Below are 72,089 nucleotides of genomic sequence, written 5' to 3' on the forward strand. Positions count from 1 at the left end.
ACATCCATAAGGCGCATCTCTAAATTTTTAGAGACTGCTAAGCTGATTAAATATCTAAACGTAATAGCATCCATGACAGGAGAATACGTTTCTTCATAGTCAATTCCTGGCCTATGGGAAAAACCTTGAGCTACAAGTCTTGCTTTATATCTTGTAACTTCATTTTTCTCATTTCGTTTTCTCACAAAAACCCATTTATATCCTACAGGTTTCATTGACTTTGGTGTAATGACAATAGGTCCAAAAACCTTTCGATTGTTTAGTGAGTTTAATTCAGCTTGCATAGCATCTTTCCATTTGTTCCAATCTTGTCGATTTTTACAATCATCTACAGATTTTGGTTCAGGGTCATCATTTTCTTCCATGATATCGCTTGCCACAGAATAAGAAAATATATCATCAATATTTTCCATTTCATCTCAATCCCACATTATATGTGATTTACCATAGTTTATTGACAATTCTTTATTGGAATCATTTATTTCTTCCTGAGGAAATGTTATATCATTTATTCTTTCCTGAGGGAAGGTTTTGTCAATCATTCCTTCCTTAGGGTCAGTATCCTTCTCAGAACCCTTTCTTTTTCGAGGATTTTTTATCCTTTGAACCGATTGGCCTTCCATGTTTTAAACGTTTTTGAGATTCATGAGGTGCATTATTATGGTTTTGCTTGCTTGGAATCTCAACTCGAGCTGGAGCATTAGCAGCTGGTATATGAGATTTAGTGACCCTGTCTATATCAGTAAATGCATCAGGTAACTGATTTGCAATTTCTTGTAGATGTATTATTTTTTGAACCTCTGTCTCACTTTGTTTTGATCTTGGGTCTAGGTGTAACAATGATGGCACACACCATGATATATCTCTTTCTTGCCTTTTCATTTCTCCCCCTAATGTCGGGAACATTGTCTCGTTAAAATGACAATCAGCAAAACGTGCTGTAAATACATCACCTGTTAAAGGTTCAAGGTATCTTATGATGGAAGATGTTTCATATCCAACATATATTCCCAACCTTCTTTGGGGACCCATTTTTGTGCGTTGTGGTGGTGCAATAGGAACATACACAGCACAACCAAAAATTCTAAAATGAGAGATATTTGGCTCATTTCCAGAAACAAGTTGTGTGGGAGAGTATTTATGATTTGCACTTGGTCTCACGCGGATTAATGATCCAGCATGCATAATTGCATGACCCCAAATAGAAACAGAGAGTTTTGTCCTCATTATTAATGGTCTAGCTATTAGCTGTAGGCGTTTGATCAACGACTCGGCTAAGCCATTTTGTGTGTGTACATGAGCAACAGGGTGTTCTACAACAATCCCCACAGACATGCAATAATCATCAAAAGCATGTGATGTAAATTCTCCCGCATTATCAAGCCTTACTCTTTTAATTGTATAATCCGGAAAATGTGCACGTAATTTGATAATTTGAGCAAGAAATTTTGCAAAAGCAACATTACGAGTCGATAATAAAGAGATATTAGACCATCTGCTGGATGCGTCTATTAAGACCATGAAGTATCTAAATGGTCCACAAGGTGGATGAATTGGTCCACATATGTCACCTTGAATTCTTTCAAGAAACATTGGTGTTTCTTTATCAACTTTTAATGGCGAAGGCCTTGTAATTAATTTTCCAATAGAACAAGATGTACATTGAGGCATTTTATCTATTTTGTGGATCTTTTGACCTTTCAGTGGATGCCCATGTGTATTTTCAATGATCCTTTTCATCATTGTGGATCCTGGATGGCCTAATCTGTCATGCCATAAGTTTATGATACCAGAATCGCAACAATTTTCTTTGACTGCCATATGTGCTTGAGGCACATTTATATATGTATAATGCAAACCAGAATGGAGCATTGGCAATTTTTCCAATATTTGATCTTTGCTTATGATATGCAAATATTTTTCATTACTAACAGTCCTTGACTGAGTATCATATCCATTATGATATATGTTTCTGAAACTCAATAAATTTCTTGTTGATTTTGGGGAAAATAAAGCATTTTCTATTTTGAGCTTTGTACCATTTGGTAATGCTAAATTAGCTTTTCCCACTCCTTCTATCAAGTTTGTAGGACCTGATATTGTATTGATGATCCCTTTTGTTGGTTTCAGTTTATAAAAATATTTTTTAGATCTAAGTATAGTATGCGTGGCTCCACTATCCGCTATACATATATCTTCTTCATTTGTTTGATCTTGTGCTCCGGTGATTTTCATTTTAAATCTTGAAAAATATTAAGAAAAAAATAAGTGTATAACGAAGACATATGATATTTTAATAAGAACTTTATTTAATTGAAACACAAGTAGTACATGAAAGAGAAACTACATAATTAAAGATAATGAGAACACACTTAATAATTGCATCTAATTATAGTAGTCAAGCAACTTTGTTTCAAAGTTCCACCCCAAAGTCTTCAACGCTCAGCTCAGCATTGATATTATTAAAGTTATCAACATGGTTCACTTCTTTCTCTTTTCCTTTTAGAGAGGCTTGGTACAGTTCACACAGATGTGGAGCTGTGCGACAAGCCTTTGCCCAGTGGTTTGTACTTCCACATCTAAAACAAGAAGTGCCATTGTTTTCGGACATACCAGCTTCATTCCATTTATTTTGGTGGTTGGAATTGGTATTGTGTGGGACATGATAGTTATTGGCTATCTGGTTACGACCACGACCACGGCCACGACCACGACCGTAAGAGTTATTGTTCCATTTGAATGGATGCTTACGATCATTAAAATGCCTTTTGTCAAAATGATCACGTCCACGTCCACGGCCTCTTCCTCGACTTTGTTCCCATTTATGATCAGAATTTTTATGAGAACTTTTGTGAGCAACATGTGCTTCTGGTATTGCTAATGAACCCGTGGGACGAGATTGATGATTTTTCATCAATAATTCATTATTTTTCTCTGCTACAAGGAGTAATGCATTTAGATCAGAGTATCTCCTAAAATTCTGCAAACGATAATGTGTTTGCAAGTTTATATTTGATGCATGAAACGTGGAGAAAGTTTTCTCTAACTTTTCTTCCTCTGTTACGGGATACCCACAAAATTCTAGCTTTGAACAAATTCGGTATAAAGCAGAGGTGTAATCATTTACCCTCTTAAAATCTTGGAACCTAAGACTGTTCCATTCATCTCTAGAAGTAGGAAGTAAAACTTCATTTAGATGACCGAATCTGCTTTTCAAATCTTCCCATATCATATATGGGTTATCATAATTAAAATACTCATGCTGTAGTAATTCATCAATATGTTTATGGATGAAAACATCAGCTCTTGCTTTATCCTGGTCAGAGCAATCATTGTGTTCTTGGATTGTGTCTAACACATCCATAGATTTTAAATGTCTTTTGACATTTGCTGTCCAAGACATATAATTTTCTCCAGAAATGTTGAGTGCAGGGAATTCGAGTTTTGCTATATTTGACATTTTGTTGCTAAACATAATAGAGCAAATAATAAGATAAATATTAGAATCCATATATATCAATCAACAATGAGATACAATACATTGGTAGAGCTATAAACATATAAAAGAAAAAGAAAATGCCGAAATCTTCAGATGGGAGATTAAAAATTAGAATGAGAAGTAGTATAAGCATTATAATGACCAACATTAAAACCGGGTGAATCATTTTGAGAATTTTATCTTGGATAAATTTAATAAGAAGAATGTTTGTTGTAAATGAAATGGGGTTAATGATTGGTTATTTATAGTGAAAATTTATAACCTTTTACAACGGTTATATTACCGTTTATAACGGTAACATTACCGTTTGTGTGTGTGTATATATATAATATATAATATTAATTATTTTAAAGTAAGATAATAAATAAGATATTAAATACAGTTTATTTTATAAAATATATAATTAGTATGCACAATAATAAGAATAGAATTGTTAGTGTAAATAAATCTAACTTCTAAAATAGTTATCAAATTTTAATAACAATGTTTATACACATTATTGCTATTACTCAGTATATTAGTTAGTATATGTATATGCATAGATATATATCTAATGTACATAATTAAAGAAGTGTTTATGATGCTTATGTAGATACCTTTGTGTCTATTACCTTTCTTGGTTAGGATATAAGCGGCTCGTGCTGATAACGTGTTATAATATTAGCCTTAATTACAACAATATTATTGAAGTAATATTTGAACAAAGAAACAAGAGGATAAAAGGAAAAGATGAGAATGTGTACTGGGGATGATATTTCATTTACATTGTAGTATTATTTATACTACGTAAATGTGAAATTGCCGACAAACTCAAATTATTATATCTTTACTTGGAGTGTTCATGTGACCATAATTTAGACAATTGCGAAAAAGGTGTCATACAACTTGCACAATTCGTCGGTGGATTCATAACAATAATAAAACTTTTGGAAAAAAAATAATTCTGTAGATTACTTTTTATGCTACTTTACTTGTTGTAAAATATATCAAAGGTTTAAAAATGTATTTAACCCCCTTTTTTTTACATTTTATTGGGTTTTTTTACCAGACTGAAAATAAAGAAACCAAATGCATACTTTAAGTGATTTATAAAAGAAATGAAATAACTAAATGACATTTTTATACAATATCCTTTCATTTTTAATCGGACCTTTTTTTAAGACCAATGAATAAAGCATGGCTATTCGAGTTAACTCAATGACAAAAAGCAACCTCATACATATGTGATCGTTGACAACGCTTGGTAGCCCAAACCTATTATCTCCTGTACCGAGAAAAACCAACCGCCTGAAGGCCCGTTGCGATAAAACTCAGTTGAGAACGGATTCAAACTTGAAACCTTGTAGTCTCCAGCCTAAATATCTACTTCCTCTCCTATACCAGTTGAGCTAAACTCATTGGCTTAAATAAACTTGTTTGATGGCTTGTAAAAAATCATTTTGGAATTTTGTTATAAACTAATAAAAAATAAATAAAAAGTGATAATATTCTATAACATTCTGGCCATTTAGAAAATATACAACTAAAAAAACAAGTCAAGACTCGATTCAATCAACATTAGTTGTTTTATGTGGCTTTTGTGTTTATCGTTCGTAATTATCTCTTTTGTATTTTTGTGTGGTTCAGCATATTATTGTTATTTGCTATTGATTATGTTTTAAGGAAACAAAATTAAATTTAAATTAAAGTGTCACATTTTTAGTTATAATCACGTATACAAGTCTTTTTTCCTTGTTAAATATAAAATATTTTACGTTTCAGTTAACTCAGTTAAAATAGTGTAATAACTTGATAACGTATGCATGCTTAAGAATTTTATGTAAATAACTATGTTTCAATTACCTTTTATAATGCCGTTCCAAAAAAAGAAAGTTATTTTTTTCTACCAAGTCATGTAGAAGTCAATGCTGAAGCAACATTATCCCACAATTGGAGTTTGTTATGGATTGGATCATTGGAATAAATGGGGTTTCCTAAAAATCAACCTCTTTAAATGGAAGACGGAAAGAGGTCGAATTGCTACTTCGGACGCATTATTTAAAATAAAGGTTGTAAATGAAATTAATTGGTGCCCACTTTGTCAAGAAGAAAAGGAATCAGTGGAACATATCCTACTATCTTAAATCGGTGAAACATATCCTACTATCTTGTTATGTTGCATCGCTGATATGACAATCTGTTAGTAGTTGGTGTGGTATCCCCTGGTGTTCGCATTCAAGATTCGAGATCTTTTCAAAATACACCTCAATGGCGGTTATGACAAGGTTAAACGTAAAGTTATGACAAGGTTAAACGTACCGTTTGATGGTCCCAATGTACCCAGAAGACGAAACATGTCCAATCTGTCGTAAGGCCTGCCTGGATAAATTCGGAGAGCATGCGGTTCATTGCAAGGAGATGCATGGGTTCAAATACCGACATGATTGGGTGCGGGACGTTCTTTGGGACATCTTAAGGCGAGCTGGGATATCAACTAAAAAGGAAGCCCCCGTAAACTTCCTTACAGACCCCACGGAAGGGAGATCCACTCTACGACCGGCAGATTTGCTCGTCTTTGGTTGGGCCGGGGGAAAACACGCTTGTGTTGACCTCACAGGGGTATCTCCCTTAGCTGGTTTGAGGGATAATGGGTTTGTAGCTGGGCAAGCAATGAAAAGGGCTGAAACGAAGAAGGTGGAGAAACATGCTAAAGCCTGCGAAGAGAACCAACATGTTTTTGTCCCTCTGGCTTTTGATACATTTGGCTCCTTGGCACCGGAAGCTATCCGTTTTCTAACCAGGGTCCAACAGGTTGTGCATAGCAATGTGTCGACTCCAAAGGGGCAGGGGTATGTCTTTAGCAGGTTAGGGTTTGCAATTCAGAAAGGGGGTGGCGGCGCAACTTGTTGCCCGCCTACCTGCTATATTGATGTAATATCTATGTTTCTACATATTGGAACCCAATTTTTGTAAAAAAAAAACTACTTGTAATAAACTAAAACAATATACAGTTAAAAAAAAAAAAAATCGGTGATTAGTACAACATGTTGGTGTCTTGGGGAAGTCAAGAAACGAATCATTGTTTGACAACAACCGAGTATCCATCAATAGAATTTAGGAAGACATGAAGATGTTCAATTTTCTTAGGGTGAAGAATAAAGGGATGTTAGTAGAGGTGGTTTGGGATATATGGTGTTCTTTTTTAATTAGTTAATGATTGTATTTTAAGTTGTGCTTGTAATCAGGTGTTATAATTGTCTATGGTCTAGCTCCTTACTAGTATAGACTTATTATTATTTTTAATAAAATTAGCCGTTCAACAAAATGAAAATGCATATTAGTAATTATACTATTATTATTATTATTATTATTATTATTATTAAATGGAGGTATAAATTGAGGGGATGTTGGTTTTATTCATAAAACAAAACCAATTATTGGTGAGACGCGTGGTCCGGATTTGGTGGTTTCAGATTTAAATTTCAGTCGGTCACATGATTAAATACCAAATTTAATTTAAACCAAATAATACACATGAGTAAATCACGCAAGACGTTTTATTTCTTATTTATAATTTCAAATTAGTTTTTTTTAAGTTGCATGATTTTAGGGGTTTGAAGGATTAGATAGTTCCGAGTTAATGGACTGGCCGGAAATAAGAATTAGACCATGTGGCAATGTTATCATGGAAGGTCGTGTCTATGCGTGTGACGCCGTCGCGGTGTTCCTTAGACATAGCCTACGGCAGTGAACGGTTGGTGTTAGCAACTTCACGAATCACCCCCCCCCCCCCCTTTTTTCTAAAACCACCATAATGTTAGACACATAATAATCTTTGCGCAAATCTGGTGGAACATTTTGCCACACTTCAACCCAACAATGAAGCATTTTTTCATAATAATTTGTCGGTGCACTTTTAATTAGCATGGGTTTTATAATTAGGATTACGTAATGTTATTATTTATTAATGAAAATCATGTATTTATGTTGCATTTATTTATTTTTTTAATTGCCAATTGTAAGAACATAAGAATATAGTTATGCTTTTGAAATATAAAAATGATCTGCAATGTAACTTCATATGAAGACATCCGAAAACCATTTCCCCATCAAGTAATGAGAAGTGAAAAATGATTTGACGCTGATGTGCATGCGAAAACATGTGATATTTGAGAAACATGCTTGATAGCTTTAATGCACATGAACATCACTTATATGTCAGCCTTTTCTAACGGCAACTAACACATTCTCTACTCTACTATTAAATTAACATTTTATTAGACGATATATAGGACTTGAACCTCATCCTTTGGAAAGATAAAACTGTATCTAACTTCTTAGTACTGCTAAGCCATAAGAATAATAAACTTTAACGTACATATGCACTTTGAACCATGTCGTGTTTCAAGACATGTCAGTAATTAGTAATTGTAACTCTAAATCTATAAGGAATAACGAGTTTTCACGAAATATAGTTAGAGCATTCACATCCCATCTCTTAAATTTATGTGATGAGAGTATGTAAATTATAGGGTGAGGTTTTGAGCGGTTGTGAGTGTAGATTATAGGGTGGAGAGAAAAATGTAGTGATTTTTTTGTAAATTTGAGGAAACATTTGGGGAACATTGTTTGTCCCTATTTATTTTTTAATATTTGTTGGATTGGTTGTGAGTAGAGGAGAGAGAGAACTGTACTGATAAATGTATAAAAAATATTATTTAATTGAACAGGAGAGAGAAATGTAATGTTTTTTAGTGTAATTATAGAGATACTGATTTTTTGTTAAACTTGTGAGTCCAAACGTTAATACTGATTTTTTGTCGTCCAAAACCAAACTCAACCATTGAAAGTTGAAACCGAATCGTTACTAACGGCCTGGTTTCAGTTTGGTTTCATAGTTTAAACTTTAATAATAAATTTAGTTTAAAATAATTAATAATTTAAATGTACCATCAATTTTAACTAAAAACCAACATAATATGATACTTGAGATGATCATAAATGAAAAATGATAATTTTAGCCACATAAATGGTAAATATTAATGGAAGATCTACGACATGAAATAATAACAACAAAGATTACAAAATGAATCATATTGCAATTAGGTTAATTTACAGTCTTTTCTGGTTTCATATGGCCGGTTGCCGATATAAACCGCGAACCAACCGTTCACTACGTTTTGAATATTTTGAAACTGACCAACAAACCGAAAGTAAAAAAGAAAAAGAAAAAATAAGTCAAACCAATGACCGATTTAAACGATTTCAAGGTTTTAACCGAACCATAAACACTTATATTTGTACGTGATTAACGGGTTCAAACACTCGCTGCATCGCGCGGGCTCCCGTCTAGTAATGTAAAATGTAGAACTTATTAATAGGTGTGTTGGTCGCTGCTGGTCCTAACTAATAAATTGCATGATAATGATCCCACATTTTATCATTTGTGTTCCCAACGGTTTGTGACTAACATAATTCTAACGTCATTAGTTGCAGGTCGCTGGAAAAATGTTTTTGGTCGGAGAACTCAACATTATGGTCTTAAAAATCTTTGTAACTTTGGATCGGACATTTAGGAACATTTTTCTAGTTAAAGCCTCAATTATTGAGGTAACCGGAACCCTAGAACCATCGCCAGAATCAGTTGGTGGTGCTCAAGTGGTGAACTGATGGTGGATAGTTGGTGGTGAGTCAGTCTGTGGTAGTGTCGGTGTACAGGTAGAGTTTTCTGGGCAAAAAATTTGAATTTTCCGATTAAAAGTGTTTTTTCGATGACTCGGAGGTAACGGCGTTAGACAATTGTTATTCACAGATCGTTGGGACTTGGGATCAAATACATTAATAAGTGGGACCGTCAGCTGCCAATTCATTAATTATGACCAACAACGATCAAATGATGATAGTTCAGATTTATAAAAACCTATATACCTATACTATATGATCATTTTATTGTCTATTCTATTATTTTTATGTTAACTATTAATTTAGTTATTTTAAACACTATTATATAACGGTTGTCTGATAAGTTAATTATTTTAGTATTTTTCTTAATTATTAAATATTGTTAATTTTTTCACCAATTATTCATTTAGTGCATAGGTCTCAAAACAACGTGGTTTTGATTTAAATGCATCTAAATGTCTTATTTTGATATTTTATATATGCATTTCCACTATATTCTTCCAAATTCCTTTTCGCATGTTTGCTGGTGCACCCTAAAATCAGGTCCGGCTTTGAGAAAGCAAAAAAACTTTTGGGCTGAAGGTAAAATAATTTTTGGACCTTAATTAAAAATGAGTATTTTGTTGGTTTAAACAATTAAATTTTTATATAGGTTTACTTGGTTATAATTTGGGTTGTGTAAAATTTTTTTGTATAAAAATAAGATTAAACATGTCTCAAATAAGACTTGAACCCATAACTTTTTGGTAGAGAGTAATACCCATTGCCACTAGACCAAACTAGTGGTCATATAGTTAAGCTTAAACATTAAATATACATATAGTTTTTATAAAAATTAATATAATTTAAAAAAAATTCGGGCCTAACGGAGTGTCGGGTCTGTGGCCGTCGACCACCCTGCCACCCCTATGGGCCGGCCCTGCCTAAAATAGATCTCTAGTCGAGGCCAAAATTAATGGAGATGAAATAGGTAAGTAGGAAATTTAATTGATTTTAATCTAAATCAAAACTACGCCATTTTAACGAGTTTCACATTTACTTTACACACACATATATATATACATATATATTCATATAATTTAAATAACAAACACTTATACTCACAGTTTTTCTATCCTTATGAGATTAAATATAAGAGATAATTTATCTTATGTAAACGAGTTTAAACCTATGGTATAAGTGTTTATGTAGTTAGGGTCGATAAATAAACCCGAACATAAACCTAACGGATAAAATAGAAAGCTAAAACAGTCGATACTCGTAATGAAACGAGTATTTATGTATGAGAGCGGGTTTAAGATTGGTTAAAGTTTTTGAGTATGGATCACTATGGTATTAGGTGGATACAACCCACTTACTCAAAACATACAATACTTGTTTGATTGAATCATACTTATACACATTTTATTTTTCTTTCTGATTTTTAGACAATAACATAGCTTTGCTATTGGTGGGATATACTGAGTACGATGATGATGATGATTTTTAGACAATAACGTAATTACTAATCCACACACTTTCTAGTATATATCTAAAAGATGTGAAGCCTGTCGCCTGCGAATCACGTGTGACGAATCATGTGTGAGATCAAGCAATAGGCCACCGCAGATGCAGTTGAATCAATTCCAGTAACCGCGCCAGGTTCACGCGGATAAAATCCGACTACCACGTGGTCATGGGTTCGAGTTCCATGGATGGCGTTAATAAAGAAACATGGAATGAATCCGGGTTGGATCCAAGTCCAAGTTCTCTGATCTTCGAGATGAACGAACCACCGCCTTGATCTTCTTCTCCGGTTGCTCGAGATCTGCCATAGAAAAGTGGGGGAGTAGGGGTGACTGATAAGAGTTTCCTCTTGTTTACAGACATAAAAATATGTTAGGAGTCAAGGGTTCAAGAGAAGGTCCTTCAAATGAATAATGAAGGCTCCTTATATAGGAACTCCATGACTACCATCATTAAACCATAACCTTTATTGGGTCAAGCCCGGTTAGGGGTTACCTCCACAAACCCCCAGCCCAATGGGCCCAGTTAGTAGACAACAATAATCTATACAATATAATAAATAAAGGTTCTTAATGCCACATGACATCATATAAGATAGTTTCTTACAAAATTTTTTCATCTCTCTCTTATTAAATGTGTTTCCCTTTTTATTAATATTTTTATATTTAACTCTTTTTTTCCTTCTTAATCAATTATTTTATCTTTTTAATAATTATTTTTAATTCAAAAATTTAATACAAACATATATATATATATATATATATATATATATATATATATATATATATATATATATATATTTAGTTTTATATAAATATGTTGTATTAGTTATTAATATTAAGCTTTTATAAGTAACAAATTTTCACGTTGATTTAGATAAAATAATTAATTTCAAATAAAGAAATTTTAGCTTTATGTTTGTTTTCGAATGAAGATTAATAAAAGCTAAAGTCAATCGCTATAGATAGTTTGATTTGTTTTTGAGACAACATGTTTTAACGCATGGTAAGTGATGTGTTTAATTATCTAAATTTGAAATAAAAAACAAAACGAGACTACTAATTTTGATATGTAGGTTAAAATTACAAATATTGTATACAAAAAAATATTTAGAGATTTATTAATTTTCAACAACTTTTTATTTCCGTATTGTGTAATATGTAATTTATTCTACCAGATGTTATATTTTTATATCATTTGACATACTACATTGTGTTATTATCTAAACAAATTTATTTATTCTAACTCATGCTCTACACGGGGCTTAATTCCATATGTCTTACACATGAGTGATCCTTACAAAATTTTCTCATTTCTCTCATGTTAAATATATATTTCTTTTTCTTATTAATAGTTTTATATTTTATCTTTTTTTATTTCAATCTATTATTATTGAGTGAACTGCGGTTTTCGTCCCTATGATTTGTCAAAATCAGCGGTTTTAGTCCAATAGTTTTCCCTCATGTCTCTCACATTAACTACATTTCTCTTTTTAATATTTCATTTTCAATTTTTAATAATTCCATCATGATTTAAAAGAGTTAATACCATCATAAATATGTTAATTTGTTTAATATAAAATGAATTGCATTAGTTATTAATATTAGATTTTTATAAGTAACCAATACGAAACGAACCGATTAAAGTATCAAACATTGTTAATGTCAAAACAGTTTAAGATTAAAATGAGTTTTGGTCTATGAGTTGGTTTAAAAAAGTTGTCATTTACAACTAAGTTTTGATATAGAAAATAACAAAAGAATAATTTATGATTTATGAATTTTCTAACAATTTTTTATTTCCAAATTGCGTAATGCGTAGTTTTTACTGTATAATATATAAATATGTGATACATTTTTTTTTGTATTTCACATTATGTTATTATTTAAAAAATTTATTTATTCTAACCCGTGTGCTACACGGGTAAATAACCTAGTGTAATAAATAAAAGGTTGTACCGAGTTTGACGTACCCTACCTCAACATAAATGGTACCAAATGTAAATCTTACTGAACACCCATTAACCAACCCGTGATAACTAATGGACACCATACGCCTTCAACTTTTATGTTATCAATATCCGTCCTAAAAATAATTATATTGCTATCCTTACACTGTCTTTGTTTTATTTTATGTTATATAACTCACTTATTGATCACTTAACATGCATTTTTCAGTATTTAAACACTCGACCTCTAAAATACCGAGCAAACACCTTAACACCAATACGTATAAACTTCCTATATAAACTATATAACTCAAAAGGTGAGTCATTTCTTGTATTACATTTCTTCTAAGAAGCGTACCATGGTTATGGCGTGGTCAACGATAACGGCAGCGGTGCCCCATGTTATTGTTGTGGCCACATCATATGACTATGGCTTACCCATGTGACCTGTTTTCCCCATTTTAATTATTGTGTCATGAATTTATCATATTTTTTAACAGTATTTAAGTTTACCAAATATTATATTATTTACAAATAATAACAAAAATTGTCCAAAAAAGATGACTACAGAAACGTTATAAAAAGGATGAAAGTTTTTATTTTTATTATTCAATAGAGTGAGGAGTGAAAGTTTAGTTTTTTTATAAAAAAAATTAAAAGTGAAAGCATACTTTTTAATAAATAATATTTTAGATTACTTTTGTATACTTCTTAAAACTAGACGTTTACAGATTACAGAGTGGTCCAAAACTTTCCTTCATCGAGAGAGAATAAATTTGCAAACAACATATGTTTTATATCTTTTTTCTTTTTCAAATAATGATCGTTTAAAGTTGCAATTAATTTTAGAAGTCAAATTGGGGGATGGTTTTTAAGAATATATGGTAAAAACTAAATGAGCAGGTAAGCAGTGGCGTAGGCAGAAAATTTTTCCTACGGGTTCGGAAAATTTTGTAGGACGGACGACTGATTATTTATCACTTAGATTTGAGTTTTCTACGGGTTCGATGTTGAAATTTCTACGGGTTTGATGTCAAACTACACTAATGTATAACACTAAAACAAAATTTTGTACAGGCTCGGCTGAACCCGTTCCCTTAAAGCTGCCTACGCCCCTGCATGTAAGTATTGTATTGGGATCCCTCGACTCTCATGGATGTTGGTATAAAGAAGAGAGGGAGACTACAAGGTCATGAACATAGATCGTTCGTAGCATGCACCGACCATTACTGTAAGGCGGAGAGAAGAGACAGAAAGTGTGGTTCGTGAAAGAAGATAGAGAGAGAGTGAAGTTCATGAAGTAGTTTCCGGAAGTAATGACATGGTGGTGTGCTGTTTCGTCTTTTTAAGTTTTTCTGATGGAAAGTGAATGAAAGAGTATTTAGTCGTCTAATGTCTTAGTAACTAAATTGTTTTTGCTTTTATAATATCTTAAACCTTGAAACACTTATGTTGAGTTAAAAAGATTTTGTTTATTTTAATTTGGAATCATATTAAGCTCAATATCAACTGATTTGATAAGAACAGAGTGATTTAGCAACGAAAATAATAATACAATCAATAGAACAACAAAACCACATATGAACAAATGAAAGCATAAGTCAACAAAGTATTGCATTCAACTTAACTGGTCAATTACACGTATGAAACCCCCCCTAAACATAATCGCTCAATTCTTTCTCTTTTAAGTCACACCAATAACATACATTGTTTATACACACTTCGATTGATACCGAATGAGAGAATGTCGCCGCACACTAAAATCAAGTTACAAAGGGTTAGATCCTCTTTTGACATAATGACTGTTGATTCACATGATAATCCATTTCATAGACAGAATTAATATAATAGGTTATAGAAGAGTGGAATTTGATATGAGCCGTACGATAAGATCCAAGATTGAATATTAGCCGTTCGATAAGGATGGATTAAAAAGCGGTTATTTTTCCTCACATGTAACTACCCTACTACACCTTTTTTCCTCACATGTAACTACCCCACTACACCTTTTCATCACATATAACTAACCCACTACACCTATTTACATGGGTAACCACCCACTACTAGATATATTTATATAAACTTCGAAGCATTCTTTATGCATACATCAACCATTGCACAAAAGATAAAACAAAACCAAAGTGATAAACATGTCCAAGTAAGGTGCAGTACATATGTAAGTTGCTTTTGTCTTACCTTCATCATTTAATCATATTATTTGAAAGATGATTATGTTGTATTTTTAGTTGCAATGATAATGTATACTTTATATATTTTCTTTTGTTGCTTTGTGGTCATGCTTAATTTTAGACATGATGTGAGAGTGTTGAAGTTGTATCATCCGGACCCTACAATTCGTATAAATCACAACTTTCTCGTGAGTTCAACGACGAGGTAGTTTGCATGAAGTTTTTCAATTCGACTTTTAATGTATTTATGTCTTATTGAGTTTATGAACTTCCAACAAACAAGTTATTTATGTTTTGTAGATTCGTCGTTTAGAGAAGAAAAGAAAAAGAACCGGAGCCTTGCTAGAATGGAAATGGAATGATGTTGGCGAAATCAGCAGTTCTTAGGAATCCATTGAGTTTGTTGATATGATTGTCTATGCTATCGTCCCGTTTGATTATGATTCAGCACACTCCGAAGATACAACTGCCGACACGGCTAATTCGCTAGAGAGTTTCTACAAAGGACTGGGCATTCCAAAAGTTTTCATTAACCGCCACTATCGTGTTGTCAAGCTTTAAGATGCTGCTTTGTAGTTTTTTTTTTGTATGTTGTTTTGTGTCTTTTTGTTGGTTCTTAAGTTTTCTTATGTTTATGTTACAAGATTTACTTTATTAGTTAATATTTTGCCATCCCTACCCAATATCATCTTAATTAAGCTGTCAAGGTTGAAAATTTGTAAATTTAATACACATGTCAAATTTGTCATGTTTAGTAAATGGGCTAAAAACAATCATGTTTAGTAAACGGGTCAAAATTATAATTTTAATAAATTGGTCAAACTAATTGTTTTTAGTAATTGGTTCAAACATATCACTTTTAGTAAACGAGTCAAATGGTGTGATTATTAGTAAATTAGTCAAAATTATAAGTTTACTAAACACGCCAAAGTTGTTATTTTAATAAAGGGGTAAAAAATACAAGGTACGTCTGAGTTGCAATGCATATACTACTTCAAGACTTCCAATTACAAACAGTTTACTGTATTATAGTTAGATAAAATTGAATGCTATTGTTTGGAAAGAGTGGTTTCAAAATCCACTACATGTTTTATAGTTCCGTTGTTAAAAATGGTGTTGCTACACTTTTTGTATGGATGTATTCGGCCATGGCGCCTACTAATTCTAAGTTTTATTTCATTACTACAGTCGTTCAAACACAAAGTGTAGATATAAATCTAACATCAGATGTGTTTGATTTTTATATATCGGTGTCCCTAGCTAAAAATAATCAACAAGAACATATTTTTTGGTTGAAAAACTTGACTAAATGTGAAGCAATCATTTACCACTTAATTTCGAAAATATGAATCTACTCTCTTTCCCAAATTAAAGATACAAACTGAACGTTATTATATAGATGTGGTTTATAATTTGGAATGAATATTCTACATAATATCAGTGCACTAGTGTGTTATTATTGTTAAATGTTAATTTCTAGTCACACATAATGTCAGGTTTGCTAATTTTGACTCATTTAACAAGTTTTTTGGTTTTATTTGGGTCATCTTAAATTTAGTCAACGGGTCATAATTTATGAGAAAAATGAGTTTTGGTCAAAAAACGGGTCATTTAATAAAAAAAAAACGTATCGGTTTTGTTGATGTCAACCTTTTATTTATTTTTTTGACCCAAACCAAACTAATACTTCTTTTTAAATTGCTGATGTTAATGTGAACCCGTTTACCCTGGCAAGAGGCAAATGAGACATTATATTGACTTTGAAATATTGCACAGGTTTAAATTTATGTTTTGTAACATTGAAGAGACGTTTATGGAGCACTATTACATCAACAAATATGTCATCTGTGATCTTTTATTTCTTCATATGTTTACAACCATTTTTTTCCTGATTTGTTTTTTTTTTTCTTGCTCTGTAAACTTATTGATTTATATGTTTGCTATGTTACTTTGGTTACACAATTATTTTTGTTTTATAATGTAATTAAGAAAAATAATTATACAAATGGTTCTCATATCTTGAATTCTTGATTTTAAACTTTTATAAATTGAAAACTTTATTACAATTAATGTAGTCATTACATTCCTGTGTTGATGTTCCCGTCCACCGGACGGGAAAAGTACTAGTTGACCTTTAGTGGAATCACATGCACAAAGCATCGGTGGATTCCTTAGAGAAAGGTTATATGTGGAAATACAAGATTCCACTGATAAGAGGATCCTTTAACATTAACTGATTATTGTAACATGATCCATTTATCTTCATCGATTGATCTTCTTGAGAGTATTCGTCTCCTCAACTAGTTAATTTATAGCTCTTTAGTTGGTCATCTATGTGGATCATACTTTGATTGTTTCTAACCGAGGATTTTTTATTTGTACTTGACCTTGTGAACCAACAAATGTTGGGTTTTTGGCCACGGGTTTGAATTATTTTGTGTTAGAGAGAGGATAAAGCGATCGTATTGTGCACCAAGTGTTTTTAAAATGACAAAATATGATGGAGACAAATTAATGCTCGCATTAATGACACGTTTTTAGTGAAAACAAAAGTTAAAAGCCAATGGAATTGTAAATAGTATTATTATATAATTTTCCTTAATGAATAAAGGATTGTTTAATTATTTGTGTATTTTTAAAATGAAATCTATACATTTTTATTTCTTTTTGTGTTTTAAATATATAATTTACCAGTAATTTTTAATAAAAAAAATAAAATTCTTTTGGGTGATTGAAAAGAGTGGCGTAACCCCCAAGAGGAATCCAGAGTAAAAATAAGATGAAAATTACGAATTAGTCGGGTTTGAGAGTAATTTGAAAACCTTAAATTTAAGGTGTGATAATCAATTTATAATTCAAGATCTCTCTTTTCCATAGTTGTCACGATGGTGATGAATAGTCACTTCAATCACCAACAAACACTTTAGGATAGAAACAAATCACATGTAACTGTTCCACAGTACATTTAATTAACATTAGCATGGAATCCCCGTTGTACAAGAATGATGATGCCATGATGGTAGCGGCTCACATGCTAACAAATAACAATATATATTTTCGTAAATTCGTATTCAAAATATGTCTACGCATTCACATAGTGTAATATCATCTAGTTCATACAATTATACCACCTTTTAAATGAACTAAAATTTGGATAATTATATATTGAATGATTCTCTATTTCATACAACAGCACTACTTTTATATGAATGTGATACACATAAAACATGTCCCAAAGATTTTGCATATAAATCCATATTTTTTATTTGAATACCCGTATAACACATTATTTAAAAAGTATTTTCAAAGAAAACAACGGTCAAGACACGATATCATAATGTTCTAAGACCATGTGTTGTGGTTGCAAAGGGAGGTGCCAACCCTTGACCACGTAACCACTTATGGCGCCAAAATCATGACATATTGCGGAAACTATTTAAAAATATCACTCTTTAAGTCAAAATTCCAACAATTTAATTATTTAAAATAACTTAAAGAGGCCACAATTTATAGTTTACAATTTTTCATGGGTCATTTGTATCTTTCATAAGATTTTAATGGTATTTGATAAGCTTTAAAAAGATCAGTTTGGTATTTGTACCCATCACTAGCCCCATACCCGATCATTTGAAAGGCATACTCAATTACAAGAGCACATACTAGGTGTAAGGAGTTTGGCACGTTAGGGGTCATTGCTAAGGAGGGCTAAAGCTTAAGTGTGGATAAATTTCCATATGTTGATTGCAAGTGACTCACCTAGCCGTTCTCACTGGTAGCGATGGAATGTTCACCCACGCCCATTAGAAAGTAAAAAGTTCAATAGCAATAATTTATATAAAAGTTACAACTGATAATACTAACACTAAGATTAAATTTATATAGACTGGATATGAAATTAAGTAAAAATGTAAAATGTACATTGTTTGATCTCTTATTCGATATGAGATTAAGAAAGGATCTTATATTATCCAGCTTTGTATGGTACTTGTTGTCGCTCTTTTTTCTATTTGTGTTGCTATAATGTACTAATCTAATCAAATTCTAACTTTCTGAAAACTCGTAATTTTTACTTTGTGGTACATATCAACATGATAACTATTCGTTACTGATTTTAAGAACCGGTTTTAGTCTTTGAAATGTGAACACAATAGAAATCACCTCAAAAGTCGATTTATTGTTAGCACTTCCAGATAAATGAATAAAAATGGTTGCTTACACATAAATGAATCGATTTTTAAGGTGACTTCTAGTGTGTTCACGCTATATTTTCATGGAGATCATTCAAAATATGTTTATGGCCTCACATAATATAACATCTGTTATACTATGAACTTCATATCAACTCTGAAATCTATAGGTTACAAAATTTGAATGCCTATTCATAAATTTCATAAATGTCATGGCGTAAATATAAACTCCAAAAGTCTAGGGACTGTTTTGTAATATGTTAAACCCCAATAAGTTTTGAATTAATTATTTATATGGTATTTTTTAAAGAGATCAGTTTATATTCCAACCCATGACTAACTCCATACTCTATAATTTGGAAGGTAAGCAGACCCTATATGTTTTTAAAGAGATCTATCATTCCGTAACTTTTCATAGGTAGGAGCATTCTCATTTAACCCCTTATTTTATGTGAGGGGGTGTTTTTATAATTTGGAGAGTGATTCAAGTGTTGTGAATGAAGAGTTTTTATATTTTAGAAAAATAGTGACTTTTCTGTATATATGAAAAGTTACTGTTCATCCTTTATAATTTTTTAATATATTTTGAAAGTAGTTGTGAGTGAATGAAAGAGAAAAGGTAATGATAAAATGTATAAAAACTATTATTTAATTGAAATAGGGAGAGAAATGTAGTGAGTTTTAGTGTAATTTTTGGTTTAAAGATAAGGGATGGGATGAGAATGCTCTAATACCCCTTTCTTGCATAACTCACCCTAAAAACAAATTATTTTTTGTTTTTCTTGCATAACTCAGTTAACAACATTTTGCACATAAAAACCAATATATTTTATGTTTATGTTTTTTTACGTAAAACCTTAAGGTTTGAGCTATTATACATTTATATAGTTGTAAATGAGCTGCACCCGAGCTCGACTAAGGTTTGAGCTAGGTTCATTTCGAGTTTTTTTTCTTTTTGAAAGATCGAACTCGGTTCTTGAGTTATACTTTTAAATTCAATCTCGACTCCTTAAAAAGTTTTGATATTTATCGTTACTATAATGTAATTTGTAAAATAGTGCTTTCATTATTTCATCCAATGATAACTAAGAGCATTCACAATAGAACATCCATCTCCATCCATACATAAATTTTGGAAATTTGAAACCGATTGATCTCCTAGAAATTACTCGTCATCTGAGAACCCCAAGTGTCAAAGAATAAGGCCTTTTTTTAGTAGTTTATTACCATGGAAAAATCAAGTGAGCTCACCATCCTCATGACCGTGTTTAATGCTTCCCTCATAATTATAAACAGAATGGAGAGAATGGATCGCCTTGTCTAACTACTCTGGTAATTTGATAATGCACCATTAACGAAAACCGATATTCTAACCGAATAAACACGCGCCTAATACAAATCCCCTATAATTTTGAGGCGCCAATGAAGAAACACCAGTCGAACCCCGACAGATTACGAGTAACCTGAGGGTTAGATAGACGTTTCCCACGAGGGGTTAATTCCGGCAAGATGGTTCTTCCGATAACCTGCAAAACAGACACCGTGAGCTCGTCACTAAGAAAGGGGGGGTTCCTCCTTGTGACCACCCTCCGGCGTGAGAATCAGTCTATATTACTCTTTGAATATAAAAGTATATTATTAATACTAGAGCAGTTATCAGGTAAATTATACAAGATATTAGATGATGAAATGATATTACCATTTGATGTCTTTTATAGCCGAATGTGGGTTTCCAAGGAGGTTTAGCCGGCCTACTACTCTGCCAACTGTGGCCTACGCACGTGCTCTGCTGGTAATTGGTGGATAGGCAGCGGCTGACAGTGACCAGGCGTGCTGTTCACTTTTCCTTTTCCACCAACTACAGGCTAGGCACGTGGTATGGCAGGAGTTGGTGAGCAGGCGGCGGCTATTGGTCACAGTGCTGTGGCGTGTTGTCTGCCATGCTGCTGTCAGTGAGCTGTCGTATCGTTGCTCAGATCTTTTGTCCATACCTCGTCAGGTATCACACAAAAGATCCTCCATTATTATACGGACTGGCTCATTTAGGCGGGAGTTTTCCCCCTCCCGCCTTTATGCGGGAATGTTCCCGGCTTTGCTCATTCCTTCTTCAGGTGACTACTGAATTATTACGAGTCTGAGCCTTATGCGTGTAGCCATGCTGCGCGGGTGGCCAGTCCCTAATGGCGGGTATCCGCACCTGCGGGAACAGGGGATACTTGGAAACCATAGGGAGGCATTTCCTGCGGGACCAGCTTGCGTACCGCATGTGAGGTCGTCACAACTCTGAGCGTGGTGGGACCAGCTTGCGTACCGCATGTGAGGAATGTTCCCGGCTTTGCTCATTCCTACCTCTTCACCCATATACCTATATGCTTCATTTGATCTAATTAAGTACATGGTATACAAACCTTTGATTAAGAAAATATGACAAAGAAAGTCAAGATACAACATTAAGTAGAACGTGTCATTATAGAACATAAGTAGCATCAAGCGTGTGGACCAAAACCCAATCCCAGGAAGCCACGTGACCATTAATTAGGGTATGCCTAATGAGCCCGTCTAAGGCTGAGGGGTGTGGAGTGCTAGAGGGGGCGCGTGAGCCCATCCGCTCGCGCCCCGGGGCGAGAGCACCACACCACCGAGGCGCGAGAGGGGCGCGAGCGCGGAAAAAGAGGCAGGCGCAAGGCCAGTAGCGGCTGAGAATGGGCGTAAAGTGGGCTTCGGAATGCGTGCATGACCGTTGGGGCTTTATAAATTGAGCCGTTGGCTCTTTAAGTTTATTAAAAAAAATTTTTTTTTTCTCTATATAAACCAATATCAACCCAATATCACATACCACACCCAAAATCACATAAAATACTTACCACAACCTCAAAAAAACCCAAAATCACCCCATCTTCCAAACCTTTTATTAAAAACATGGCTGGAAATTGGTACCCAAACCTAGATTCAGATTACAGTTACGACGATTTATGGTCGGCACCGGACCAACCGATGTTTTATTCGGGGTCGCACTTCCGCCGGGTCGGATTGCCGGGTTGGATTCGACCTAAACGTTGCGGGGGGAGGAAACGTCTTCACCGCCGAGGAGGCGGCCATTGGGAAGGGACGCCAGGGGGAAAAAACCGGCTGAGGGGGAAGCCGTAAACATCAACGATCTTGTTGAATCCCTCAATAAATTCAACAAAACCATGGAGGTGGTCTCTAAAGACAAAAAGGGAAAAAAAAAAGAATGAGAGATTTGGACTTCCTTACAAGAGACTTCAGTAACCTAAATCCGGTCGACCAAATGCTGAAGGAAAAACAAAAGGAACGTATCCGGAAGAGGTTGATCGAAGAAGACCAAGCCGAAGAATAAGAATAATGTTTTTTTTTAGTACTTTAATTTTTTTTTATATATTAATGTGTTTTTTTAATTAATGTGTGTTTTTTTAAATAATTTATGAGTTTTTTTAATAATACGTTTTTTTAATACATTTATAAAAAAATAAAAAAAAAACCGCTCGCGCCCCTCTCGCGCCCCTCCACACCATGTCCCGGGGCGCGAGCACCACAACCAACACCCATCTTATCAAGTTTCTCTCTCTGCCACACGTCACAATATTATTGGCTGGCGCCCCCACTCGCGTCCCCTCTCGCGCCCCCCACACCCCTCAGCCTAAATATAACCTACCCTACACGTACACCTATACTCACGTTTCTATTAATAACTTATATCGTACAACATTTAATTTTGATATTGATACATGATATATCAAGTAATATGCCTACAATTAGTTCATTGCCGTCAATCTATTTAAATGAAAACGACCAACTTTTTATTACTCATAGCAAATTTGGAATTTGTATGATGATTTTATCTTAAAATAATGTAAAAGTATAAAAAAAGTACTTTGATTTTCATATTAAACTTCCAAACAATTTTAGTTTGACAACAAAATCAAGTTAGTATATTTTAAAAGTGAAGTTACAACCATGTGAGCTACTTGGATGACTGCTTAGAGAGGCACTTCATGTTCATCAAGCTAGACCAAGAGGAGGCAAGGGTTGTTATATTTGAGTAAATTACTATTTATCTAAAAAAATGTAGAAATGTTTTTGTTTTTGATTCGTGTCCAACTAGCTATAAAAGATTAGGCAAAATAATAACAACAATAACAATACGCAAAATTTAGGGCCTCTTTTTTTTTTTAACATCAAAGGCCATGGTATCCAGGATCACCCTGACAAATAGATCACTCTTCCGTCCGAAGAACAAAACGTGATGACCAAACTTACCAAAGAGGAAATTTATATCTGGGAAAATCTCCTGACTCAACTCAAACAAATTGTTTTAGAAAAAAACTCATGGCCATATGGAAAGTTCCGGGGCTTTATCGGTTTAAAACCAAAAAATATTATTGCTTTTCAGCCACTTTCTTTATATTTATGTTTGGGCATGCTGCTTGGCGTCCATGTAAAAACATCCTGGTTAGTCCGAGATGTGCTTCATCAATCCCATCCTGAACACATACACTAAAACATGTCAGATTGCACTAGTGATTTCGTAATACAAAACTTTAGAACAGAATTTTAAAAGTAAACAGTTCAATATTTATTAACTTCTGAAAACATCCACAGAAGTATATATGAGTCCCAACCATTTGCCTTTACCACTTACCAATCCCAACTAACATGCACAAAAGTTATCAACCAAAACAGATCAAATACAATAACCACCTAACAAAGTTACTACCATTCAATCCTAGCTCGTTGCTTGGCTCATTGACAAATCGAACCGAGCCGATCGGTTCAAAATCAAACCGATCAAAAATCGAGCCGAGCCAAAATCGAGTGAAGATTTTCCAAGAGGTATCGAGCGAATTTCTGAGCATTATTTTTTTCTTTTTTCCGTCATAATATTTTTTATAAGAAACAAATTTGAAGCTGAATATAATGTACATAAAATAAATTAGTATAGTTTTTAAAGAATTAGTAATAGGTTATAGATTTTTATAAAACTGATGTTTGAAGTTGAATATAAAATATATGAAACAATTAATAGTTTAAAAATTAATTATGTATATAATTATATATGCACAAACATATAATTTGGTTTTATAATTTGTTTACTTGTTATATTAATTGTTTAAAGTATTAGAAGATATTTAATAATTAAAAAGGAATAATATTTAATATCCAATATTTCAATACTCAAGGCAATTATAAAAGCAAATTATGTATTTGAGGACATATCATTATATATAATAATTACAAACTTTGGTGTCTTTAAGTATTGATTAGGTCACTTGGCGGTACCGTATTGGTCCTTGAATTTTAGTTCCAATACCGTGACAAAGATAACGGAAATCGAACAAAGTAGCATAAGACTCACTGCATATTGTTTTAATTCAGTGTCCTAACCAATGTGACAGAAATTAGCCAAATTTGTATAGACTCACCACCTCAACTTTCAGGATCAGCAATGTCGGATCTTCCCAACGCCCGAGTGTTACCGACTTACGCCACTCAATTGGTCAACCTCATATTTTATATGTTTTTGTTTTATTTTTGTTCTTAGGACCGGTATCATAACACACTTAACCGAAACCGATCGAATTTGCGTTGACTTACCGCTTCAACGCCCGGGATCGACAACGTTTGGGGTTATCATCTCCCGGGTTTTAACAACCTGTCCGGCGCAACGCGCCATGTATAACACTAGTTATAGATAGAACAAATTATAAATATTCGAGTCGAACCGAATTAAGCGGACCTTTACTCGTTTACAATCTAGCGAAAAAATGAGCGAGTAGTTTTCGAGCGAACGGTGAGAAAGTTCAAGCAACAAGCGGTTTGGAAACCCTAATTTCGTAGTGTTCTCCACATTCTTATACAAAAATATTTTGAAGGAAACCTTTCCAAGTAACACCATTCACTTTATGTCCGTTCGTTTGGTCAATTCACGCGAGTGTTAACGGGAGTAACGGTAATGATACTAAAATCGTATGGAAGTGAAAAAGAAAAAGAAAACAAAACCAGTTATTTCGCACAAATAACATCATTTTAACAAACTAAAGAACGTTTTAACCAAACACACAAACAAACAAAAAAATTACTATTTTAACTTCATGCCCAAAATAAAATAAACGTTATTTCCTAATATAAAACAATATCTTTCTTTCAAATTTAAAAAAAAAGAAAGGAAGCAACATATTTGCGAGGGTATTTCCTTTACGATTAGATTGCATGAATCGAGGACAAATTATTTGTAATTATTTTTTTTGTAATGAATACTTTGAAATAAAAATACCAAAAATAACCCTTCTCACCCAACACCCCTCGTGCCCATCTTCATATCATTCACTTTTTTCTTACACAATCCCCTGTTTCCTCTTCCCAATCTAAATATACCCCCAATTTCCTCATCCTTTTCTCACTTCCATCCTTTCTCTCTCTCTCTCTCAAACAATGGCAAGTTTTCCACACTTTCTCCTTGCATTCTCACTCATCTCCTCTTGCGTTCTTGCTGCTCCCACTCACACTCCAACTTCAACTCCATTGGAAGGTATATGTTTCAGATCTACACAAGGTTTTAGTGTTTGCAACTTCCAAAAATCTCATTAAGCCTTCATTCAGGCTTAATGAAATTTTGGGATAGAAAAACAACTACTCTATCCCAAAATAATAAATTGAGGTCTCCGTGTCAGCGTGACCTCAATGAATCTTGGGATAGAGTAGCTGCTCCTCTATTTCAAAATATTGAGCCTTTCAGTATAAGGCTCACTAATTTAAAATAGAGCGAGCAAACTCTTTGTCCCGGAACACAAGTTTTTATTTGTGTTCCGGGATAAAAGGAAATGATGTGTTGCTGCCAACATTTTATTTGTTTAGTCTAAAAATTGCTGGCGTCACTGTTACTTGAACTTAACAGGACTGTTGCCAAATGGAAACTTTGAAGAACCACCAAAACCAACAGCACTAAAGAAAACCGTGTTGGTAGGCAAAAACGCCTTACCAAAATGGGAGATCAGTGGCCTGGTGGAGTACATTAACGGCGGGCCTCAGCCCGGCGGGATGTACTTCCTAGTGGCGCACGGCGTGCACGCAGTGCGCCTGGGAAACGAGGCCACTATCTCCCAAACTATCGCGGTGAAAGCCGGGTCCTTGTACGCGGTTACTTTTGGTGCTTCGAGGACTTGTGCACAGGAAGAGGTGTTGAGAGTGTCGGTGCCGCCGCAGTCGGGTGACCTGCCGCTGCAGACGCTGTATAGTAGCGATGGTGGTGATGTGTATGCGTATGGGTTTCGGGCGAATTCAACTAGTGTGAGGTTAACGTTTCATAACCCTGGGGTTCAGGAAGATCCCCAGTGTGGACCGTTGATTGATGCTGTGGCTATTAAGGAGCTCTTACCTCCTAGACCTACTCGCTGTAAGCGCAATATCTCCAGGTTTAGGGGTGTTATTGAGCCGAACCCGAGCTCGGCTTGTTTTCACTTGCAAGAGCTCGGAGTTGCCTTCGTCTTGAGTTTTTTTAATAAAAGCTTGAGATTTGCTCGCGGGTTGTTTTTAAACTCGAGATTGACTCGATTATTATTTAGAAAATAATAAACGAGCCGAACCTGAGCTCGACTGGCTTGTTTTGACTTGAAAGAGCTCGAGTTCAGGCTTTTTCTCTAGAGCTCGAGATCTGCTCGCAAGTTGGTTTTAAAACTCAAGATTGATTCGATGATTATTTATTAATTAATTTATATATATTTTAGTTAATTTTATAGAATAAAACCTTCAAGTTAAGGGGTGTAAACAAGCCGAACCCGAGCTCGACTAGGCTCGTTTTGACTTGCAAGAGCTTGGGTTTGGCTTGTCTTAGTTTTTTTTTATAAAAAACGATCCGAATCCGAGCTTGAGTATGCTCATTTTGACTTAAAAGAGCTCGAGCTCCACTCGCCTTGAGCTTTTTCTCTATAGCTTGAGATCTGGTCACGAATTGGCTTTTAAACTCAAGATAGGTTTGATTATTATTTATCAATTAATTTATATATATTTTAGTTATTTTTATATATTTTTAGAATAATTATAACGAGTGTAAGCTCGGATCGAGCTTGTGTGCAGTATCTTAAACGAGCTAAAGCTCAACTTGTGCTTGACATCACATTGTGAAATTAGTGTTTAAAAGAGTTAAAAACTCGAAATTACAATAGGCTCGTTAAGGCTTGACGAACCTAAGAAACACAATAGGCTTGTTAAAGCTCGACGAGCCTGAAAAACAGAATACGCTCATTAAAGGCTTGACGAGCCTAAAAATACAACCGGCTCTTTGAGCTTTTGTAGAGGCTTGAGCTCGACAAGGCTCGGCTGGTTTCAAGCCTTTTAATGATTCGATCTTGAGTAAGTCACGAGCAGCTCGGCTCGTTTGGGCCACTTGTCTAGATTAAACGAAACAACTCTCAAGTTTTCAAATCTGAGCAAAGTTATTCAGATCTGAATTCATAAAAACTTATAAATTAAGTTTGTTGCAGATAATTTGGTGAAGAATGGCGGATTCGAGGAAGGTCCTCATCGATTATTCAACTCGTCCAATGGCGTCCTCCTTCCGCCCCGACAAGAAGACATCACATCCCCTCTTCCCGGGTGGATAATCGAGTCGCTAAAAGCGGTCAAATTCATCGACAACAAACACTTCAACGTCCCATCCGGCGTTGCAGCCATCGAGCTAGTAGCAGGACGAGAAAGTGCGGTCGCTCAAATCCTCCGAACGGTCGTAAACAAGCTCTACACGCTCTCGTTCTCCATTGGAGACGCGAAGAACGGGTGCCATGGAGACATGATGGTTGAGGCATTTGCGGCAAAAGAGACGCTAAAAGCTCCGTTTAAATCGGAAGGAAAGGGGAAATGGAAGACGGTGAGCATGAAGTTTAAGGCGGTAGCGAACCGATCCCGAATCACGTTTTACAGCTCGTATTATCATACTCGGGTTGATGATTTCGGGTCTCTGTGTGGTCCTGTGATTGATGAGGTTAGGGTGTTTTCTGTGAGAGCTTAATCATGATTATGAATTTATGAAGATGATGTTGTTAGTGTGTTAGTTTGATCGTTTGTAAATTAAACCCTTTGGTGATTTATTGGGTGACAAATGATATTTCAGTTTATGAATATTGTGTTAGAGAATGCATCCATCACTCATCTGGTTTCTGGTTATGTTTAAAATACAAAATAATGCTTATTTTCTTTTAACACAAATATCTTATCAAGGCATCAAGCATATTAAGTTAAGTGACTCTTTGATGGATAGTCTAGTGCTAAATTATTACAGTAAAAGATGAGTATATGATATAACCGATTAAGAGGTAATCTATGAATGTGGTTCCCCTAAATATTTTGTTACTTGGGATTTAATGTCGGATTTCAGCTAAATCTTGTTAAATTATACTATTGTAATATTATCATGTCAAGCTGAAATCGAAGTATAAACCTATAAGTCTAAAAAATAAAAAAATAAGTCAGAGTTCGATAATAAAAAATATTTAAAAATGCCCTAAATTTTTATCGCTTTAGACACTTGATATGGTTGAGCCCCAAATTTTTATCGCTTTAGACATTTGTGATGGTTGAGTCGTACTTACATGAACTCAACTAAGTGTGTTCATGAGATCAACCCATATTTAAAACGTAGTTCAAACCTGATAATTTCATGACAGAGTGATGGATTTGGATATTCGATTAATGTTTCATCTCTTATTATAAATTTACAAGAAACCAAACATGCAAACACTTTAATCTTAGTCATTCCTAATCTTGTACAATGGATCCAAACGCACAGAAAGAAATCAAGTAGGTGGAGATTTTAATCATCAAAAAATATTAAGATTGTGATTGTATTTAAGATAAAGGATAATCCGGTTAATCTTGTGGTCGGGAGCATATGTTAAGAATAATTATAAATGATTATTCCTTAATGCGATATTAATGATTAATTAAGAAAAATATTCTACTACATCAACCCTTGATTTAGTTGAGGAGAGATTCTCATTAAAAATTAATTAACTTTTTCTTTAAAAATTAAAATCAAAGGTGGATGCAATAAAACAAAATGTAAAAAATAATGATATTTAATTATTAGTAATATTAAAGAGATTGTTTTAGGTCGTTAAAAGAAATTTTTCGGACAACTAATGAATAAAGTCCAGCCACCCATGGTAACAATAAAAAGGCGACGCTATAAGCCCACAAACGCAAATAACGCTGGACAGTCCAAGCCCACCATATTTTGTTTCAGGGAAAACCTGTCACCCAAAGGTCTAGAGCACAAATCGGGTTTTCTAAATACCCGGGTTCGGGTATAGAACCGGGTTCGGGTATGACCGGGTACGGGTATGACCGGGTATTGGTAATAATCGGGTAGGGTTCGGGTCGGGTATTGTCTCTAAAAAATCAGACCCTATGCATCGGGTTCGGGTCGGGTATAGAACCGGGTATTCTAAAACCGAGTATTTGAATACCCTATTATCGGGTATTGGTATTGAAAAAACTCTATTTACAGGTTTTTTTCGGGTTTTTTTCCGGTATTTTTTTTTATATAGATTGAATTTTTTAAAAGTTTACACTTTTTAGGGGTATTATTCTGGTATTTTTCGGGTATACATCGGGTATTTGAAATACCCGGTTTCGGGTATTGGAAAACCTCGGTTCCGGGTTCGGGTATTACCGGGTACAAATCGGGTTTTCGGGTATTACCGGATATAAATAGGGTCCGGTTCGGGTTTTAGTGCCAAAATGCATACCCTATCCGTACCCTACGGGTAGGGTTGGGTTCGGGTTCGGGTATTAAAAACCCGGGTATTAGAAAAAGCGGTGCCGGGTATTTATTTCGGGTCCGGTTCCGGGTTCGGGTTTTTTGTGCACCTCTACAAAGGCCTACTGTAGTAAAATGCGTTTGAGATTAAATTCGAGCATCATACCTTGTGACCTCCAACCCAAATCTTCAATTATGCTCCAACGCTAGTTGAGCTAAAGCTTATTCACGTCATTAAAGAAAATACATGGAAATTAAATGTTACTATTTTCACACGAGGTTTTCTTTTAACTAAAAGGTTACGATCCAGAATATCCCACTTAATATTAAAAATCGCTGTCCAAGTTAGTACGTCTCACATTCACTATTTTTGACATAAGTTAAAAATACAATTTTTTTAACAAAGTAACATGACAAGACGAGAAGCGTGTAACAATTTCAATTTCAATAAGATTTTTTGTGGGTCAATGTGTGTTGGCGGTTAAAGACACATCATAACTGTTTGTAAGTTTTTTATTCGAACTTAGTGACATTGTCACACATGTCTTGTTTTCTTTATATTACTTATGAAAATGAAAATACACCAAAATGTGAAATTTTAGGATGAACATTAACGACCGTTAGAAAAAGGTAAAACAGAGTTCGTTGGGTTAGTGGGCTGGTCATGAATCACTTACCATATTTACTAGTAGAAAGGATGTATGATTTATAACTAACTAAATAGTTATGTGTTCAAGGCTAGGAGGTGAAATAGGTAGAAAAAAGAATTAGCTACTAAGAAAAACTATTAATTTGTTTAAAAGTTTAAATTTTGTCTTATTTCTTCTATTATTATTTGTTTCTTTATCTTAGTCTATTCATGCCGTTCAAAATCCCAAATGGATCGCCAGAATGGGTGTTGGTGCAAGTGTTTCTAATGAATGAGTGCGGTGGTGGTGGTGGTGGTGGGTGATTGTAGTATTAGTGATGGGATGATAATAACCAGGGAGAGAGGATGATGAGGAAAGCTACGGGGATGACGATGTTGCTGGAAACTCCATTGTTGACGGTGAAGAACATCTTAACATAAACACTCAATTGTGGTGTTTGTAATTTAGAGAAGAAAGTAAACTCTAACGGGATTTTGAGGAAGATGAAATTATGAAAGAGATAATATATATTTCATAATCCATAACGATAACAAATAGCAGCTCAGTTCACTTGGTAGACTTTGTATGCTGATAAACTAGATCTGGGTTTCTAATATCAGCCTCCACATTACTTTTGGATAATTATTTTTAAACTAAAATTAAAAGCTTAGTGTCCTAAGTAATTCTGTCCATATTACACTGGAGCAAATCATAATTATCTAAAAAATACAATAATAAAAAAAATCATAATTCTTTATTATTAAAATCTACTATTGTTATCTTATTCCACTAGAAAATATCAACTTTTCTTTACTTAATTTCTTTATCTTATTCTATTTTTTTATTTCTTTGTCTTATTCGATCTAGTTCTTAAATTTATATTGAGTTAATGGCCATTTTCGTTCCTGGGGTTTGCTACTTTCACCACTTCAGTGCAAAATTTGTAATTTTGTCAATTTAATCCTCATAGTTTTAAATATTAGCCAATTACGTCCCATCCGTCTAACGGCATCCAGCTATGCCGTTATTTTAAGGGTATTTTTGTCATTTTTCTTTTAATTTTGAGTTAATGATCATCTTAGTCCCTGTGGTTTGATATTTTTGCCAATTCAGTCCAAAGTTTGAAAATTTGTCAATTTAATGTACAGTTTAATTCAGTTTTTTTTTGTTTATAACCCTGAAGAGCATAATTCAAGCCTAAAACAATCGAGCAACCTCAAATACTGTAACATCTTAAAATATTCTAATATTAAATAAAGACAGTTGCGTTAAGTTGTCGTGTGTTAAATAATTAATTAGTGTTAATAAAGAAGAATGATGGACTTGGATAATTAAAAAGGATTAAAGGGTAATGGGCCTTAGGTCCATGGGCTTTAAGAGATAAATACCCCTTAAACCATCCTAAAACCCTAAATTCTCATTCTTACCATCTTATTCTTTTCACACTCAAAAACACACACACCTACACCACCATATACGGCCGAGATAGGAGAGTAAGATCCGAGCCAAACAAACGTTGAATCCTCATTACACAAGATAGATACAAGACCAAAAGCTCATAACCAAGCTAAACCGTAACCTTAAAACACGTAAAGGTATGTCGTTTATCTTTAAAGTTTACGTTTTTATAAACGGTTAGCTTTGAAACTTGAATCTAGTATAGATCGAGTATAAACAAGTATTAAAGTAGCAAACTTGGTGATAAAACAAATCTATTGAACCCGCGAACATAAATGGCTCGATTAAATGAACCCGTAAACCTAGTATTGAACGTTTTTAAGCTAAAGGTCCAAACTTTATGCTTTTTCGGGCCGAGTCTTATCCGAAATTGGCCATGGGAACGTTTACGGGAATGGTTAAGATCATATCCGAGGTTTATACGTTGAAATATAAGCGATTAGTGGGTTAAGACAAAACCCGTAGCTGCTGTTTCTGGGCAACTTCGCTCGTATCTAAGTTCGCTACTGTTAAAGTTCGCCTGGATAAGTTCGCAGCATGCTAAGTTCGCCTGGTTAAGTTCGCAGCATGCTAAGTTCGCCTGGTTAGGTTCGCAGCATGCTAAGTTCGCCTGGTTAGGTTCGCAGCATGCTAAGTTCGCCTGGTTAGGTTCGCACCATGCTAAGTTCGCCTGGTTAGGTTCGCACCATGCTAAGTTCGCCTGGTTACGTTCGCAGCATGTTAAGTTCGTTTTTGAATATGTTCGCTTGTAGTTAACTTCGCTTAATGCTAAGTTCGCTTGTATATAACTTCGCTTGTATACAAGTTCGCTTACAATTAAGTTCGCGTAAGTTAAGTTCGGTAACGAATCGGATAGCGAATCAGACTTAATTCGTTATGAGAATCGACCCCAGCCAGGGGCTCTGCCCCTTGGACCTTGCTAAGGGCTGCCGCCCCTAGACCCCGCTGCCAGGGGCGCTGCCCCCGGACCCCCGTTCGTTGTGGGTAATAGCTAAGACTAGAAAGATGATATGAGTAGTGAGTTAATTGATACGTGTAATTATTATACAGTCAGCCGTGCACAATTGAAGAAAGGGATTACCATCAACGGTGAACGTAACCGACTGCAGGTGAGTTTCTAGCCCCATTTCTGTGTTATGTTTTCAGGGCTGTGTACATACTCGATGTGGATGTTAATACACTTACCTTAAATGGTAAGTGTATGTCTTGATATATATGTATGTATGCCTGACAGTACGTGAACGACCTTCGGCTATTGCATGTACTGTTAAGGCAAGTATAGTGTAGTATGTATGATATGTGTATATGAATACGGATGTATGTACAATTATGTTGTGTATAGTATTAAACGTATGGATATGATAATGAAAGGTAAGGTAAGGTTAAAGGGTTGCATACCCTAATAATATATGCGAAGGTTAAATGGTTGCGTACCCTAATAATATATGCGAAGGATAAAGGGTTGCATACCCTAATAATATATGCGAAGGTTATAGGGCATAATGCTCTTTAAAACGTAAGGTAGGTATATGAAAGAAAGAAAGTGTGAAGGTAAGTAAGTATATTATAAACAAAAGTATGAAAGTATGTAGTTATGTATGTATTGTATTATGTTTGATTAACTAGAACTCACTCAGCGTAGCTGACTTTTAGTATGCTCGCGTAAAGTTTTAATTAACTCTAATATTTAGAACGTTGTTTATAAGTAAATCCAACGTCCAAAGTAGGGCACCGGTAACGGGGCCTTACAAATACTGGTATGCATTTACTCAGTTAACAACAGGTATCATATCCCCCCTATATTTAGTTTCTAGACATTTCCTAAAATCTAGCTTATTCATGGTGGAATTAAATGGTAAAGTGGTCAAGGTAATTCCCTGAAACCGAATTGTACAGAAAAAACTAAAAATCGTTTCGTTGATTAATGTATAATAGTTGATTACGACTCAGATTTTCGTTATGATATGTTAATCTCTAAACCCTAACTATTATGCATTCATCAAAGAAACGATTTTTAGTTTTTTCCGTACAATTCGGTTTTACGGAATTGCTTTGACCACTTTACCATTGAATTTCACCATGGGGGAGAGTTTAGAAACCGTCTAGAAACTAAATATGAGAGGAGGAGGTATGATTACTGTTGCCGACAGAGTAAATGCAGACCTGTTTTGGGCTTGGATAATGCTATCTAGGGTTATAGACAAAAAAAGCTGAATTAAATTGACAAAATTACAAACTTTGGAATGAAGTGACATAAATATCAAACCACATGGACGAAAATGACCATTAACTCAAAATAAAAAGGAGAAAGACAAAAATACCCTTAGACTAACGGCATAACTGGATGGGGTTAGACGGATGGGACGTAATTGGCTAATATTTAAAACTATGAGAACTAAATTGACAAAATTACAAATTTTGGACTGAAGTGGCGAAAGTAGCAAACCACAGGGACGAAAATGACCATTAACTCATTTAATAATTTTAAATTATTTTGCTTATTATTTATCTTATCATTCAATTTTAGTTTCTTATCTAATGGGAGATCTCTAAAGCATATTATGTTCTATTTGGAGGAGAGAGAGAATCTAAATGAAGGAGAGATGTGCCAAGTGAAAGAGAGATTGAGGGATGCGTATTGGATTTTCTTAGAAGAAAAATAAAGAAGGGAGAGAGAATGATGGTTTGAATGGTGTTAGTGGGTAAGTAGGAGAAAGATAAATGGTTTATGTTTCAAATATCTCCATACCATTGAAGATGCCCTTAAACCCTTAACTTTCATCGATTTCTTTAAGTTATTTATTCTTCTTCTTTTTGTTTATTATTTACCGATTTACATTTGTTATACATTTATTACTATCACAATGAATTATTTAATAATAAAAAATAAATACATACATATATGTAATTAACAATATGATCATAATTAATCAATCCTACATAGAAAAAACAACAAAAACAGAGTACCTACAAGTACCGCTACACAATTTAAAATACGATAACTAATAATAAAGCATCAGACTTTTTACAATCATTCATAATGTTCAACCAAATACATACAAAGTTTATGAATCAATGAATACACAAGAACTTACTCGCCACTACAACTAGAAACAAATTACTTATATTGGTTATGACGTAGCGTGGTGATAAAATTGGAAGTCAAACACGTTGATTCTAAGAATACCCGTGAAGAACTTCCCAAAACTCTCAAAAAAGACGTAGATCGTAAATAAGATAAATAATTGAACCTGTTGATTCACACGAACCCCAGGATCAATTCTTTCAACTATCGTTGATTCACAAAAAATACCGATAATTAGGTCTTTCACACACTAACACACACTATGATAGAGAGGAAATGATTTTTTTTATATATTCCAAACCTTATTTGTTTTACATTACAAATCTCAAGTATTTAAAAAAACAGAAAACCATTGGGCTTCTAATGATTAAACCAAAAGACATAAAATAATAATTTAAACTCTTGTAATTCCATAACTCATTTCGTCATTATTTGGTAAACTTTTGATCTCCCCACATCATTATACTTGAGATTTTGTAATGTAAGAAAATAAGGTTTGGAATATATAAAAAAAATCATTTCCTCTCTATCACAATGTGTGCTAGTGTGTGAAGGACATAATTATCGGTATTCTTTGTGAATCAACGATAGTTGAAAAAATTGATCCTGGTATTTGTGTGAATCAACATGTTCAATTATTTATCTTAGTTACGATCTACGTCTTTTATGGGAATTTTGGGAAGTTCTTCACGGGTATTCTTAGAATCAACGTGTTTGACATCCAATTTTATCACCACGCTACGTCAGGTTACCTATATGGTTCCGCAAAAATCATGAAACAAACTATCTTAATTAAAAAATAAAATTATTGTTACTTAAAAGTTTAAACGTTTTCACATTACATAAATGTGTCGAGAGGTTCCTTACAACTTATTTTAAGCAAAAACACTACGTCTCATAAATAAATTAAAACCGATAAACAAACTCGTCATTCTCTGTATATTCTTTCATGCATCTCGCCCAAACTGAGAAGCTCCAAAATATCTTAATTTTAGAGTTTATATTAGAACTAAGCTTTATCCTTTTTCCGAGTAACCTTTGAATGTCAGAGTGCCGTCATTTTATTTATTCAATAAACTAAAACCAAATTTAAATAAACATTATTGTCACTATTTTCCATCTTAAAAATATTATTATCAAATAATAAAAACATACATGTGAAACACCTACACATATCGTCATACAACTACACAGAGATTACATTTCACAAAATACACTTATACATGTACTTAATTAAAATCAAATGCTTAAAAACTTTGGTCCTGCTACTAAATTCATTCATTTTTTTCATCTCTTGGTTGCTACTCATCACCGTTGCTTCTACCATTGTAGTCGTCTCTCCTCCACCTCCTGTTGCTATTTCTACCAAGCTCATTTTATTCAGAATCTTTTTTGCTTTAGCTAAACCAAATTACGTACCTATTTCAAAACAACTCGTTTTAATCCAATTTAAGCTTATACTTTTTTTTAAATGTTCCATTTTGACCCAAATTATTTTCATTCGAATCCTGAACTAGTTTCGAGTTTCGACCTTGCGTCCCGTTGGACCAAAGCCGCGCTCTACCATGCTTATGTAAATATTTGGCTTTGTGTTTATAAAATGTTTGATATTATGTGTAACAATTAACATCATTAATTATAAATGCCCGGGTTTCCATAAATGAGTATAGTACTATGTATGCTTGCATATGTAACGTATATAGATCATGTTTGGGAAAAGAAGATGTGTATTTAATACTATAAATAATATAAATCGATGATACAACTGAAAGATATAAATAAAACAAGTTAAAACCTCTACTTAATATCGGATAGACAAAACCCTAACTTGATCAATCACAGGGCCACAAAGAGACACCGTATCATCAACCCGAGTATGATAAAACGAGCTGTAGAAGCTCAATCTTGTTCGATCCGATACCGCTTTAAACTCCATTCTAACCATCTTCCATTTCCCCTTTCCTTCTGACTTAAACCCTGCTTTCAATGTCTCTTTTGCAGCGAATACTTCAACCATCATGTCTCCTTTGCAAAAGTTCTTCGCGTCTCCAATTGCAAACGTTAGCTTGTAACGTTTGTTTGGGACGGTTCGGATGATTTGTGCAATGGCCCCTTCTCTTCCGGACATTAACTCAATGGCTGAGTGTCCGGCTGGGACGTTGAAATGGTTGGAATCGATGAGTTTTACGGCTTTGATGGACTCGATGATCCAGCCGGGGAGTGGTGATGTGATGTCTTCTTGTCGTGGAGGGAGGAGGATGCCGTTGGAGGAGTTGGATAATCCTTGTGGACCTTCTTCGAATCCGCCGTTTTTAACTAGATTAACTGAAATTCAAAACAACCCATGAGTTTAATTCATGAATATGAACTTGAATAAGTATTGGAGATCTTGTGTGAACGTTCATGGACATATTGATAAAGAATAAAAAATTACGGTGAGAAATTAAAATTATAAAAACCTACATGGCTTAATTTGTTGTCTATTAATATTTTTAAAATTTTTCCTTTTCATACATAAATCATTGTGTTATTACAAAAAAATATAACTAATTTGTTTATGTGTGTGCTTTTTTTTTAAATACACACTAAATTGTTATTATAAAAAATCACTAAGTAATTTGTATACATGTCTCCTATTTTAAACGTTTATCAAAAGATGCGTAGGTTATGTGTAATATATATTAGATACACATGACTTGCATATATCTGTAACATATATAAATAAATCAGTTTTGTTTACAGTGGCGAAACTTGGACAAAGACACCGGGGGACGGATTCAAAATGTATACAAAATTTAAAAAACGATGATGGTCGGGCTCAAATTTTCGGCCAAAAGGACTAATTTTACACTACGTATAACAAATTTCAGCTGAAAACGGCTTAAATTTTACATTACGTATTAGAAATTTCGGCCGAAAACGGCTAAATTTTACACCACGTATAAGAAATTTTGGTCGAAAACGGCTAAATTTTACACTACTTATAAAAATTTGGGTCGAAAACGGCTAAATTTACAGTATGTATAAAAAATTCCAAACGAAAACGACTAAATTTACAACACTGCGTAAAAAAACAAAGGGGCCGGGGCCACCCGGGGCCCTAAGCAATCTTCGCCACTGTTTGTTTATAGTGTGTTTTTATATTTATTTTCTAAATAAAAAAATGTGTGCTATTTGTAGAAACCTCCATTTTATTTATATAAATCTTTTAACAATGTTTAAAAAAGATTAAAAAAAAGTATTTTTAAAAAACAAGCTAGCTAATGTTTCTTACTTCCTGTAGGTTTTGGAGGGAGAAGCTCCTTAATAGCAACTGCATCAACAATCGGACCACATTCAGGATCTTCATCAACCCCAGGGTTCTTAAACGTCAGCTTCACACTCGTCGAATTCGCCTTAAACCCGTAAGCATACACATCAGCACCATCACTACAATACAATGTTTGTAGTGGCAGGTCACCGGTTTGTGGTGGCACCGAGACTCTTAGCATCTGTTTTTGTGCACAAGTTCTTGAAGCACCGAATGTTACTGCATACAACGAGCCGGTTTTAACCTCGATGGTTTGGGATAGTGTGGCTTCATTGCCGAGTTTAACTGCGTGGATGCCGTTGGCGACTGGGAAGTACATGCCGTTTGGTTGAGGGCCGCCGTGGATGTACTCCACGTGGCCGGTGATTTCCCATTTGGGTAATGAGGTTTTGTGAAGGAGGAGGGTGTTTTTAATGTCGGATGGTTTTGGTGGTTGTTCGAAGTTTCCATTTGGTAAGAGACCTGCGTTAAACACGAATGATATTATAAGTTTGGAAATTACAAGTTACATTGTTTGGTTATAATATTTGATTTTTTCTAACAGTTTATTGTATTTTAGTTTTTATAAATTAAAAGTTACCTAGTTTTGTTTATAGTTTTGTTTAGTTTATATTTCGATTTAATTTGATTGAAACCGAGTTATGATGAAAATAACATATTTTTATATTTACATAACCGGAAAATAATGTGTCAAGAATAAAACTCAAGTTTGAATAAATTTACATTGTAATTTAGACAGAAATAAATAAATAGAACTAAGTATTTAAATACTACAAATTGTAGAAAAAATTAAACTGTACGTTAGATAAATTATATTATCAAATAACAATAAAGAAGTAATGATGAATTTGTGAAATTACGATTTTTTAATTTTTTTTGCTACCTAAGATTAATTACCTGCATTTACAATATCATACGACTTAAGATCAAATACAAATAAAATTTTAATTTGAACGGTATGAAGGAAAAAGGCATAAGATACAACTTTGTAAATAGAGTATTTACTCTATAGTATTGTTTTGCAAAATATTATTATTAATTTTTAAAGTTGTGAAATAACTATCACGGTGCCTCAATTTTGTTGTGGTATTAACTTACATACAACAAAGTTCTCTCGAGTAATAATCATTTCGCAACTTAGAAATTGTAGCGTAATAATTGTAAACACCGAACCATTTTTCTAGATCGCCTATAAAAAAAATCAATGAAGCATACCTTCAATTGGAGCAGCAAGAACACAAGTGGAAACAAACGTTAATGCAAGCAAAACAGATACAAATTCCACCATTTTTAAGGTTTAATTTTACACAATGAAATGAAGAAGTAGGATTAATTTGGATGGTGGAAATATGGGTTGTCATGGTTTGAATTTATACTAAGAAAAAGGAAACTGGTCTGCAATTTCCTTAAACTGAGGATTCAAAGGATGATTCGATGGCCACGAGGGGTGTTGGAGGTGGCGGTGTTGAAATTCAAGGCTTATAATATTATGATATTGTTTCTGCACGATCTTTCAACTAATGTGTTTTTATATTTATAAAATGCAAGATCGTATTTTGGAATGAGACATTAGATCAACACATACACATGTTCATCTGCAAAATCTTCATTGTCATAATAGTTTATGTTATGTTTGATTGTTTGGATTCTCATGGATGAAATGTGAAAAGTTAAATAACAAGTACTTAGTATAACATGTTTCTTACATACTAACAAGTATTTGTATCTATGCGTTGCGAACTTGGTTCGATTCGTTACGATACAAGTATTTGTCTTGTTTAGCATTTCGAGAATACAATAACTAACTTTTTGCATTTTAACAAGATGGTAATTTTACCTGTGTGTAGAAAATAAACGAAAGGTTACGAAAGTATTTTTATAAAAAGTAAAAAAATTTGTGACAAAAGCTAGAAGTTTAAAAGTCTTGGGACCAAAGTTAAAAAGAGAAAAGTATTTACGTGAAAAGTTGACAGTGAAAAAGTGTTAAGTATAAAAGTGTAATATTCAGAAAAAGTGTTAAGTATAAAAGTGTAATATTCACTAATTTTTAAACCCGAAAACCCGACCCGTATAAAATTTTTGGATATACAATTTTTATAATATTATTATTTAATCTCAAGTTTCGTTTCATGTATTTTATGTGATATCCGTCAATTTTGAACTTACTCGTAATTCACCTTTCAATCATGTGATCATTTTTATGCAATTATACTTTTCACCACTCTTGTATTATTGCATGCATATTTAAAACATTCATAATCAAGATAATTTATTCATGAACTTTTCACATGCAAATCACTAGAAAAAATCTTGAATTATTATTATTATTATTATTATTATTATCATCATCATCATCTTCTTCGTATGTTGTGTTTTAACTAATAAAAATAAACTAATGAATGTTTTAATTAAATAAAATTTATTAAAAGAGTTAAACACTTTGAAACCTTTTAAACCATTTTAACTTTTGTTTTAATTATATTAAATATGATTGATTTCATAAATTCTATAAGGCATAACACTATAATTGCATTATAAAATGAGAACTAATCCTTCATTATTTTCACACCACAATACGATCTTAAGTTTGAGAACACTAACAAGTAACTTTTATGATTCAATGCATTTTATAGCTTTTGTTTGATTTTACCTTGAATGTGCTTCGTATGTTATTCTTCATGATCATGATACTTTTATCATAAAAATCTTATATTTGGGTTTGAAGAATTATAATGATCATGGATATCCAAGATAAACACTTTGATTTTCTAAATATTATATCAAACCTAGTTATTTTGCAAGAACAAATATAACTATTATCTAAATGTTATGATAAGTTGATCATCATAAACTTATAAAATGTTTCTTTTAAATATGATGAGATATACAAAATGGTTTTATTTAAAGATTTCTTATAATAAAAACTAATATACTTGATTTCTCTAAATAATTAATTGAGTAAATTAATATTGTTTATTGTATTTTATTTTATTTCAACATAAACTAATATAAATAATTTCTTTATAATAATTCATGCAAAACATTTAAGTTTATTAATTAGTTAATTAATTAATTATGTTACTAGAATAAAAAAACATTTTATCATATATTGTAATTAATCTTGTTATTTAAGCTTATATTAATAATAAGTTATAATTATTCATCTACAAATCATTCTTCAACTAATAAACATCAAATAATTTATATAAACTTTAATTCATTTTTTTAAAACTCATTTTAAATAAAAAAATCTCCAAGCCCCCATTTATCGTAAGTTTCTTTTTCGTTTAGACTCGTTGTTAAAATCTAGCATACATATTTACATGTTTAGGATAATCCACCGTGATTCTCCGCCTCGTTTGTTCGACTCGTTCAAACTATCATTTCTTATTTTCGAAGTGAGTTTCTCACACCCCTTTTTTAATGGTTTTGTATATTTTGGGGGTAACATATATACCCTATCAATACAACTTACTTATTCATTTACAAAACTATAATTTATATTATGGATTTGTGTGTTTACTTGATTACTTGCTTAAAACTTAGTTGCACGTGGTATCTTCAATAAGTATGATCATACGCCTCCTTTGCTGTCAGGACCATTTTGTTTCGAGTGGAAAAGGGACACTGCGCTCTGAGTACGTTGGTTGTTACTAACTAGAAAGGATCCTTACTTGCGTTATTATTTCACAAGTTTCATGGAATTGTATGGTTTTTACGTATTTATATCAAAACTTGTGTGAACTCACCAACATTCATTTAGTTGACTTTATTATATATATATATGCTACAAGTACCGTTATTGAGAATAATACTTGGAGAAGACATTAGAACTTAGCGTATTTTAATAAATGGACAAGTTGTTAAATTGTTCTTGTTTTTCTTGTATTTCTTTGTCTTCGAACTTGTGTATTTGGTGCTTAAATTAAATCATCATCATCGTACTCAGTATATCCCACCAATAGCAAAGCTATGGTAGGGTCTGAGAAGGGTAAGATGTAGACAGCCTTACCTCTACCCCATAAGGATAGAGAGGCTGTTTCCGGTGAGACCCCCGGCCGATAGTAGTTTTGCATCAAGCCTTGGACATAAGACACATAGCACTCAATCATCGGGACACCGGCTGATCGGTGCATGTACCCTTGTCTTTCGGCTATCAACGCCACTACATGATGCCTGATTAACCGTCCGTCACTTTTAACGTTATTTTCACGAGATTAGTAAAATAACGTCAAAATTAGTGTAATTTCACTTTTGCCCACCCGAGGGTTCACACATATATACATCATATGTGCGCACCGCAAGCAGGGCTTAGGTGCTTAAATTAAATAATGATAATATTGTCACTTAATAGTGTCACATGTGTTTTGAGCAATTTGTACGTCACACTCAGACGTTTCCGCTTAAGCCGGGGTGTTACAAAAAGTGAAATTACTTTGTGACTGATTTTGTAAAATTCCTAAAGTTTTATATATAGGTAAAGTTGAAAGTTTAAAGGTTTATAATAAAAATTGAAAAAAGATAGAGATGACACATAACACGCAAATGAAGATACGCATAAGACAGTGTCGTGATTACATGAGGGGGCGCCACCCATTACAAGCTTAGCCAATCTAATCAGCACCAAGGGCAATTACCCCTTTAACGTGCCAATCTCCATCTTGCTTACAAACCATTGCCACACCCAATCAAAGGGATCCAAGGAGGGTGAGACTTGAGAGCACTATTTCACCTTCTTAACACGCGGTCTAAGAATGACGTATCTTAACACTTCAATCAGTATGGAGATTACACGTAGCCACACAAATGAATATATTTTACACTTCATTGGGTAGAGAGATGGAGATGACATGAGACGACATTATTTTTTATTTTTACGTCAGAATCAAACCAATGGCATAATTTTATAGATGGATTATATTACACTGTAAATCAAAGTTTTACTTTTGATCCCAAACTTTCAGAAGATTGCGTATATAGTCCTAACAATTTATTCATTCGTCACTTTGTTGTTCCATAATAAAGGTGGACCAAACAATTACCTCATCTTCATCTTCCTCGTCGAGTGTAAAACCGGAGGTATTTCACAAGTCTTGACTTAGGAGAATCTTCGGAACTCAGATTTTATCCAACATTGGTGTTGTGTGGTGAATCAAGTTGTTCAAAGTTTAGCTAACTATATTTTTAATAAACGACAAACACATGTAATTTGGTAGGACAAGCCGCACCCATGACTAGACAAAAAGGTCTAGCTTGGCGGGTTGTATTATCTTTTTAAAATCGTAAACGTATATCAAATTTCTAAAAACGATATGCGTAGCTGTCTATTTCAAAAATAAAAGTAAATAATAAAGGTAAACGACAATTTCAAATTCCAAACTATGAACCGAATAACTAAACCTGGTTCCTATAGCCACAAACCCATATGAATCTCAAACCGAATGATTTACTTTGGTTTAAATGGTTCCGTCTCGAATTTCCCTAATTCTTACAAGGATATTTTATCCTAAAGTATTATAACAAACTAGAAATCTATATGCAAATTCAGGGGATTCAGTACATACATATATTTTTGATCTTATTTACCATCAAGTGACAAGTGCAATGAGTTCTATAGCTCTCTTACATAAAACAATGCATCATGATGTCAAAAAATCACAAATCTTTATGCAATTTTCCCAACATCAATCAACTGTAAACTTACACCAGTAATCCATTATGTTTTAATGTTACAATATTACTTTTGTGTTTCTTTGTCTACCAGCATGTAGCAGTTTAGTCCCCGGAAAACTATCAGACTATCATATCCGGCTATCTTCTAGAATCCCGACAACGCACTTCTCCAACATGAACTCAGCATTCACCCAAGCATGGTATTTATCTAAACCAACGCGTTAAGGTGATTATCACAAACAATTAATGGATACTGCAACTTATTATGGGCTTATTATAAACACAGTAATAATTTAAATATTTGAATTAATAGCATAAGTTAAATGTTTGATGATCTAAAATATGATGTTAGGATACGGAATAGAGTGGTACAATCTTTTCCAACCGCCTTCTTTAACATATCGACACCTGAAAGATAGATAATTAAAAAAAAGTAAACATATGTCTTTATGATAATTCACATAAATCATGCATTTTACCTCCAGGATGATATTTCATGTATGGAGTGATGTTATAAACACAACCTTTAAAAACAGTCCACATCGAGTCCTCGGTATTGTGTTGTTTGACTTCACTTAACGATATCAGTCTCGTGTTTGACTGTCCCTTTATTCCTGAAAATAAATCTTAATTCAGATGACGGTCTGTTTGTGATGGGAAGTCAATTACAGGATGAAAATAATAAAGTGAAGCGCATGATTAGGGGTGTAAACGAAGAGAGCAGCTCATAAGCTACTCAATATCGGCTCTCAAAGCCTAAACGAACATGTCATATATCTATGTAAATATAAATTTTTTAATATGTTAAATATGTAATTACATAAATAACTACATAATAAGATGTGAGTACCAGCTAGATCAGGATGTGTGCGAGTAACTTTGAGCCAATCCATATGAGTATATCCTATTTCAAAAGGAACTTTAGCTCGACATGTCGGACTTTTCGCACCAGCTTTTGTGTCCTTTGAACTTCCAGCATTCAACTTTGAATGTTCAGTTGACGGTTTTTTTGGGGATGCATCAGTAACCTTAAAAGACAAAGATCCAACCTTTTCCTGCTTATCTGAATCAGTATTAGCTCTTGCATTGTCGCTCCAATTAGTGTCATTATTCTTGTCGTCGTTTATGCTCATAGTGCTGGCATCTGGAATACCTATTGGTTGTAGGTGGCCAACCTATAAGTATAATATAATGAAGACTGATAAAGAATACATCCTTGAAGAGTTGTAGATGCAGTGTACATAAACCGTTAAAACCGAGTGAACTTTCCAAATGAAGCAAGGTTTTGGAATTTGAAACAGGTTATGTAAACTGAACCAGTTATATACCTTTATTATTCATTTTCGGATCGTTAGTTATGCATATGTATACTATTTATGAACTATCTTTATCATTGTTTTTAAAATTCAATACGAATTAATGATTCCCAACAAAATTAAAAATTAATTAGAAGTTGCAAACTGCCGAGATCGTCAAACCTAAGGGTTTAAAAGAGTCGAGCAGCTCATGGGCTACTCGAGATCAGCTCGCTTAAAGCTGGAAACAAGTTGAGCTTCAATGAGCTCGAGCTTAAATTGGAGTTCATTCAATAAACGAACTCGAGTGACGAGGCTTATGAGCCTATTATTTAAACCAATATAATAATTTCTTTTGTATAACAAATATATAATTAAATAAAAATATATATATAACTAGATAATAACTACATATTAATTATGATAAAAATAACTAAATAATATATATTTAGCTATATATAAAAACTACAAGTATATATAAATATGATTATATATAAATAAATATAATAGTTAAAAATTTAATTCATAAAAAAACAACTGAGCTCAAGTTAGAAGAATTATGATTAATGAATCGAACTCAATCTCTCGTTAAACTAGATGAGCCAAGCTCGAGCTAGAAAAACTATAAACGAGTCACACTCGAGCTCTCTTAAATTAGACGAGCCGAGCACAAGCTTAGGCAAGCTCAGGCTTGGGTTGTTTACACAGCTAGCCAAACCAAACCATTTCGACCGCTTTGCCAGTCTTGGTGACCCGACCTGACCAACCAGGAAAATAAATTTTGCCATTTTTAGAAACCATATGTAAGCGGTTCAGCCCATAACTTTTGTCAAAACCGATCGAACCAACTGTGAACGCCTCAGTTTGAAGATGCTACAAATGGTGGAAAAACTTACCTGACTAAAAGCGAAATCATTGTTGTTTTCTGTTTCATCCATTATTACAGATGTCAAAAAAATGCTTGAATCAGAACAGTCACACGACAGTGTTTTGGTATCTATGATCCCGAGTTGTTCTGCAAGCAATATTATCACCAAATTTGATTAAATATGTGATAAAATAAAACTAACACATTCCAAGTGATAATAAATAAACTTCTTTACAGCTAAAGTTTACAAAAAATAAATAAATCAACCGTCAAACTGCTTCAAAAGACCAAGAACAAGAGGGACTACAAACGCCTAAAACGATAAAATATAAGACAGTTAATTATCTCATCACCGGATGAAACATTTGTATACAAATCATATCTACTGATTGAGCTACAAAACAATCTAAACAAGTTTGAATATTTCTAAATAATTTCACTAAAACGAAACTATGTCACATAACCAATCAAAACCAACAAATTCGTTAGACTTGTGCAACCAACAAATAGAATAAAGATAATTGACAGTTTAACAAATTTCAAACGATGAACAGAAAACTTATTTAAAATGTTTTAGTTTATTCCAAAAAAGTTATTGTTCAAGTTGATGCAAAACAAGAGGAAAATAAATCCAACATGCATGAAAATGACATTTCTGATAACAAATCTAACTTTGAGCATATATACTGCCAATAACTGCATCAAATTCTAAGGTACGGATCATACTTCCTCCTCGTCATCATCAACGTCAGGCCTCTAATTTGGTGGTCAAAGAGGTTCGAATCTTTGGAGCGTCAAACTAATAATAGATGGTTAAATTTCGACTAGAACTCGGGTATTGGTGATTGGTAGTAGGCTTAATGGCTTACCGCAGAGTAAAAAAAAAACTTGTTGATCATCATCAAACAAAAAACTGAATTAACTACAAACCATGACTAAAAAACAACAATAATTGAACCATTCAACAACATATTTAGAACAAATTTTCTGTTGTAAAGATTGTAAAAGAGGAAAAAATATATATGTGCTTACTAAGTTTAATTGGCAGGTCAACAATTTAACAATTCAATGATGAAGAGCAAGTTTATTCAACCACTGGAGACTAAGACTAAGAAGGATATTGAATATTATTGTTTTTATTATGGTTTACTAAAATTGGATATTATATAATTATATCAAGAGTTGTTATGATTTTACAATATCAACGACTGCCGGCAGTAGTGATGTAGCAAAATGGGAATGGAATTAAAAAAGTAGGAGATAGGTGATGAAATGTTGCAGGACATCTCAAATTCTAACTATGAAGTGGGCTATGATCTTTAACCGAATACATATTCACCACTTCGGCTAAGAAGAAATCGTGTCTAAGAACACCAACTAACACGCGTTAGCACAGATGGATCAACGTTAACTCGAAAATCCATTGAGACGCAATTTTTTTCATTCATAAACTCACCACTTACCTTTTCATTAATTAGAGAATTCGATACATGGAAATAACCCACGTCCTAAGTTTATAGGAAGTGTTTTATGTTTCTTTTCGTTTTCCTCATTTTATCCTGCATGTCACATCAGCGATAGCCGATACATGGTTTTTTTTTCCACTTCTTCCTAGTGTCTTTCCGTTTTTCTGCCAAAAAGCATAGCCTCGTCCCAGTTTTCCTCTTTTTGATTTATTTTTAACATAAATTATTTTTTATTCAAGTTAATCTCAAATAATATTTAAAACTATATAACATATAAATAATTTTAGAATTAAATATTACAATAACTTAATTGTGGAAGGTATCCATGTATGTTGAATGGGTTTATTTCTTGTGACGGCTTTCAAAATTGTTTCTGTTGTTTTCGGTCAAAACTTGATGATGATTCCATTTAAAAAAAAGTAAGTTGATTCAAATTGTTTATAAATAAGTTTTATCTTTTTTTAAACGGTCACATTCATATTCCCATTCTTCCCATGGATCGGTGGTGGGTCCACGGATTCCGTCGAAAAGAAGACCCACTAGATCTGGGCGAGCGGTGTTCCCAGAAACTCCTGGCCAAGATGCTTTCCCCAGGTGTTCACGACGTCCACTCCATACCCTCCAAATTAGAGGGAAATGGAAATAAGACACAGTAAACTAAAAACGAAACTGTCACGCGTGAGGTAGCTACTAATGTGTCAGATCACGTATAACAATTCAGTTGGTACATATGTGCTTGTTTGATGGTTGCAACAAGTATTGGATGAAACTACTAACCACCTAGCGGTCTTTGAAGTCAAGTACTTAGCCGGAAGTGCAATGAGTACTATAGCTCTCTCACATAAAACCATGCATCAATGCATCATGATGTCAAAGAATCACAAATCTTTATGCAAATTTCCGAACATCAATGATCAATCAACATTTAACTCACAACATTATTGTTTAATGTTACAATATTCCTTGTGTTTCTTTGTCTACCAACATGTGATAAAAAAATCTTTCGCTTTAGTCCCCAATATCATATCCGGCTATCTTCTAGAATCCCGACGAGACACTTCTCCAACATGAACTCAGCATTCACCCAAGCATGATATTTATCTAATCAAACACGTTAAGGTAATTAACACACACAGTTAACGTATATTGCAACCTACTCATGTGTTTACCGTAAACACAGTAATAAGTAAAATACGATGAAAGGATACTGAATAGAGTGGTACAATCTTTTCCAACCGCCTTCATTAACATATCAACACCTGAAAAAGAGAGAATAAAAAACCGTAAATATATTATTGCAACGTCTTTATGGTAATTCCAAAATCATTTTACCTCCAGGATGAAATTTCATGTATGGAGTGATGTTGTAAACACGACCTTTAAGAACAGTCCACATCGAGTCCTGTGTATTGTGTTGTTTGACTTCACTTAAAGATATCAGTCTCTTGTTTGACTGTCCCTTCAATCCTAAAAAATATTTTTTTTTCACTAAATTCAGAATATATTTCTTTTTAAGTTTTACGATGACGATTCTGTTTGTAATGGAAAGTCAATTACTCAAAGAAAGCAATATAGTTAAGAACATAATTAGGGGTGTAAACGAGCTGAACTGCTAGTAAACTACTCGATATCGGTTCAGAGAAAGCTTAAAACGAGCCGATTTTAAACGAGCGCAAGCCAAAATTAGAGCTCATTTAACAAACAAGCTCGCAAGCCTAATTGAGCATGTTATTTATGTAATATAATAATTTTATTTTGTATGATAAATTTGTAAATAGATAATATATATTATATTATCTATTTATAGATTTATCATACAAAAAAAAATTATATAAAATTATTACATAATACATAGGGAATGTTTTACCTGATAGTAACCAAGTTTCTTCAGTGTTCCGTTAAAGTCACATTTTTTTGTAGCTAAAGCACCAATCAAATGTTAATAGTGTTCCATTGTTGTGATTTTTTTTATTTAAAATGCTTAAAAAAATTAGATTTCATTTTACTAAATAAAACAAATAGAAACTCGGTCAATATTTAGTGATTGCTATTTTCAAGTTTAGCCTGAAGTAGGAGACAATCGTGAAGAAAAAACTAAAAGTCAACAAATAGTAAACAAACTTCATATTTGTTCCATTTAGGTCACTAAATTTAAACAATTATGAAAATTTTCACAACAATGGAAAATAATAAAACTTGAGTGGTTTTTATATTTAGAAAAGAGTATGAGTGACTATATTGAAACAATACTGAAACTTGGTTATTATTTTATGATTACATCCCTACTATGTATTTTAGTATATGCATAAAATTATAATAAATTTATAGTTACAAACATATATAAATATAACTATATAATTAATAAAAAGATGTGAACACCTGCAAGATCAGGATGTGTGCGAGTAACCTTAAGCCAGTCCATATGACTATATCCTATTTGAAAAGGAACCTTAGCCCGAGATATCGGTTTTTTTGCACCACTTTTTGTGTCCTTAGAGCTTCCAACGTTTGACTTTGCTTGTTCGGTTGATGGGTTTTTTGAGGATGCATCGATAACTTTAAAAGACAAAGATCCAACCGTTTCGTGTTTCTCTGAATCAGCATTAGTTCTTGAGCTGTCACTCCAAATAGTGCCATTATTATTTTCATCTTTTATGCTCATACTGCTGACATCTGGAAAAGCGTTTAGTTCCGAGTCACCAACCTACATATATAATAATGAAGACCGATAAGGAATATGAGATGTACTGTGTACATAAACAGTTAAAACCGGCTGAACTGTCCAAATGAAGCAAATCAGTTTGTTTCACTCGTTTGAGATTCATATGGTTCGGTTCAAGGTTTGAGAAACAGGGTTTAAAAGTTCAGTTCACGCTCTGGAACCGGCCGTGTAAGCCGAACCAGTCGTTTACTTGTTTATCCTTATTTTTCATGTTAGAATATTTAGTTATGCATATATAGAATATTTACGAACCATAACTATCAAACTAATGATTCAAAATAAAATCAGAAAGTTTCCAATTGCCTGGATTGTCAAACCTACGAGTTTAAACGAGTTGAGCCGCTCATGAGCTACAGCCTATAGGATACCGATTCGATTAAAGCTCAAAACAGGCTAGGCTTAAATCAGCCCGATCCTAAACTGGAAATCATTTAACAAACGATCTTGAGCTTGATTAGGCTCATGAGCTAACTAATTAAATAAATATAATACCTTTTAATTTATAAAAAATAATATAACTAAATAATAATATGGGTTTGGATCAAATACAAATTAAATTAACGTGCTAATTGTGTGAATCAAGTAGTGTAATTATATATAAAACATAGTGTAATTACACTACGATGTAATTACATAATTACACTACTTGATTGTCACAATTAGCATGTTAATTTAATTTGTACGTTAACTTTCCCCTAAATATTATTATATATAAGATTATGATAAAATAACTAAGTGACGTATATTTTGTTATACAAAACAAATTATGATTATACCTATATAAAAAAATAATTATACATATAATAGAGCAATTAAACATTTAATAAATAATAAGCAAGCCAAGCTTGAGCTTGTAAAACCATTAACGAGCCGAACTTGATCTCTCATAAATTAAATGAGCCAAGCTTGTGCTTGGCACATTTAAACCTCTAGCCAAACCGAAACGATTCGGCCAGTTTGGATGGTCCTGCTGGCCCAGCCAACCCAATTTGGCCATATTTTTTTTTTGTCAAAACTGGTTGAGCCGGACAGTGAACTATGAATACCTCTGCTTTAAGATGTTAACAAAAGTGACATTATTTCACAGCTAATTGGAAAGAACTTACCTGACAAAAGGTGAAATCATCATTGTTTTCTGTTTCATCCATAACGGTAGGCGTCAAAATATACTCGAATCAGATCAATCACACTACAGTATTTCTGTATCTATGATCCAAACTCCCAAATTGTTCTGAAAGTAAAATTCTCATTAAATTTGATTAGATATGTGATAAACTAACTTCTTTACAACTAAAACTAAAAACAAAAGTAAATAAACAACCTGTCAAGCACCCTCAAAAGACAAGACGGACTACAAACACCTAACTGAGCAAAAACATATCGTATCTAACACGCTTCTGGATATTTTTATTAAAACTGAAACCAAGAACTCTTGAAGATACTTAATCTAAAAGAAACCGTAAATCCCTTCAACACCCTTTACAAAAGAAATAAAAAGAATGGAATTTGATGTGCAACCAAAATAAGAACAAGAAAACATAAAACCTCTTTTCCACCAAAATAAACCCAACGAACACTAAAACCACCAAAAACGATAGTCTGTTCTAGTCAAATAAATAAATTATCAGACAACACAGCATTATGCTTTGGCCTTTGTTTTCTTTTTTTTGGTACAAAGATTAGTTTTTATTTCATTTCATTACCCTGCTTTTAAACAAAATAAAAAAAATAAAAAAAAACCAGCATGCTAAGACCATGAAATTAGAAGCTGGTAACATGATACAAGTAATTTAAGGTTTCAAGGTCAAGTCTTTAACAAAACCCTAGCAGTCAATTAGCAAAACAAAACTAAAGAAAGAGCATACATGCATTCAGTTCTAGGTTAAAAGGGAATATCAATATCCAATTCCAATAATAATAATAATAATAATAATCAAATAACATGTCTACAAAAGGGTATGAAATTGAAGGTCAAATAAGCACAATTGAAGGTCAAAATTGACGAATTGTTTGTGGGTTTACGTTTATATAATATATAATATAATCAAATCAAAAAGACAGTGAAGCACCTGATCGGAAAACCAATAGCTTGTTGCCCGTTTGCCTGCCACTTTATTGTAATCGTTTTATAGTAAATTATATAAAACTTCGATTATTTATATAAAAAAAAATAAAAAAAATAGCTTGGTGTATGATGAAGATGATCAATTGGCGCAAGGAAGGAAGGTTGCGTACAAAGATTTGGGGAAGGAGGGGTTGGTGATATGGAAATTTATTATTATTATTATTATTATTATTATTATTATTATTATTATTATTATTATCGTTTACATAACAGGATATTCCAGTTCTATCGAATTTATTCCTTATATCAACATTTTTTTTATGTTTATAAAATAAAAATAGGCGTAAAGTAACTAAAATAATTAGGTTTAAATATTAAAAATATTTTTTTTTCTTTTTGGAAAGAGAGATAAAATTTTAAAAACATTTGGGCCTACTGGGTGATTGGGCCAGGAATCGTCGCCCTCCTCAAAGCCACGACACTGGATTTCATAGATAATACAAGAATTTATCATTAAGCGAATGATAACATGAAGCTCTCATATATACATTGATACACACACATATATGCTCATGCCAATCCTGGGAGAGCTCTTTCTGCGAAGGAGACTGACTATTACATTACATAAAATGAATTAAAACAACCTAAAGGTCAATGGTAAAAACCTTTACTCGCATGTATTCTATTCCTTCATTCGGACATGCTGAACTTTGACAAATCTACGCGTGAACTCTACATTTACTAGAGAATACTTTAAACGGTAATACGTTTCGATCTCTTGAGTCTTAAATTATTCAAATCACTGTGTAAAGTCAATGGTGACCAAAAGAGAAGTGGCAAGTCAAAAAAATGAAGGCAATCAGTTATCACTAATCAATAAACAAACAATGGGGTATGTTAGCTATGGTGTTGGGCTTAGGCTTGTCGGCAGTGGTGTGAGAATTGGGCTGCAGATAAGCCCAAGAACTAACTTTGGTAGATGATGGATATTGTCTAGATTGGGCCACAACGAGGTAAAGATAAATGGATGGATTTTGTCCATGACTTGTACCCATACCGTGTGTGTAAATTTATTACATTGACAAGTACAGGTGAAAAAAAACCCGAACCCGGAACCGGACCTGAAAAATCCTCGAAACCGGTTTTTTTATACCCGGGTTTTTAATATCCGAACCCGTACCCGACCCTACCCGTAGGGTACAAATAGGGTATGCATTTTAATACCAAAACCCATGCCCAAACCGGACCTGGAAGCCTGAACCGGTTCCATACCCAGAACCGGGTTTTTCCAATACCCGAAACCATGTTTTTCAAATACCTGATCTATACACGAAATTACTCGAAAAATAACCGAAAAATACTCGAAAAATACCACTAAAAAGTGCAACCCCTAAAAAATTCCAATCTATACCCGAAAATATGGTTTTTTAAATACCCGAAAATAGGGTATTCAAATACCCGGTTTTAGAATACCCGATTATATACCCGACCCGAATCTGATACATAGGGTGTGGTTTTTAGAGGCAATACTCGGACCCGAACCCGACCGGGTATTGCTAATACCCGATTTTTCAATACCCGAACCCGGTTTCATACCTGAACCCGGCTTTTTCCAATACCCGATTTGTGCACCTCTATTGACAAGGTTGAGTTAATTTATTTCATATATTAAAAAAAAAGCGTTTAATTTTTTTTTTATCAAAATGAGTAATTTGAAAAATAAAAAATTGAGATGGACCAATGGGGTGGCCTCAGTTGGTAAAACTCAGAGGTTGGTAAAACCGATTGTTGTTGGTCCCGGGCGTCGTGGCGGGCAACTTCGGTTGGTTTTCATTACGAAAAAGTTATAAGAATCGATGTTGGCCAATGGGGTGGCCTCGGTCGGAGAACTCTGGCCTCGAGCGTTGTTGGCCCGGGGTCGACGCCGATGAGTCTACCCTAAAATTCTACAACCAAAATATATGTAAATATAAATAAAAAGTTTCAAAATTAGATAGGATAGTGAAGAAAGTGCCAAATAGTTTTGTATCGGTTTACATGACTCGATGGATTGATTATGTAGTTAGTTGTCAATACTGTTTAAGGAGCAAAAATAGTCAAAATAAGTAGATTTGATTTTGATATATGTTCCTAGTGTCACGTCAATATATATTGAAAGAGAAAGAAAGCAAAATTGAAAAGGAAGTCGCGCTTAGTACTGATGCATGTTTTAAACTTTACACAACAAACACACTACATGCATGCATGTGTATTAGGTAATACATACCTAGAAATACACTATAATATTGAAATAATCAGATAAAAGAAAAAATGGTGAATATACGCACAAGTGAATATCAAGAAAGTGCTTGCTTGTGGCATCATAAAGTGGCAATAGTCACGGTCTACTTTATATAAGAGAATGCAAATCTACTTTTAACACAAAAACTAGTTTACAGAAGTGATACAATGGATTCGTCAGGACTACATAAGTAATTACTAATTAAGGTTACTTGATTGTGGTATTTTAAGGTGGAAAGAGTGCCCTTAAAAGGATAAATAAAGGAAAAGAAAGTGTGATGATTCTAATGATAAAAAAGATGGCAAGTATATTTCAACACGAAAGCTAGTTTATGAAAGTGATATGATTTTAGGTTTTATCCAGTCATCATGATCACATAAGTAATTTGGGTTGTAAATAAGTCGTATTACTTGTAAACAAATTAAAATTGATATGTTAAAAAAACCAAGGTTAAATAAGCTCGAGCTCAACTCAAGCATAAAAATAAAGTTAAGTTAATAAATGATCTTTAGCCCAAACTTTATATACAAATTTTGATTGGGCACCTTAGACTAAATCAGCAGTAAAACATATAGTTACATAATGAATGGCTTACTGTCAAACCTTACTTTAGGGCCTAGGCATGTGACCACAAGTCGGTACCTATTTTGTAAATAAATCAGAGTTGCGGGTTTTATTTCAGCGGAAGTCTTTAATAAAATCATATTGAAAACTTGTTATTAAAAACTCGGGTTTAAATACCCGTTTGATATTTTAAATATTTTTCTTTATAAAACATAATTCTTTTAAAATATTTTTAAATAAAATATCTGAGCCATCAGATAGCATCGAATGACTATAACTCCAATCTTCTATTTCTTCTTCCTTGTCTGTTCTAACCTTTCTTGTTTCCCTGTAACATTGGGGAAAATACGTCAGCACAAAGCTGGTGAATAACGCTGACTCTAAAAATATCTTTTCAATACCTTTGTGAAACCAACAATAATACCTTTGTGACTACTCATTAGGCACCCAACTAAATTGGGATAAAATTACCCTAAGTACCATGTACAATTACTTATATACACAATATCATTTCTCTGAACAGTCCCGTAGAACTTCAGAGGCATGTTGATGATATGCATGGCCTCGGGGAAATGCCGAGTCACCATGTATGTTTGGTCCAGACACATGTATACTCTTAATCAGAGTGTCCGTTTCTTATTATTGTACACAAAGTTTTTAAACCATTCAGACTCATTATAAAAGGTTTGGGGCGTATTCACCTTTTCTGTTTGTAATCAGTTTCAGTTACTGATTCCTGTTTTCTGATTCTGTCTCTTGATTGGTTACCTCAGACCTATAGTACGAGAATAACATTTTGTATAAATAACTAGATCATCGATCTAGCTTCAGACCTCAAGTCTGTTTTTGTATAGTGTTAACCTTGATAAAATCATTTATAAAACATTTTTGCCCTTTAGTCCCTTTCTTTATTTACCAATCATATGCTACGTTTCTTCTTCAAGAAGAAACGTCTATACATTATTCTTTGAATATCATATTTCTTAATAATAAAGAAATACTATTTAGTATACCCTTGGTATATAATTACTTATGTTTTTTAGTCAAGAAGAAACTATATTTAACTATAACCTTTGCTTAAGAAAAGTTATATTATAATCAAGGTTCGGCTATACCTCCGACTATGGTCTAAGCCATTTATAATAAAATAATAACTTAGGCAGAACCCCTTACCTCGCACGGGTATTCGAAGTTAGATATTCTTAAGCTTATACGAGCAGCACTTCTACTCTATGCACGTCTATCGAGGCGTTCTTGATAAACTCCTCTTGGCACGCAAACAAGACAACGTTCGGGTATCGCCGGGTCATGCACGTACTTTGAGACGAATTTCGGGTTTCTTGAGTGGCACGCACTTCGAGGAAAACACCGGGTTTGTGGCACGGATAACGATGTTATGATTATCAGGTCGGTGGTGTAACATCTGCCCGAATCCGACCCGACCCAGGTACCCGTTTCTCTGACCCGATCTCTTTCTTTTATGATTTAATATTTATTTATACTTATATTTTACTTTTAATAATAATATATATTTTCCTTCCCGCCTCTTTCTCTCTCTTTCTTTCCGCCGTCCCGTCCCTCTCCTCTCTTTCCGTCGTCTTTTCCCTCTTGTCGCCGTCCCGCCCTTACGCCTTGTTTCCCTCTTTCTTCTAACTCTTTGCTTGTCCTTTGTTCCTTCCCGCCTAAGGTTGTCTGCGCAGCTCCCCGCGCCAGACCCCTTACAAGGAATCCTGCGTGAAGACCACATGTTTCAACGTTACGCGAGACGAACTCTTCTCGCAGCGCGCTAAGAATTGTAATTCTTCTCGCAGCGCGCTAAGAACGGTAGTTCTTCCCGCGACGCGCTAAGAATCGTAGTTCATCCCTCGACGCGCGAAGAATTATAGTTCTTCCCGCGGCGCGCTAGGAATTTTAATTCCTCCCGCGGCGCGCTAAGAAATGTGATTCTTCCCGCGGCGCGCTTAGAAATGTAGTTCTTTCCGCGACGCGTTAAGGTTGGTTCCATCTGCCTTCGCGCTCGCGCTCTCTTGACCTTCTGTGTCTGCCTTCGCGCCTTAGCCTTCTCGCGCTAAACCCCTTTGAGTTTTCTTCTGTTTAATCTAGCCGTTGCTTTTGAGTTGTCTTATCTTTTGAGCTGTTGACCTAATCTGCTTTATGTCTGAAAAGTTACTTTCGGCGCAGCATGCGCACCAACCCCATTGGTTGGCAGAAAAAGTGACTGACATTATCTTTGGAGATCTGCTTTTTCCATGCTTGACCGTACCTTTATCTGATCCGCCCATGCTTTTTACTGTTAACCTGTCAGCTTTATCTTGCCCCCTGAAGCTGCCATATCTTTCCATATCTTTTGCTTTTGTTTTCTTATGCTTTTTGATATCTTTTGCTTTTTAATATCTTTTGCTTGATCCTGTTAAAGATCCTTTCCCCTTTTCTAGGGATTATGTCTCCTAGGGTTTTCCTATAAATAATAATAATATTTTCATAACACTACACACACAAAACACTTAATCTCTCCTATTCTCTCTTGCTCCTTGCTCTCTCTGCCGCCTCCTCTCTTGCCTCCGTTCTCCTCCCTGTTCTGCCCTGCTTTTCCGGTAATATATATATTATATATAATAATTTACTTATTAATTAGGCTAACTTATAATCAAGACTTAAAACAAATCATTAAAACAATAATCTTATTTATAGGTTAACTTGTGCTTGTTTAAAGTTGGTTCTTGCTTTATCTTACACCGCATCGTTTATCAAGTGAGTAATCTCGTACCTAATCCCTTTTTATTTTTAATGTTTTGGGATGTTCATGTGTTCATACAAACTTAGAGTCTTAAACTTGTTTATGAACTTTAGTCGCGCAGTATCCCATGTGTTGAGGACGTAGACTTGGCTGTTTATTTGTATGTGTGGATCATTAACCGTCTTGTCGGTCTATTCCGCAGTTCTCATGGTACCATTAGATGAACACGGGAGAACTATCGTTTATGATTTTCTCTTTTGTTTACACATGCACAGTTTGTCTTGTTTGTGAGCTCAATTGTGAGCACTGGCAGTCTTATGAATCTTAGAGTTGGTCCCGATCAGATTACACCCTTGTTGAAAACCAGACATACACATGTTGCGCGCAGATTTATTGTTATCTATGTATTGTATTAAACTTGATTTCTCACCAACACGCAAGTGTTTGACGTTTATTTTAACACATGTTCAGGTTTGCAGTAGCTGTTTTGGAGCTTGTGGACACATAGGAAGTTTTCTTTATTTTGGACCTAGATTAAAATGTATCAAGACAAGTTATTGTTGTCCGAATATTATGATTTATAATATATTGATTTTATGATGATTTATGTTATCTTGTGTTTACCATGCGCGTGCGCGAATGAATGTATTTATTAAATATTGACACCCAATAGTGTCACGAGTAATGAAACAATATGTGGCGCCCCGATGTATAATCCGCCTTTGGTCGGGGTGTTACAGATTGGTATCAGAGCTCGTTGACTTTAGGATAGGTGGTTAGACGTAACGGCCTAGAATACCTAAGAGTCCCTTCTCGCGCATGAGAGAAATCTCATGTTTGCACGCTTATTGTTAATTACTCGTTGTTTATAAATATGCTCGCGCTTGCGCAGTATATGATTTTATGTTTTATTCCGCGATATTTCGATTTTTGTTGAATTTCGATTTTTATTGATTTTTCTTACATATTCGTTTGTTGGATTTGAAAATCCGAAAAGTCATGGTGATACATGAATAGTTGATTTTCAATTTCCATTTACGATTATGTTCTGAGGTTGGAGACTTGAAAAGTCATGGTGATACATGAATTGTCAACCTCCAATACTCATTTTCTTGTATATTTTATATTGAAGATTGAAAAGTCATGGTGATACATGAATCGTCAATCTCCAATACTCGTTTGCTCGTATATTTTAAATTGGGAATTCGGAAAGTCATGGTGATACATGAATTGTCGATTCTTGATTCGAATTTGTTACCTTTATTAAGTCTGCATTTAGGGTCATTTATTTTACTTTAACTTTTGACAGTAACTGACTCCGCGAAACCAAGCTTTTCGAGGTTATACTTTGTGCTAAAACCAAGATATTAACTAAAATTAAAACTTTTATAGAATGCCTCCGCTATCTCGTCGCCGTCTCAAGAAGAAAGAAGCCGCGCGCAGACGCTCGCAGCAACGTTCCCAGGAAATGGCCGCCGCAATAGCCCAAGCTTTGAGCCAAAACAATACCAACACCTCTGGTTACAACATTAAGTCCTTTAACGCGGGTAACCCTCCAAAGTTCACAGGTCTTGAAGGAGCCACCGTGATGCTCCAGTGGCTTGAGAAAATAGAAAACACTTTCCTCCACACCCAATGCCCCTCAGACAGACGAACCCTATATGCTTCCAGTGTCCTGGAATCTAGAGCGCTTACATGGTGGAATGGAGTAGCCCATGCGCGTGGCGCAGAAGCTGCTTCCAGCATGCTCTGGGAGGAATTTAAGGAAATTCTGACGCGAGAATTCTGCCCTCCCAACGAAGTTAAACGCCTGGAGGAAGAATTCTGGAACTTGAAGCAATACAGCGGTGAAGCGCGCGAGTACGCGACGCGCTTCCACGAACTAAGTTTGCTTGTCCCTCACCTTGTTACCCCTTCCCGCCGAGCCATAGAGAAATTCCTTGGGGGTCTCCCCATGGAAATTCAAGATTCTGTATGGGCCAGAAACCCAGTAACCCTCTCTGACGCCATTGAGTTGGCCGCTGTGCTCAGCGACAACCATGTCAGAGCAGGAACCCTGTTCCTACGGGGAGCTGAGAAAACCAAACCCACCAAGACTGCCCCTGAACCAACAGAAACCAAACCAGAACCCTCAAACCGTAACAACCTCAAGCGCAGGCGCAAGGCCTATGCGCTTACCAACCCGCCCATAGTCCAGCAACCCACCTACCAACCTCCAGTTTACGCGCCTAACCCACTGTCAGCCTACCCAACACCTCCTGTAGTCCACAACTATGCCTTAACCAATCCCGCACTCCCTGCCCCGCCACCTAAGAAACCTTACACAGGAAATCACCCCTTTTGCCCAACCTGTAGACTCCACCACCCACCTCAAGTCCCATGTCGACTTTGTACCCGATGTGGCCGCGCTGGTCACCTTGCAGAAAACTGTAGAGTCCTTCTCGCCAATCCAATTGCGCCAACACCACCAGTCTACCCGCAGAACCCACAACCAACCTACCAAAACCCACGACCCAGATCGTGCTTTAACTGCGGTGATCCCAGTCATTTCCGGAACGCGTGCCCGAGACTACAAGTTCAGATTACACAAGCGAATCCGGTGAACCAGATTTCAAACCAAGTAACGCGTGGACGAGCTTTTAACATAACCGCGCACCAAGCGCAAGCGAATAATGACGTAGTTAATGGTACATTTTTACTTAACGGATTTTATGCTTCTATACTTTTTGATACTGGCGCCGATCGAAGTTTTATCTCTCGCGCCTTCGAGCAGAAGCTTGCGCGACCGCGCAGCGATAACTTAAAAGAAGATTTTTCAGTTGAATTGGCTAACGGTGAAACTGTTTTAATTAATTCTGTGATCAAGGATTGCACGCTTAACCTTAACGAAAACGATTTCCTGATCGACCTCATCCCCATGCCTCTTGGAAGCTTTGATGTTATTATTGGTATGGACTGGCTCTCGAAGAATCGCGCCGAAGTTATTTGCGCCAAGAAGTTGATTCGCATTCCTCGAGAAAATGGTGATCTTCATATCTACGGCGAGAAACCCTCCCGCGGTCTTAAGCTTATGTCTTGCGCCGAAGCCCGAAGGCTCATGCGGAAAAGGTGTATTGCATTTCTAGCCCATGTGGTTAAACCTGCTGAAGAAAAGAAGCTTCGCGATATCCCTGTTGTGCGTGATTTCCCTGAAGTTTTTCCTGATGATCTTCCTGGTATCCCTCCCGCTCGGGAAGTCGAGTTCCGTATTGATCTTGTCCCTGGTGCTTCCCCCGTAGCTAAATCTCCTTACCGTCTTGCGCCCGCTGAGATGCAAGAATTGGCAAGCCAACTTCAAGAGTTGACAGCTAAAGGATTCATTCGCCCTAGCTCTTCGCCCTGGGGTGCTCCGGTGTTGTTCGTTAAAAAGAAAGATGGATCGTTTCGCATGTGTATTGATTACCGCGAGTTGAACAAACTCACCATTAAAAACCGGTATCCCTTACCGCGTATTGACGACCTCTTTGATCAACTCCAAGGTGCCTCTTGTTTCTCGAAGATTGATCTCCACTCTGGCTATCACCAGTTGCGCATCCGCGATGAAGATGTTCCGAAGACTGCTTTTCGAACTCGTTATGGCCATTTTGAATTCTTGGTCATGTCCTTCGGTTTAACCAACGCACCCGCCGTTTTCATGGATCTAATGAATCGGGTGTGTAGGCCTTTCTTGGATAAATTCGTGATTGTGTTTATCGATGATGTTCTGGTGTATTCTAAGACCAAGGCCGAGCATGAGCAACATCTCCGATTGGTATTGCAAAAGCTTAGAGCTGAGCAACTCTATGCTAAGCTTTCCAAGTGTGAATTTTGGTCTGATGAAGTACAGTTTCTTAGCCATGTTGTCAACAAGATGGGTATCCATGTCGACCCATCCAAGATTGAAGCAATCAAGAACTGGTTGACGCCATCCACTCCTTCTGAGATCCGTTCCTTTCTGGGCTTAGCTGGTTATTACCGGCGCTTCATTTCGAACTTCTCAAAGATCGCTTTGCCTTTAACAGCTCTAACGCACAAAGGTAAACCGTATATTTGGGGCTCGAAGCAAGAAGAAGCCTTTCTGACGCTTAAGCGTTTGTTGTGTGAAGCTCCTGTTCTTGCGCTACCTGAGGGTAATGAAGATTTTGTCGTGTATTGCGATGCATCCAACCAAGGTCTCGGTTGTGTTCTTATGCAACGAGGCAAGGTTATCGCTTACGCATCAAGGCAACTCAAGGTTCATGAAAAGAATTATACAACTCACGACCTCGAACTAGGTGCAGTTGTTTTTGCCTTGAAGATCTGGAGACACTACCTTTATGGTACTAAGTGTATCCTTTACACTGACCATAAAAGCCTTCAGCATATCTTTGATCAGAAGGAACTTAACATGAGGCAACGCCGATGGAACGAACTCATCAGCGATTACGATTGTGAGATCCGGTATCATCCTGGTAAGGCTAATGTGGTAGCCGATGCGCTCAGCCGAAATCCCTGCCAGCTTAACTGTATCTTGCCGCGCACGCAGCTTCACTTCGCGCCGATCCAAAGCAACCTTGAATCGCGCATTCGTGACGCGCAGCGCGCATCCATCAGTAATGGTAACCTTCGCGCCGAGTTAGCGTGTGGCGCGGAAGCACATTTTGTCCCTAATCTGAGTGGAATTCTCTGCTATCTTAATCGCATCTGGATTCCCTTTGATGAGAATCTTCGCGCTGATATCCTGAGTGAAGCGCACAAATCTCGGTATTCTATTCATCCCGGCGCTGATAAGATGTACAAGGATTTGCGCATTACTTATTGGTGGCCCGGTATGAAAAAGGATATTGCTGTGTTCGTAGCTAAATGCCTGACTTGTTCTAATGGTAAAAGCTGAACACCAACGCCCATCTGGTTTGCTCGAACAACCAGAAATTCCTACGTGAAAATGGGAAGGTATAGCAATGGACTTTATTACCAAGTTACCTTTGACAGCAAGCAAACATGATAGCATTTGGGTAATAGTGGATCGTTTGACTAAGTCTGCTCACTTCATGCCCATTCGTGAAAACTACCGTGTTGAGCATCTCGCGCAGCTTTATGTCAAGGAAATTGTCTGCCGCCATGGTACTCCTTTGAGCATCATATCCGATCGCGATGACCGTTTTATATCCCGCTTTTGGAAATCTCTCCAATCTGCGCTAGGAACTCGCTTGGACATAAGTACGGCATATCATCCTCAGACTGACGGTCAGTCTGAGCGAACTATTCAAACTCTTGAGGATATGCTCCGATCTTGTGTTCTTGATTTTGGAGGTAATTGGGATTCACACCTGCCTTTAATTGAGTTCTCTTATAATAACAGCTATCATTCCAGTATCGGTATGGCCCCATTTGAAGCACTTTACGGTCGTAAGTGCCGCTCCCCGATTTGCTGGAGCGAAGTGGGTGAAACTCAAATCACAGGACCCGAACTTGTTCAAGAGACAACCGATAAAATCGCCAAGATCCGTGATCATCTGCTGACTGCCAGAAGCCGACAGAAGAGTTACGCAGATCGCAGGCGAAAGCCTCTCGAATTTCAAGTTGGTGATCTTGTTCTCCTCAAGGTGTCGCCCTGGAAGGGTGTTGTCCGCTTTGGGAAGAAAGGTAAGCTTGCTCCTCGTTATGTTGGACCATTTAAGATTCTCGCGCGTGTAGGAAAAGTTGCCTACAGACTTGACCTGCCGCCCGCGCTCAGTAATGTGCATCCAACGTTCCATGTATCCAATCTCAAGAAGTGTTTAGCTGACGAGAACCTTCACATTCCACTTGATGAAGTTCAAGTTGATGAAACTATGCATTTCGTTGAGAAGCCTGTTGAGATTATGGATCCCGAGGTAAAGCAAACCAAGCGCAGTCGTATCCCTATCGTGAAGGTTCGCTGGGAGTCCAAGCGCGGAGCCGAGTTTACATGGGAAAGGGAAGATCAAATGAAGATCAACTACCCGCACCTGTTCTCTGCGCAACCTACTTCGAGATAAATTTCGGGACGAAATTTCTTAAAGTAGGGGAGACTGTAACATCTGCCCGAATCCGACCCGACCCAGGTACCCGTTTCTCTGACCCGATCTCTTTCTTTTATGATTTAATATTTATTTATACTTATATTTTACTTTTAATAATAATATATATTTTCCTTCCCGCCTCTTTCTCTCTCTTTCTTTCCGCCGTCCCGTCCCTCTCCTCTCTTTCCGTCGTCTTTTCCCTCTTGTCGCCGTCCCGCCCTTACGCCTTGTTTCCCTCTTTCTTCTAACTCTTTGCTTGTCCTTTGTTCCTTCCCGCCTAAGGTTGTCTGCGCAGCTCCCCGCGCCAGACCCCTTACAAGGAATCCTGCGTGAAGACCACATGTTTCAACGTTACGCGAGACGAACTCTTCTCGCAGCGCGCTAAGAATTGTAATTCTTCTCGCAGCGCGCTAAGAACGGTAGTTCTTCCCGCGACGCGCTAAGAATCGTAGTTCATCCCTCGACGCGCGAAGAATTATAGTTCTTCCCGCGGCGCGCTAGGAATTTTAATTCCTCCCGCGGCGCGCTAAGAAATGTGATTCTTCCCGCGGCGCGCTTAGAAATGTAGTTCTTTCCGCGACGCGTTAAGGTTGGTTCCATCTGCCTTCGCGCTCGCGCTCTCTTGACCTTCTGTGTCTGCCTTCGCGCCTTAGCCTTCTCGCGCTAAACCCCTTTGAGTTTTCTTCTGTTTAATCTAGCCGTTGCTTTTGAGTTGTCTTATCTTTTGAGCTGTTGACCTAATCTGCTTTATGTCTGAAAAGTTACTTTCGGCGCAGCATGCGCACCAACCCCATTGGTTGGCAGAAAAAGTGACTGACATTATCTTTGGAGATCTGCTTTTTCCATGCTTGACCGTACCTTTATCTGATCCGCCCATGCTTTTTACTGTTAACCTGTCAGCTTTATCTTGCCCCCTGCAGCTGCCATATCTTTCCATATCTTTTGCTTTTGTTTTCTTATGCTTTTTGATATCTTTTGCTTTTTAATATCTTTTGCTTGATCCTGTTAAAGATCCTTTCCCCTTTTCTAGGGATTATGTCTCCTAGGGTTTTCCTATAAATAATAATAATATTTTCATAACACTACACACACAAAACACTTAATCTCTCCTATTCTCTCTTGCTCCTTGCTCTCTCTGCCGCCTCCTCTCTTGCCTCCGTTCTCCTCCCTGTTCTGCCCTGCTTTTCCGGTAATATATATATTATATATAATAATTTACTTATTAATTAGGCTAACTTATAATCAAGACTTAAAACAAATCATTAAAACAATAATCTTATTTATAGGTTAACTTGTGCTTGTTTAAAGTTGGTTCTTGCTTTATCTTACACCGCATCGTTTATCAAGTGAGTAATCTCGTACCTAATCCCTTTTTATTTTTAATGTTTTGGGATGTTCATGTGTTCATACAAACTTAGAGTCTTAAACTTGTTTATGAACTTTAGTCGCGCAGTATCCCATGTGTTGAGGACGTAGACTTGGCTGTTTATTTGTATGTGTGGATCATTAACCGTCTTGTCGGTCTATTCCGCAGTTCTCATGGTACCATTAGATGAACACGGGAGAACTATCGTTTATGATTTTCTCTTTTGTTTACACATGCACAGTTTGTCTTGTTTGTGAGCTCAATTGTGAGCACTGGCAGTCTTATGAATCTTAGAGTTGGTCCCGATCAGATTACACCCTTGTTGAAAACCAGACATACACATGTTGCGCGCAGATTTATTGTTATCTATGTATTGTATTAAACTTGATTTCTCACCAACACGCAAGTGTTTGACGTTTATTTTAACACATGTTCAGGTTTGCAGTAGCTGTTTTGGAGCTTGTGGACACATAGGAAGTTTTCTTTATTTTGGACCTAGATTAAAATGTATCAAGACAAGTTATTGTTGTCCGAATATTATGATTTATAATATATTGATTTTATGATGATTTATGTTATCTTGTGTTTACCATGCGCGTGCGCGAATGAATGTATTTATTAAATATTGACACCCAATAGTGTCACGAGTAATGAAACAATATGTGGCGCCCCGATGTATAATCCGCCTTTGGTCGGGGTGTTACAGGTGGCACGCAAAACAGTGCCCGGCACGCAAACCGAGGTAGAGAGAGAAAGTAGTTAGAGAGAGAGAGAGTATGGGAGGTGTGTGGGAATGAGCCGATCCACCCCCTATTTATAGCTGATTTTGGATCCCATCGCGGTACGCGATGGGTCCTACTTCTCTCGCCATCGCGTATCGCGATGGCCCTTTTTCTGAGGTCACGCCACGTGTCGCCACGTGGCCTGACACGTGTGCCACGTGGTCTGACACAATCTGCCACGTGTCCTAGTGTGTTGCCACATGTTGATGTGTCATCACAGCCTATCGCGTATCGCGATGGCCGTCCCCTTGGACTCGTCGCGTAGCGCGATGGGTCCCTGGATATTATTTTTCAGTTTTAGTCCTTCGTCTTTTATAGCTTGTCATTTCTAGTCTAATTCTCGTTGTCCAAAAATACTAAGGCGGCTCTCAATGCGCTCGTGGCGATGCGAGCGTGCGCTATCAAAGCGCCACATTGCGCCCAACGCCGTTCGGCGTCGCCCTCGTCCTCGTCCTCGCCCGAGCGTGTCGGGTGCTACGCACCCTCCGCCAGGACCACTTGGTGCATGATATTCATAAAAGAATATTACTATGGAAATCTTTTTCTTATAAAGAGCTTCCATTTCTTTACCACTTTCCATGTGGGATGGATTCTATTTTTCTTATTTATACCTTAGTGGAATGCTTCCACTTTCTTACATCTTTCAATGTGGGATGGAATTTCTTTCATGTAAGTAAACTTAACTTTAGGAAATATTTTTATTTTCCTTATTTTTCTTATATTTCCTTATTTAATATTTTTCTCATGACTTGTCTTGAGATTATTTTTTATCCCACAACTTTTCTAAGTTGTCAAATTTAAATCAAAATTTTGAGAGTGTTACACTTACATATTATAAGTTACTAAGTGTAGCGATGGCTTAAAACCATGAAAAAATAGTAACGTTAAAATATGAAAAGTTTAGGGGATAAAAGTAACGGATGAAAAGGACATGGGTTAAAAATAAGAGAGAGAGAGAGAGAGAGAGAGAGAGAGAGAGAGAGAGAGAGAGAGAGAGAAATATTATCCTACTACGGTACTACCTTGTACTATTTTATGAAGGGTTGGCAACATGTTAGTGATGAAATAAAAAAAAAGCTCGTATCTTTAATTGATTATAGATAAAAAAATTGTTTTTTGAAAAAATATATTTAAGATTACTAAAATCCATACATGTTTACAAAAAAAAAAGTTTAATTTATATACTAGCTTTTCCCGTATTACGGGGATGTTTTACACTATTCGTTTATAATATTTATATATTTTTTAGATCTTAATTTTACTTATTGACTTATTGTAAGGAAAATAATATACTTAGGATTTTTAGGATTTGATGATGAAAGTGTTTAACAAATAAATGAGATGTTAAAATCTGATTTAAAAAATATCTGGATTTGGTGATACTCGTGACCCATTTATAAATTTTACTAATAAATTGTTTCTTAATTATAAATCATATCTTTTTTATTTTAATCTGAATTAATTTTTAGCTAGTATATTCATATTTTATATGATTTTTATATCCAATATTTAGTGAGGTTAGTTTTTAATTTAATGTCATCTTATAACCCGTTTAAGGGCTATCTGAGTTTGGTGAGACCCATACCCGTGAATTCGGGTCAAATGCATGAGAAACCACCATTTATAAATAAAACAATCTGATAGTTTGAGATAAGTTAAAAAGCAACCAGATGGCTTTTAAATATTTCGTTTATATATACTTACGATTTAGATTTAAGATATATTAATGTTAACCCTTGAAATTACGAGTCTAGGCCGAAAGTGCTACCCTAGGGCTGGTCCTTGATTGTAAGGACTAAGATGTTGATTGAAAGTTGTGACATTCGTCAATTTCGGATCACTTTTGTTATGTAAACCCGACCCGTTTGTAACCCGAACATTTCAAATATATAAAATATTGGATCTTGTCATTTAAAATATATAAAATATTGGTTTTTTTATATTATGCATTGTTTGACCATTTAAACATACCCATTTTTATGCAAACCATAAAAGAATCTTTATATCCAACCCTTCACTCCTTCCCTATATATACACACCCATCTTCTTCATTTTACTTTTGCTACATCTCCAAAAACTCTCTCAAAACTCCATAGATTCAAGGTTGTTATTTCTTATGTATTCTTGAAGTTTTGACTTCTCAAGTCAAACTAACTATAGTCTTTCATTCTAACTTGTTCATCTAACATTACTAACTCTTGAATATGGTGGTACAACATATATATAATACACACCCCTTGTTTCCTTTATTTGTTACTTCACCGACTCTGGTTGGTTAAGTTTCGAATGTCATAAGGCAAGGCTTCATGGAGGACTTCGAGTTCTTGATATATATTTACACACACATAACTTATTATACATATCACTTATGACTAACTTCTAACCCTTTAGTTTGTTCATCTTATTTACAAGTTCCATGATGTGGGTTTGTATAAGACTAACCTCGGTTTAACCGAAACTAGTCCAAACCGGAAACCGAACTTTTGTTTACTAGTTTTGTTAAAATAGTTGTTTAAACATGTTTGTTGCTAGATTTGAGTTTCAAAAATCATTTTTACAAGTTCTTTGATATTAAGCATATGGAATCCATCTATGAACTCGTTGGGAGATTGTAAGGCCCCGAACCCGGTGACCCTACTTTAGCGTCGGATTTACTCATAAACACAGTTCTTCAAATAAGAGTTTATTAAAACTTTTCGCGGAATATAAAACATCAATCATTTGTTACCAAACATTAAATCTTTTCTTTGATACCATAACACAAAACTTTATATTTAAAACATCTTTACTTCTTTCTTCAGATGCCAGCCGTTCAATCCATGCCGTGTATCATCCTCATGCTAACTCTATAATCAGCTCACCTGCGTGCATACTAAAAGTCAGCTACGCTGAGTGAGTTCTAGTTAATCATACAATATCATGCAATACCTTCTTACATACATACGTACTTAACCTCATAACTTTCTTTCATACACACATAAGTACTCATACCATCATTCTTACTTACATACTTTCTTTCTTACTTACATACTTTCTTTACATTCATAATCATACGTTTTAAAGAGCCTTTCGCCCTATAACCTCACAGATATTATAAGGGTCTGGTCCCTAGTTTTCGAATATTAGAAGGGTTCGATTCCCTAACATCACAGATATTATAAGGGTCTGGTCCCTATCATCACAGATATTATAAGGGTCTGGTCCCTAACATCACAGATATTATAAGGGTCTGGTCCCTATCATCACAGATATTATAAGGGTCTGGTCCCTAACATCACAGATATTATAAGGGTCTGGTCCCTAACATCACAGATATTATAAGGGTCTGGTCCCTAACATCACAGATATTATAAGGGTCTGGTCCCTAACATCACAGATATTATAAGGGTCTGGTCCCTTGGTTTTCGAATATTAGTAGGGTTCGATTCCCTCTTCATTACCATACAACCATACATCATACCTCGAGTATTATTAGGGCTCGGTACCCTTTTCGTGACTATACAACCATACAACCGTCATTTCCTTCTTTTATTAACTTTATTACGTTCATATACATAAACATACATATCATACTTACCATATTTATAACGTTACAACCTGACAGTACGTACAATATCCGAAGATCGTTCACGTACCATCAAGCAATCATTCATACATATCACACATATCACATACCATTCGTGTACCTATACACACATACTTACATTATAACATAAGAACACTCTAGGCATTCTTTACCTCATTCATTAACAACCATACCCCTTGTCGTTACGTGCAATATCCGAAGATCGTTCACGCCCCGACAAGTATTCATTTGAACATTCATACATCTACGATATATAATATTCGTACCTTTATTTTTAACCTGACAGTACGCGCAATATCCGAAGATCGTTCGCGTACCGACAAACAATCATTCATATCTATCACACATTTCACATATGACATACACTTATCACTTAGGATAAATGTATTAACAACACATCGAGTATGCACACAGCCCCGAAAACATAACAAGGAATGGGGCTAGAAACTCACCTGAATACTGCTTCTTTTTCTGAGAGCTGTAAATCCCTTCTTTAACTGAGCTCGGCTAACTGTACAAGTTACACGTATCAATACTCGCCTGACCTAATCTGGTGGCCTAGTATTAGCTTACTTTAACTTATCGCTTTATAATTTATTTTCTAATCAAACTTGGCTTTAGGCGAAGTTAACCCTTCGGGCGAACTTAGCTTCAGGCGAAGTTAAACCTTAGGCGAACTTGGCTTCAGGCGAAGTTAAACCTTAGGCGAACTTGGCTTCAGGCGAAGTTAAACCTCAGGCGAACTTGGCTTTTAGGCGAAGTTAAACCTCAGGCGAACTTGGCTTCAGGCGAAGTTAAACCTTAGGCGAACTTGGCTTCAGGCGAAGTTAAACCTTAGGCGAACTTGGCTTTTAGGCGAAGTTACCATTTAGGCGAAGTTGCCATCAGGCGAACTTGGCTTCAGGCGAACTTATCAGGCGAACTTGGCTTGCAGGCGAAGTTCATCAGGCGAACTTAGCTTGCAGGCGAAGTTCATCGCTTGAAGGCGAAGTTGCCCAGATGAAGGCGAAGTTGTCGCGCTGCAGATCTGTTTGCCCATAACTCCTTCGTTTCTTAGCCAAATAACTCGATTTTGGTACCCACGGAATCGTATGATCGGCGCCTACAAACCCTAACCATCAAATCGGCCTAAAATCGACGTTTTAGAGGTCCGATTTGGGCAGTTTGGGTTCGGGTCCGGTTTAACCCATCCAATCCTAACCATTTTCAGTAATATTAGCTTTGTTGGATATGTTCTTACCTTACCAACGCAGATCTATCAACAAAACCTCGGGTCTCGGCTCCGAATCTTGATCGGTTAGAATGTGTGTGTTTTGAGGGTGTAAGGAGTGTGTGTTAGGGAGTTTGGTGAGAAAATGAGATATTTTGGGATTTTGGGGGTATTTATATCCCTGAAATCCCATTCTCATTTAACCTATCTCAATTAACCCAAGTCCATAACCCACTTCCATTACCCGACATTAGCCCGACCCATACCAACTCCTATTCTTTTATTTATTCCCTGATAACCCGAGTAAACTTCCCATCTATTAATAAGTAATGTAATTAATATTACCTTTGAAATTTCGGGATGTTACAGAGATGGAAACCGAACTAAACCGAAACTTTTACTTAAAATACTTGTAGTTAACTTTTTTTTGTTGTAAAATTTAAGTTTTCTTCATTTATAAACCAATATACAAGTTCTATGATATTTGGGCATGTAGAAACAATCTATGAACTATTTGTGAGATGGAGACCGAACCAAACCGAACTATACCGACTTTTACTAGCTTAAGACACACAAGTGTGTTTTTAGCTATCAAGACTTGTATATTTCTTTAAAAAATAGTTTACAAACTGATTTTAATTATTTTCTTAAGTACTTGGAATAGTTGGATCCAACCTGATCTCATAACATAGTTTGGACCGACAAAACCGAACACTCGCTTAACGTGCGTTGTTAGTTCTAAACAATAGATCTACATACTTGGTTAAGTGTTAGTATGTTTTAATGAGTTATCTCATAACAATTAATATTTTGGAAAGTTGAATTTGGGTTTGAGCATTTGTGAAGACCCGAACCGACAACCCGAACATTTGTTAAAAACCCGTTTTAGTATCTTTAGCCTAATGGAACTTGCATTTTAGCATTTTCCCCACGGTTATGTAAATATTAAGGTTAGATACTTTAACCCGGTTTTGAGCAAACTTACATTTTTTAAAAGAGTTATTATTATAAATTCTTAAATAGTTACATTTTAAACCTTGAATTTTAATTGATTAGTTTTTGCAACAATTATTTTATTTAAAGATCTTCAAGACAACCTTTCTAAATCCAAGACTTTCTTTTATTTAGGTTTCATACGTTAAACTCGTCGTTCCAGCAAATCTCCAAATAATCAATCTTTCAAGTTTATT

General features: G+C 35.1%; 4 protein-coding genes across 4 annotated transcripts; 1 reads left to right on the forward strand and 3 right to left on the reverse strand.

Annotated features, from left to right (window-relative positions):
- Nucleotides 1–25,329: 25,329 nt before the first annotated feature.
- Nucleotides 25,330–28,111, forward strand: LOC143610440 (protein TEEBE-like). Its single transcript, XM_077084924.1, has 3 exons — nucleotides 25,330–25,537; nucleotides 25,904–26,401; nucleotides 27,489–28,111. The coding sequence occupies exons 1-3, from the start codon at nucleotides 25,441–25,443 to the stop codon at nucleotides 28,010–28,012; spliced, it is 1,119 nt and encodes a 372-aa protein (XP_076941039.1). The 5' UTR covers nucleotides 25,330–25,440; the 3' UTR covers nucleotides 28,013–28,111.
- Nucleotides 28,112–36,679: 8,568 nt separating this feature from the next.
- On the reverse strand, nucleotides 36,680–39,814 carry LOC143610448 (protein TEEBE-like). Its single transcript, XM_077084931.1, has 3 exons — nucleotides 39,459–39,814; nucleotides 38,208–38,705; nucleotides 36,680–37,258 (listed from the first exon to the last, which is right to left on the reverse strand). The coding sequence occupies exons 1-3, from the start codon at nucleotides 39,529–39,531 to the stop codon at nucleotides 36,735–36,737; spliced, it is 1,095 nt and encodes a 364-aa protein (XP_076941046.1). The 5' UTR covers nucleotides 39,532–39,814; the 3' UTR covers nucleotides 36,680–36,734.
- Nucleotides 39,815–43,981: 4,167 nt separating this feature from the next.
- On the reverse strand, nucleotides 43,982–46,149 carry LOC143610449 (cytochrome b5 domain-containing protein RLF-like). The gene is made up of 5 exons (XM_077084932.1): nucleotides 46,108–46,149; nucleotides 44,767–45,091; nucleotides 44,396–44,530; nucleotides 44,274–44,324; nucleotides 43,982–44,124 (listed from the first exon to the last, which is right to left on the reverse strand). The coding sequence occupies exons 1-5, from the start codon at nucleotides 46,147–46,149 to the stop codon at nucleotides 44,045–44,047; spliced, it is 633 nt and encodes a 210-aa protein (XP_076941047.1). The 3' UTR covers nucleotides 43,982–44,044.
- Nucleotides 46,150–48,442: 2,293 nt separating this feature from the next.
- LOC143610441 (cytochrome b5 domain-containing protein RLF-like) lies at nucleotides 48,443–51,485 on the reverse strand. The gene is made up of 5 exons (XM_077084925.1): nucleotides 51,374–51,485; nucleotides 49,925–50,249; nucleotides 48,878–49,012; nucleotides 48,754–48,804; nucleotides 48,443–48,646 (listed from the first exon to the last, which is right to left on the reverse strand). The coding sequence occupies exons 1-5, from the start codon at nucleotides 51,413–51,415 to the stop codon at nucleotides 48,567–48,569; spliced, it is 633 nt and encodes a 210-aa protein (XP_076941040.1). The 5' UTR covers nucleotides 51,416–51,485; the 3' UTR covers nucleotides 48,443–48,566.
- Between the last annotated feature and the right edge of the window lie 20,604 nt (nucleotides 51,486–72,089).

The sequence above is a fragment of the Bidens hawaiensis genome, unplaced genomic scaffold, assembly GCF_021521415.1.
Source record: "Bidens hawaiensis isolate Kalapana, Puna unplaced genomic scaffold, B.hawaiensis_p1.1 tig00026342_1, whole genome shotgun sequence".
Taxonomy (NCBI): domain Eukaryota; kingdom Viridiplantae; phylum Streptophyta; class Magnoliopsida; order Asterales; family Asteraceae; genus Bidens; species Bidens hawaiensis.

Bases quoted from the DNA above. Each gene is read 5' to 3' on its own strand.
- LOC143610440 (XM_077084924.1), top strand. From the start codon at position 25,441: ATGGCAAGTTTTCCACACTTTCTCCTTGCATTCTCACTCATCTCCTCT. The intron at 25,538-25,903 runs GTATATGTTTCA...TGAACTTAACAG, and splicing joins AACTTCAACTCCATTGGAAG to GACTGTTGCCAAATGGAAAC. The intron at 26,402-27,488 runs GTAAGCGCAATA...AGTTTGTTGCAG, and splicing joins ACCTCCTAGACCTACTCGCT to ATAATTTGGTGAAGAATGGC.
- LOC143610448 (XM_077084931.1), bottom strand. From the start codon at position 39,531: ATGGTGGAATTTGTATCTGTTTTGCTTGCATTAACGTTTGTTTCCACT. The intron at 38,706-39,458 runs GTATGCTTCATT...TGTTTAACGCAG, and splicing joins TCTTGCTGCTCCAATTGAAG to GTCTCTTACCAAATGGAAAC. The intron at 37,259-38,207 runs GTAAGAAACATT...TTTGAATTTCAG, and splicing joins CCCTCCAAAACCTACAGGAA to TTAATCTAGTTAAAAACGGC.
- LOC143610449 (XM_077084932.1), bottom strand. From the start codon at position 46,149: ATGGATGAAACAGAAAACAACAATGATTTCGCTTTTAGTCAG. The intron at 44,325-44,395 runs GTAAAATGCATG...TCTATCTTTCAG, and splicing joins CATGAAATATCATCCTGGAG to GTGTCGATATGTTAAAGAAG. The intron at 44,125-44,273 runs GTATCCTAACAT...GCGTTGGTTTAG, and splicing joins AGATTGTACCACTCTATTCC to ATAAATACCATGCTTGGGTG.
- LOC143610441 (XM_077084925.1), bottom strand. From the start codon at position 51,415: ATGGATGAAACAGAAAACAATGATGATTTCACCTTTTGTCAG. The intron at 49,013-49,924 runs GTGTTCACATCT...AATATTTTTTAG, and splicing joins CACACATCCTGATCTTGCAG to GATTGAAGGGACAGTCAAAC. The intron at 48,805-48,877 runs GTAAAATGATTT...TCTCTTTTTCAG, and splicing joins CATGAAATTTCATCCTGGAG to GTGTTGATATGTTAATGAAG.